The following is a 72,089-nucleotide window of genomic DNA, read 5'->3' on the forward strand; positions in this document are numbered from 1 at the left end:
GGGTATGCCGAGGAATGAGCCAGCATTTATCAGGGTCCCTGAGGAATGTAAAAGCATTTCCAAGGGGGCCCCGGGGAGAGAGTCGATTTTTAAAGAGGGTGCCATGGAGTGTGCAAAACTTTATAGGGGTGGTCCCAGGGAGTTTGTTGGTATTTACAAGGGGTGCCGGAGAAGTATTTATAGTATAATGCCAGTGTATGTATCAGTACTTAGAGGGCTTTGGTGGGGGAGGGGTCGGTATTTAAAGAGGGGACCCGGAGAGTGTGTCAGTGTTTACGGGGCACCCGTGGAGCCTGTCAGCATGCACGAGTGTGTCTCATGATGTGTGTCAGTGTTTTCAGGGGACTTCTGTGGTGAAATTCGTTCTATATGGTGGAGTCATGACGACTGTTTCAGTGCGTACGGTGTGTTCAGTGGAGTACGTCAGTATTTATAGGGGGATGTCCGGGGGTTGTGCCCCTATTGACATATGCGTTCCTAGAGACTGTGTCATTATTTACTGGGTGGTGTTGGGGAAGTCTGTCAGTCGTTAAAGAGGGCTTCCGGGGCAGCGTGACAGTATTTACAGTGGCGCACCGGGGCATCTGTCAGCATTTACAGGAACGTACCCCGGGTTTTGTTTCGGTGTTTACAGGGGGATGGAGGAGTCTCGCAGTGTGTGTGTTCATATTCAGAGTCGAATTCCCGTGCAGCGCTCGGGATTTATTGGGGGAACCGCCGAGGGATATGTGACTATTTTCAGTGTAGTTTTTGAGCAGTGTGACAGTATTAACAGAGGTGTGCCGGGTAAAGTATCAGTATTCTCTGTGGTACTGGGCTGTGTGTTAGTATATCCAGAGGGTTACCGGAGAGGGAGTCGGTATTTATAGGGGAAGGCACATGGAGAGTGTAAGGATTTACAGGGGTTTCACTGCGGAAAGCGTCAGTATTTATTGGGTGATCTTGTGGATTGTGCCAGTTTTTGCAATGGGGATCCCGGGGAGCATGTCGCTGTTTACATGGGACTCCCGTGGAGTGTTTCAGTATTTACAGGTGAGTCCAAGGGAGTGAGTCAGTAATTACAGGGAGGGTCACAAGTACTGTGTCGGTGTTAGGAGACTGTTCCTGGGGAGTGTGACCCCATTCCAGGGTTGAGTGCATAGGAGAGTGTCTGTATTTAAAGGGTGGTCGCAGGGAGTGTATTGGTATTAATAACCGGGTCCAGGGGAATATGTCAATTTTTACAGGTAAGTGTTGGGCATTTTGTCAGTATTTACAGGGTCCCCCCAGGCAGGGTGTCAGTATTAAAAGGGCGTCCTGGTGAGTGAGTCAGTATTTACAGAGTGATCCCAGGTAGAAGGTCGGTAATCACAAGTGTGGTCCCACGGATATTGTCAACATTTACCGGGATATCTCGGGGAGTATGTCTCTCTTTACAGGGCGGTGCTGGGATGTGCGTCCCAGCCAATATGTCAGTACTTGCAGGAGGTTCTGCGGTATGCATCAGTGTTTATAGGTATGTCTCGCTGAAAGTGGCAGAATTTAAATTGGGGGCCTGGAGTGTTGTCTGCATTTAAAGGAATGTGCAGCAGAGTGTGTCATTGTTTCAGGTGCATTTCGGGGTGTGTGTCAGTATTTACAGGCGTGTCCCAGGATGTGCGTCTATATTTACAGGAGTGGTGTGAGGAGTGTGTCAGTACTTACAGCAGAGCTCCTGTGCAATGTGACAGTATTTACAGTGATGACTTGGGATGGTTAACGGCTTACACGGGAGGCCCCAGGCAGTGTGTCAGAACTTACAGGAGGTTCCTGGGAGAGAGCCTTAAATAATAGGGTGGATCGTGGCGAGTATGTCAATATTTACAGCAGGGGTCCCGGAGCGTGTGTCAGTATTTACAGGGGTGTTCCCGAGGACTGTGCCAGTACTTACAGGGGTGTCACGAGGAATGTGTCGGTACTTATGGAGGTGACGTTAACAGGTACTTTGTCGGTATTAACTGGAGGTTCCTGGGCAGCGTGTTACTACTTACGGGTGATGCCGTTGTATGTGTCAGTATTTACAGGGGTGTGGCGAGAAAGTGCTAGTATTTACTGGGCGGGGTCTCGGGAAGCATGCCCATATTTACAATTTACAGGTGCGTTTCGGTAAGTGTGTCCGTAATTACAGGAAGGGTCCTGGGGAAAACGTTGGTACAGAACATTGCACATAGAACATTACAGCGCAGCACAGGCCATTCGGCCATCGCTGTTGCGCCGAACTGTCATACCAATCTGAAGCCCATCTAACCTACAGTATTCCATGTACGTCCATATGCTTGTCCAAAGACGACTTCAGTGTACTTAAAGTTGGCGAATCTACTACTATTGCAGGCAAAGCATTCCATATTCTTTCTCCTCTCTGAGTAAAGAAACTACCTCTGACATCTGTTCTATATCTATCACCCCTCAATTCAAAGCTTGCACCCTCGTGCTCGCAATCATCATAAATGGAAAAAGACTCCCCCTGTCCTCCCTATCTAACCCTCTGCTTATTTTATATGTCTCTATTAAGTCACCTCTCAACCTTCTTCTCTCCAACGAAAACAGCCTCAAATCCCTCAGCCTTTCCTCGTAAGACCTTCCCTCCATAACAGGCAACATCCCAGTAAATATCCTCTGCACCCTTTCCAAAGCTTCTACAACCTTCTTATAATGCCTTGACCAGAACTGTACACAATACTCTAAGTTCGGCCAAACCAGAGTTTTGTACAGCTGTAGCATAAACTCATGGTTCCGGAACTCTATCCCTCTATTAATAAAAGCTAAAACACTGTATGCCTTCTTAACAACCCTGTCAACTTGGGTGGCACCTTTCAAGGATCTCTCTACCTGGAAACTGAGATCTCTCTGCTCATCTACACTACCAAGAATCTTACCATTAGCCCTGAAGTTTGCATCCCGGTTACTCCGACCAAAGTTAATTACCTCAAATATGTCAGCATTAAACTTCATTTGCCACCTCTCTGCCCAGCTCTGCAGCTTATCTATGTCTCTGTAACCTACAACATCCTTCGTCACTGTCCACAACTCCACCGACCTGAGTGTCGGCTGAAATTTTCCTAACCCACCCTTCTACGCTATCATCCAGGTCGTTTATAAAAATAACGAGCCGCAGTGGACTCAACACCGACGCTTGCGGTACACCACTCGTAACTAGACTCCATGGTCAATAATTCCCATTAACCGCCACCCTCTGTCTTCTTTCAGCAAGCAAATTACTAATCCAAACTGCTATATCTCCCACAATCCCATTTTTCCGCATTTTGTACAATAGCCTACTGTGGGGAAATTTATCCAACGCCTTGCTGAAATCCATATACACCACATCAACCGATTTAATCTCAACTATCTGTTTGGTCACCTTCTCAAAGAACTCAATAAAGCTTATCAGACACGACCTACCCCAATGAAATTATTCTTTTCTAGATGATTATAAATCATATATCTTGTAAACTTTTACAGCAGTTTACCAACAACTGAAGTAAGGCTTACTGGTCTATAAATACCAGGGTTGTCGCTACTCCCCTTCTTGAACAGGGGAACCACATTGGCTATCCTCCAGACTTCTGGCACTGTTCCTGTAGACAATGACGATTTAAAGATAAATGCCAAAGGCTCGACAAAAGCTCCTCCCTGGCTTCCAAAATCCCACCCGGTGCAGGGGACTTCTTTATTTTCTCACTCCGCAGGATTTCTAATACCTCTTCCTTGTGAACCTCAATCCGACCTAGTCTAATAGCCTGTATCTCAGTATTCTCCTCGATAACATTGTCGTTTTCTAGAGTGAATACTGTCGAAAAATATTCATTTAGTGCTTCCCCTATCTCCTCTGACTCCACACACAACTTCCCACTACTCTCATTGATTGGGCCTAATCTTACTCTCGTCATTGTTTTATTCCTTCAATACCTATAGAAAGCCTTCGCGTTTACCCTGATCCTGTCGGCCAAAAACTTCTCATGTCTCCTCCTGGCTCTTCTGAGCTCTCTCTTTCGCGATACAGTCCTCGAAAAGCAGGAGTCTGTTCCTAGCTTTAAAAAAAAATCCATGCCTAACATTGAAGAGATTCTGGCACCAATCAGTAAGGAAGCCACTTTGTGATCTAAAGTTTGCCCACCTTGTTAAGAAGCAATTTTCTCAAACAATTGTACCTGACATGGGAGCTGTGCAAGGTTACCTTATGAACTCTCCAATTAGCTCAGACTGGTACCTCTTTACGACAGTGGTTTTTCGCGCTAGCAGGCGCCGAACTCGGCTGGGTGTGTTTGTGTCACATGATGAATGGCTTAGGTCCTGTCGGAGTGATTAATCAAGCACACACAGACCGGACAATTTACTTTCCTTCCTTATGAATTTCTCTGTTATCTGTCTAAGAACATGCAGTGATTTTGTAAATTCTGTATGAAGGAAGCCACTTTGTATCAGTACATCAGAGTACCCTGCTGGGGCACTTGAAGAGCTGGTACACTACTCGCCTTGGTGATTCAAAACTAATGAGTTTAGCTTATAGGTGTCAGTGTTATGTTGTAAGAGCGATGCTATTGTTAAATAATGGGGATGACTAAGATTAAACTAATCTGCCTGTAAGAGGGATTTATTCCAGACTTCCAAAGAGTATGATCTCTGGGACGATCCTAGAGACAGGCTTTCCGGGTCTGAGTCCACAAGAGATTCCCTGGGACATTTCAAATCACGACTTTAAAACTCCCTTGCCAATTCTGCCGACTGATCCTAAGTGCGAGGTCCTAGGCTTTTGACAAATGCAAATCCTTCTTATGAATGAATAAGAGCGAGGCCCAGGCCTTTTGGCCACCTTTAACCCTTGTGATCATTGCAGTTGATGACTAGGAGCTGGGCTTCAGGCTTCAGTCTCTCCAGATCATTGACACCTCAACCCATCCAATGTGTGATGATGTAGTAGTCATTGACATGGCCTCCCACTGTTTCATGACCGAGGATGGGATGGAATGTTCCTGTGGCTGCCTGGGGCTTAGCAGCTTGCTGGAGGCCAAGTGCAGTGAGGTCACGATGCAGCCGAGGTTGGCATCCTGGACCTGGAGGCCTGTGTTGGTTCACTGCAGCTGCCGGTCACGGTATTGTCGGGCCTTGTTCGGCTCCCCCATTCACCCAGGATACGATATAGGAGGGCAGCCAGGAGATGGCGGGGGGCATGATGCTGACACAGGTGGTGAGCGGGCTCCCAACCATCCAAGTGGTTGTCAGGGCTGGGCGTGCAGGTAGCTGGAGGTTGGCATCTGGGGACCCTGAAGGGCCGTCGGCAACCCCTGCTGATCCACTCGCTGGGAGGCAAAAATGATGGGTCTCAGGGGTGGGGAGGCTGCACTCACCAGTGGAACAATCTTGGCCCACGATGCCAATTAGGCTGCGTCGAGGCCTCAGTCATAGACCCAGCTGATTGGTGAATCAAGTCTAAAATGAAACCTGAGCATTAATTTCCCTGCACTGAGCTTCTCAATCAGTCCTGTACTTGGATTGGCTCAGTCAGCAATACGCCCATTATACCGCCTGGTCGTATATTTACCCACATTTAATCCATAAATGGGTGTGAAATGGGCTAACCCAGCTCTAGGCACTTGAAGCATCCTGAGCAGATATTTTCGGGCATTGTGGAGGTATTGACTAATTGACTTACTCAGCATTAGACCTGAGATGCAACGTGGAACTTCATCATGGCCAGGGTGGGAGTGGGATATGGCTCATTTAATCCACCAACATGGATCACATTGGCTGACGAGGCCCAAGATACAGCTTTGGCTTTGTGTGTATAGATAGTGGAGATGATCACTGATCTGATACTGGGAGTGAAATTGGCTAATCCAGTCTTCTGCCAAGATTCAACTTGGGCTGCATCTCCCTGATTTTTGGGTTTCTACTAGCCTTCGATCAACAGGAAATATTTAGTTCAGGAACTGGATCCTAGGCCTAAGCTTCCCCACACTGTGCTTCTCGATTCATCCCACATCATCGAGTGTGAGATCAGTGTAGGAATATGCCCAAGAATGGAGCCTGGGACTCTCCTGCTCTGTGTGCACCTGTATCTAGCTGGGAGGGTGAGGTACGTTGGTTCCACATTATTCCATCAGATCAACAAGCACGAGGCACACGATGAAGCCTCAGTTTGCGTTTTTTTACGTCGTGGGTTTTGGTCAGATCGATAAGGAAAAGTCAGGAAAACTGGCAGATGAGGACTATTGATCTGGGTCACCTGGTCTACTTCAAAAGAGAGGACCAATACATGTATTTCCAAGGATTACTGGTTTTTACTCTATCTTGTTAAGATTGAGATTGTTAATCTCAGAAGTATTAAGCTAAATTGGAAACTGGAAATTTCACGCTATGCACATCGTGCATGTGGGGAATCTCAGTCCCAGATCTGATGAAGGATCAGCAAGCTCTGGCCTGAGACTGAGTCTGCACCTAGATTTCCTAGTCTGTGTCTCCAGAAGTCCCACATTGGGTGGAATTATTAAATTCAGTGCTATGCTGGAATGGAGACTGAGGCTTACATTTCTCAGCATGGGGCTCCAAATTTCCCACATGAAATCATAGAATCCCGATAGTGTGGAAACAGGCCCTTCAATCCAACAAACCCACAATGATCCTCAGAAGAGTATCCCACCCAGACCCATCCCCTAACCTCTTACTCTTTATTTACCCTGACTCTTGCACCTGACCCGCTCATCCTTTAATATTGTGGGCAATTTAGCATGGCCAGTTCATCTAATCTGCACATCTTTGGACTGGGGAGGAAACCGGAGCTCCCAGAGGAAACACACACAGACACAGTGAGACCATGCAAACGCCTCGCAGACCGTCACCTGAGGCTGGAATCGAACATGGGTCCCTGGCGTCATGAGGCAGCAGTGCTAACCACGAAACCACCGTGCCACCCCACCACTAACCCAACGTGCCACATTGGGGTGGGGGGGAGGGGGGAGGGGCGGGCGGGGTGTTTTCGGTTGGCAGATGGGACATTTCAGGAGTCGTGACCATAATACCGTAAGATGGTCGTGTATTAGCAGCCCTCAGGTGACGGCCTTAAATTAGAGGAAGGGGCACTATAACAAGGCATGAACTGGACAGTATTGATCGGAGGTAAAAACAATGACTGCAGATGCTGGAAAGCAAATACTGGATTAGTGGTGCTGGAAGAGCACAGCAGTTCAGGCAACATCCAACAAGCAGCGAAATCGACGCCTGATGAAGGGCTTTTGCCCGAAACGTCGATTTCGCTGCTCGTTGGATGCTGCCTGAACTGCTGTGCTCTTCCAGCACCACTAATCCAGTATTGATCTGAGGCGGCTGTTTGAGGGTAAATCGAAATCGGAGATGTGGGAGTATTTCAATCAGCAGTTGATAAGAATTCAGGAGTGGCACATTCCTGGGAGAATGAGGGATGCGTATCGCAAGATACGTGAACATCGGATGACTAGGGATGATAAGACCTTGGTCAGAATGAAAAACAAAACCTTTGAAAGGTTTAATTTGGAGGTCTCAGTATTGGACTGTTGTGCACAATGTTAAAAATCACACAACACCAGGTTATGGTCCAACAGATTTAATTTGATGCTCTAGCTTTCTGCGCACGGTCACTGTGTCAGGTGGTTGTGGAGCATATGATTGTAAGACACAGAATTAAGAGCAAATGTTTACAGCGTGTTATAACTGAAATTATATATTGGAAATGATCTGAATTGTTTGTTATGTCTCTTATTTTTTAGAATATCATGATGGTATCAGTTCTTCCATATGCAAATGACGGAACGTTCTAAAAGTTACATTCTCTCCGGAACTTTAACCCTCGGTGCCACTTTGGCCCAGATAATGCATTGGAGGTGTGAGGTGCCCTGTGTGAGGCTGTCTATGCCACAGTGTTCAGACTGACACTAATTTTAACAAAATCTACAGAATCTGACATGGGCTTAAGCCGTTTTTGCGCAAAATAAAATGTAATTCTGCAAGTGCAAATTCACCCCACAAAGGTGTGTGTGTGTGTGTGTGTATGTGTCACCTGTCGGGTCACATGAACGGAAGGTCCCGGTTGAGGCCATCCCCCTGAGTACGTGGCATGTAGTCATTTGACTCAGCCAACATAGTCTATATCGTACACTACAGGCATGGTATATTGGTGAGACCAAGCATCGGCTACAGCAACGGTGAATGCGCACCACAAAACAACCAAACAAATAGGAGTGTTCCCTCCCAGTCGCAGAACGCTTCAGCAATCCAGAACGTTCGTCCTCAGACCTTCGGCTGACCATCCTCAAAGGCAGACTTCAGGACATGCAACAATGAAACGTGGCCGAGCAGAGGCTGACAGCCAAGTTCGAGCAGAGGCTGATAGCCAAGTTCGGTACCCATAGGGAAGGCCTCAACCAGGGGCAAAGGAGGTGATCGATGTGTAGAGTCAGAAAATGTCGTAAACGTACACTTTATATCAGTATCCAACAAAGATAAGGAATTGGTGGAGGATGATCTCATGGAAGTCTTTGGCACATTTCTAAGCCAAGTTACTGGTAAAAAGGAAGAGGTGTTGTGCGTTTTAAATCATATTAAATATACAAGACCCCAGGTTCTAATGGGATCTGTCCCAGAGTATTGAGTGAGGCAAGAGAGCAATTTACTGGAGCATTCTATCAACAAGCTCTACCAACAAATATTGTGAGTTAGAACCCATCTGCCACCCCCTGAGAAAAGGAACAGGCAGTTACTTCACCTCAGGAAATGATATCACCAACCCAAAGAAATGCAAACATATAAACAGATAGCAGGAATTTTCATAATTTCTTCGCCTGAGACCCACTGAAGATGTTACCTCGTAGGGTATCGAAACATCTGGAAATGAACCATGCAGCTCACCGAGCTAACCTACATCCAAAACATCAACCTGAGCTACAACCCTTCTCAAAACGCACTACTAAAGCATTGACAGATATGTTTGTGCCACCAGATGTCAGGTGAATACCTCACATAGTCCATACAGGCAGTCAAAACATGTAATATCTCGTAATTTCCACTTTGCAAATACAACCAGTCTGGCTCAAGATTGGGATATAGACAGAATCTGATCCCCACACCTTTAATGCATTGTCTGAGCTGAGATGTCACCATTTGCTATAAAACCTTAAGTTATGATGGCATTGCATTGTGGAAACAGGCCCTTCGGCCCGACAAGTCTACACCAACCCGCCGAAGCACGACCCACACATACCCCTAACCTAACACTACAGGCAATTTAGCATGGCCAATTCACCTGGCCTGCACATCTTTAGATTGTGGGAGGAAACCCACGCAGACACGCGGAGAACGTGCAAGCTCCACACAGTCAGTCGCCTGAGGCGGGAATTGAACCCGGGTCTCCAGCACTGTGCGGCAGCAGTGCGAACCACTGTGCCACCATGCCAACAACAAGGCAGTGACTTCAAAGAAGTTCTAGGATTTACATATTAATGAATCAAAACTTGAAAAGTACTCTAAAAGATGGAAGATTTAACAATCCAGGTTTGTTCAATGTTTCATGACACTTTATAAATTATGTTTCCTGTTATCTTTTACTCCACAACCACGTGATGAAGGAGCAGCGCACTGAAAGCTAGTGCTTCCAATTAAATCTGTTGGACTATAACCCGGTGTTGTGTGATTTTTAACTTTGTCCACTCCAGTCCAAAACTGGCTCCTGACATAATGCCATAATATAAAAAGGATAGCAGGGATAATCCAGGAAATTGCAGGCCCTTCGGTCCAATCCGTCCATGCCGAAGAGGTATGCCAACCCAATCTAGTCCCACCTTTCAGCACCCAGCCCATATCCCTCCAAACCCTTCCTATTCATATACCCATCCTAATGTCTCTTAAATGTTGCAATTTTAACAGACTCCAACACTTGCTCTGGCAGCTCATTCCATACACGTACCACTCTATGCCTGAAAAGGTTGCCTCTTCGGTTTCTTTTATATCTTTCCCCCTCACCCTAAGCCTATGCCATCTAGTTCTAGACTTCCCCACTCCAGGGAAAAGACTTTGTTTGTTTATCCTATTCATGCCTCTCTTAATTTTGTAAACCTCTGTAAGATCACCCCTCAGCCTCCGACGCTCCAGTGAAAATAGCTCCAGCCTGTTCAGCCTCTCCCGATAGCTGAAATCCTCCAATCCCGGCAACATCTTTGTAAATCTTTTCTGAACCCTTTCAGTTTTCAAAATATCTTTCCGAAAGAACATATACCAGAATTGAAATATTCCAACAGTGGCCTAAACAATGTCATGGACAGCCGCAACATGACCTCCTAACTACTGTACTCAATACTCTATCGACCTGCGACTCCACCTTCAACGTGCTATGAATCTGCACTCCAAGTTCTCCTTGTTAAGCAACACTCCCGAGGAGGTTACCACTAAGAGTATAAGTTCTGCAAACTAGTCCCTTGTCCATACTAACTATACACCTTATGCTCACATCTAAATCATTTATATAAATGATGGAAAGTAGTGGACCCAGCACCGATTTGTGCCGCACTCCACTGGTCACAGGCCCACAGTCTAGGACCACAGTGTGTGATAACAATGTTTGGTCACTTATTTAAGAACGAGATGAGGATTAAGTTCTTGTTATCACTGAGGACTATTGAGGCTGGCGTATTAAGTGTACTGAAAGGCTGAGCTGGACGGATTTTAATCAGGAAGGCAATCAACGGTTTAAGAGAAAAGGCAAGTCATTGGATTTGAGAGTTATCAGATCAATGGTATTGACCTGATTGAATAGCTGATCAGATGGCCTGAATGGTCTACTACTGCACCTCTGTCTTATTGTCCGTTGTTCAGAGTGAATTAACATTTTATTTTGGGAGTAGAGTCTCTTATTGTTGTTTTTGTTTGCACGTTTCTTATTAATCATATGAATTCAACAGAGGGAATTGATTTTGCGGGCACGTTACTTTTTTTGCATCCTTGGATGGAGAGTTACAGTTCTAAACTTATGCCTGCCTCTTTATTTGGACTTCGGCTCAGCATGGAACTTATTTGAAATTCGAGAAATTGCAGCATTGACAGTGCAGGAGCTGGATAAAACTATCGACAAAATCTCAAAGTAAAAGATAGATCAGACAAAGGAATGAACGACTGTGTTCATAATATCAAAGATTAAATTGCCCGCCACTACTAAATTAATACAGAATAAATAATCAATTCCCATTTCAGAAAAGAGCAAATTAAACCTCAGCATGATGCGGAGGGATCAAAGTGTTGAGAAGGAAACTGGAAAGAAAAATTGAGGAATCTGTTAACTGGGAATTAAATCGTGTTTATTCTCACTGGGGGTAAGGGAAAAAAAATCAAAGCAGCCCCTTAAATATAAAAATGCATTGAGCAATGTCACTAATGAAGACTTCAACCAACCATGAAAGAGTTGCAGGTCTTTTGACAGACAAACTGCTTTTATACAAAGAGCTCTGACAACACAGACAGTGGAACATTTGTGGAGAGAGGGAGCTCTGGAAATCTCCGGTATCAGAATGAGAAATTGGGAAGAAATGGCCGTAGATTCAAGTGGGCAAAGGAAGTCGTTTGTGTTGATCTCTTTAGAAAGTGAATGAACCTTCAAGACTTCATGAGATAAACATCTGGGCTGTAAAAGTAATAAAAACTCAAAACATTGCAGAGATTGTTGAAGCAAACATTGTCTTGTGTTAGGATGTTTCTGCGTTAAACTTTTCATTCACATAATAAAGTTCATTTTTGTTAAACAGTTTGACTTTTGGTGCTATGCATCTTTCAGTTAGAATAGAATCCCTCCAGGCCCTTCGGTTCGCTGAAAAGTAACCCACCCAGAACAATTCCCGTACCCTATATTTACCCCTGATATACCAACCCTACACATACCAGAACGCGGGGCAATTTGCCATGGCCAATTCATCTAACTTCACATCTTTGGATTGTGGAAAAAAACCGGAGCACCCGGAAGGAACCCACGCAGTCATTGGGAAAATGTGCAACTGCACATAGTTGCCCAAGACTAGAATCCGATCCATGTCCATGGCGCTGTGGGGCAGTTGTGCTAGCCACGGTGACACCCTAGCATTACATATGAATATTGAAAGTATCTTTAAACATTGACTGTCCCAACAAATATTGCAGGATTCTTGTTTCCTGGGCACAAAAGGTGAGCAGGGTTAATCAGTGAGAATCTCCACACCCAGTGAGACAGCAGAAGGTAGACAGGTTTTGGAAGTGATGACCAGATAAAGCACATATTTAAATGACAACGGGCACAGTGTGATGCATTTGTTTTTGTTTGACACAGGGAGCATGTCTGAAGATTTTGGAAACGGTTTGAATGGGAGTGTGACAGGCGAGGCCCGAAGTGGATGGCCATCCCTGATCCGCCCTGAAGATGATGTGGAGGAGCCGGGATTGTCCTGATGGAGTCTAACCCGGTGCAGTTGGATTTTTAACTTTATCCCTGGAAAGTAATGGTGTGTCAGTCAGCTCCTTGAAGTGCTGCAGACTCTGCGTCTCTGTGTCTGCCTTCCGAACATTGGAACCTGCTTCTCCTGTAGAATAAATGTTGGTGTACTCCTAAAATTGGTATTCTTGCAAAGTGTCCCGATTATTTAATGATAATCGGGTGGAGTTTGGGAGGCGGTTAACTGTTGAGAGAGAAAGCAGCACAACAGTTGAGTGTGGACTGCCACTGACTTGCCCTTCCCTCCCTCATCTCCGCTGACACACACTCACACACATTCCCCAGACTTGAAACCCACACAGATATTCTTCACTCCCTTGTGGATGATGTGGGGGAGAGGGCAACTCCAGACCCTGTTGCACACTCCCTTATGGATAATGGGGGAGAGGTGAGGGCAGACCCAGCTCCTAATGCTCACTCCCTGGTGGATGATTGGGGGAGGGGAGAGGGCTGTCCCAGCTCCTGTTGCTCACTCCCTTGTGGATGATGGAGGAAGGGAGAGAACAGTCACAGCTCCTGTTGCGCACTCCTTTGTGGATGATGGGCGAGGGGTGAGGACAGTCCCATCTCCTGTTGCTTACTCACTTGTGGATTATGGGGGAGGGGTTCGGGCAGACCCAGCTCCTGTTGCTCACTCCGTTATGGATATTGGGAGAGGGGAGAGGGCAGACCCAGCTCCTGCACCTCACTCCCTTGTGGATGATGGGTGGGAGAGGGCAGCCGCAGCTCCTGTTGCACACTCCCTTGTGGATGTTTGGGAGAGAGAAGAGGGCAGTCCGAGCTCATGTTGCACACTCCCTTATGGATGATGGGGGAGGGGATAGGGCAGTCCCAGCTCCTGTTGTTAACTCCGTTGTGGATGATGGGGGAGTGGAGAGCGCAGACTCAGCCCCTGTTACTCACTCCATTGTGGATAATGGGGGAGGGGGAAGGCAGACCCAGCTACTGAAGCTCACTCCCTTGTGGATGATAAGGGATGGGGAGATGGTAGTCCCAGCTCCTGTTGCTCACTCCCTTGTTGGGGATGGATTTTCCAGAAATTGCCTGAATTGACAAAGACCGATCTTACTGACTGGAATGAGCGAATAGAAAGGCAAGAGTATTTGAACAATGGGATTCCCGCTTTTCGAAAACCTGTATGGACAGCGTGATAGTGGAATGTAGGGGCAAATGTGGAACTGTCAAATGAGGAAACGGAATGGGGATTGGCCAATGACAAGCGAGGAGTATGTTGGGAATGAAGATGTAAAAGTTCAATAATGAAGGAAAGGGTGGGAGCCTCCCTGTGGTTAGACATGCTGTGGGATATAGGTAAATCAGTGTTAATTCTGCAACCATAATTGCATATGCCAGGTAAATGGACCAGCACCAGTATATAATTGTTTCAGCCAAGAATGTGGCGAAAATACATAATTGCTTTTCATCAACTGAAATGTGCATCCACGTATGAAATGTACCTGTAAACTTCGGAAGATGTTGCAGACAAACAGATGAGATGCAAGGAACATTGAGTTATGCCAGACTCGGCACGTTGCCCTCATTTAGTCACTGAAACGAGCCAAGTTAGTTTCAGGGTAAATCAGAGTGAGGGCCGTCCGGCTTGGAGTAGGGGAGAAGCAAACAGGGTGGAGCGGAGTTAGGCTGGGGCTGAGCACAATAAGTAATATTGATATGTGTGAAGCCAATAATGTAAACGGGGAATAACGAGATAGACTCAGTTCAACTGTATAAATTGTGAAGTATTTTTTGGATCGGGGTGGCTATTTGCTAGACACCTGTCTTGCAAGAACGTCTCAATAAAATTCGCTGTTTCAGAATTTTACTCGAGCTGATATTTATTATATTCTGAGCTCTGTTTCTCACAATTGGTGCGCTCGTCCGGGGTGTCCATCATCACCAGCAGGGTAGACACCATCAACAGCTGGTAAGATGCGTTCCATTCCTTTTAGAATGACCCATGTTCCTCGGTGGTGGATTCCCCCTTCTAATTGACTGATCGAGATCCGATGAGAGTCCATCTGAGGCAGGCGAAAGGTTGCAAGTAGGCACAGGGAGACATCGATCCAGGCAACTCCGTGCATGGACTAAGGAAGGTAAACTGATTTTTTAAGTACTGCCTTGGTGGCTGGGATTGAGTTCTAGTCGTTACTGAGGGACGAACGAAGGAACACAATATGGGCTATGCCAAGTGTTAGGAAAAACCTCCGGGGAAGATAAAAAGAAATCGAAATGGAGGCGGTGGCCCTGAAAACATACCTCCAGAATGTCCGTTGGGAAGGATGTTGTGGAAATTGAGAAGTAATACTTGTACAAGGAGAAAAGAGAGGGAACAGATGATTAAATATTGTTGCTTTGTTTGCACTAGGGAATCCATTCTTCATCCCGCCGTCTTCTGGCCAAAGTCTGGGTCGAAAAAAGAGAATACGTGTAAATAGTTGAATTTATATGTCAATGGAAATCAGCCTTGCAGTCAGGAGGAATCAGATTATGATTCGTGTTGGAAGGGATATTAGCTGAAGAACTACTGAGGGTACACTTCGCAACTAAATCATGGCCAGACATCCAAAAAAGATTTTAAAAAATAGTGGTGTGGAGGGAGAAGCCGCTAGAGGAGTTGTTGCGGGAAGTTCAGAAAGTGTCTGTGAGATATGGTGTGTGTGTGTGTGTTTGAGTGTGTGTGTGTGTGTGTGTGTGCGCGCGCGCGCGCGTGTGTGTGTGTGTGTGTGTGTGTGTGTGAGAGAGAGAGAAAGAGAGAGAGAGCGAGAGAGAGAAAAGAGCTGTTCATCTAATAGAACGTTTAACCCATTGTGATTTAGTTTGAATGCACATTTGTGTGTTGGATATTGAATGTTTGTGCTGTATTCCCTGGAGCTTGAGATCCGGGTCTGTTTTGAATCTGATTTCTATTGTGGAAATTTAACATGATTCCTTTAAAGGTTAAGGATTTTACAATGATTAAAAAATAAAATGTTAACTCCTGTTCTTTTTACAGGTCATGACTGCCTTACTATCAGTTTGTAACTAATCTCTTTTATCCTGACATAAAAGCGATTTATGCAGGATTGTTGAAGTTTCAGTTCAACATTAGATTGTAATAAAACAAAAAAAAAAAAATCCTATGGTTAATTCCTGCGTCCGTGGATTCGGCCATTATTCATGCATAAGAATATTTTTTGAAACTTGAGTAGACAAATACTTTTAAGGGAGCCCCGGGTATTTCACTGCCTAAATCAATGTAATTGAGCAATGACTGGTGAGGACGACTTAAGAACAGTAATTTTGGATTTAGATTAAGGAGCTAAAACCGGGTAATTATAGTGGATTTCGAAGTTGGGAACATGTGAAATGTTAAATGCTGAATAAATGAATTTTTATATATAAATATATATTTACAAGTACGATTCCAAAATGTATAGTTACGAAAAGGTTTTAAAGTTAGACAAACATACATTGATGAATCGGTATTTGAGGTTACAGGGAGAAAGAAATATTGCAATATTTCTTTAAAAAAAATCAAGATCTGAGAAAAACATTGGGTGATGAAGAATGGCCATTACATGGTCCTAAAGCTGTTCAATTGGTTAAATCGGCTCAGCAATTGATCCGGTAACGTAACATGAGAAGCAGAAACTAAAGGCAGAAATAATGATAGCCACGTTTGATTAGGTAATAAAGAGAAGGGTAAAACTAAAAGCAGAAGGAACTCTGAATGGCGGTGGGCAGCATGTTGAAAATAAAGGGAGGAGAAAAAATGGGCGATGAGATGTTAAGAGGTCTGGTGGATAGGAACAAGGTTCGAAGTCGAAATCCCCACAGGCGGGATCTTTTCACAGTGGAAAGATAGGTCACTTTAAGAGGGAGTGTCCAGATCTGAAAAAGGAAGCAAAGGCAGTGCAGTTTATGAACCTTGATGAAGAATAGTGGTGTCAGGGGTTCCTTCCCCCGGGGGACCCACCCGAAACTCTTGATAAATTTAAAGGTGGGACCTTACAAAGAGGACGTAGTTTTCTTAGTCGATACGGGGGCAGCAAGGTCCTGCTTAAATTTGAAGCGCAAGGGAGTGGAAATCTCGAAACGACTTTTAACTCTTTCTGGAGTAAAAGGAGAAGGATTTACAGTTCCAGCTTTTGAACCTATAATAATCGAAAGTGGGAAAGATATAGTCGAAAGTGAACTGTTATATATTCTTGATATGGGAAGTAACTTATTGTGGAGGGAGTTAATTATACTCCTGGGACTGGAGGTTGGAGTATGAGACCACAGATTATTGATACAAATGGCCGTCCTGACCGAGGAAGTGGAGAAGGAAATAGAACCCAGAGTGTGGGCATGGGAAGGGAATCGCGGGGGATTACAAATACCTCCTTTGGAAATCAGTTCAAAGAGAGAGGGAGACGTGGTTTCCAAATACAATATCCGTTTTCAGTCGAGTGACGTGAGGGACTGCAGCCAGTAATTGAGGAATTGATTAAGGATGGATTACTAGAGCACTGCATGTCCCCTTACAATACCCCTATCCTGCCAGTAAAGAAATTGGACGTTAGTTATCGCCTGGTCCAAGACCTAAGGGCATTGAACCAAATAATACAAGCCCGCCACTCTGTGATCCCTCATCCCTCTACATTACTGAGTAAATATCCCCATGGTCTTAAATTGTTCAGTGGAGTGAATCTCAAGGATGCCTTCTGTGTATGTCCACTGGCGGAGGGGAGTAGGAATCTGTTTGCCTTCGAGAGGGAAGGTCCAAAAATAGGATGAAAAAAGCAGGACAGATGGACGGTATTCCCGCAAGGACTTACTGACTCTCCGATTCTCTTTGGTGAGTTGTTGGAACAAGTCTCAGAGAAATTCAATAGCCCCAAAGGAACTAACCTGTTACAATGTGTAGATGGTCATCTTGTAACAGGCGAGAAAAGGGACAAAACAATAGAAGCCACAAACGAATTCGTAAACTTTCAAGGACAACAAGGATTGAGGGCCTACAAGAATAAATTGCAGAACGCAGAGAAAGAAGTCGGATATTTGGGACACCTATTCAGTGAAGGAAATCGAATAATAAGTCCAGAAGGAATTGAGGGAATTGTGGGAATGTCGCTGCCTAAAACCAAAACGGAATTACGAAAATTCCTGGGATTTGCATGGTATGGTATATGGTGGTTAGACTCATATGCACAGAAAAAAAAAAGAAATTATATTTGAAACTATTAGAGGAAGAACCTAAATTATTGAATTGGACAGAAGAAGAGAGGGAATTAGTTGAAGAACTAAAGAGGAACCTAATCCATGCCACTTTTCTTGCATTACCATCCCTAGACAAGCACTTCCATTTGTTTGTCATGGTAGACAGGAGAGTGGCTCTCGGGCTTCTAACCCAGCGATGGGGGGGTGGTGTCGGGGTCGGGGGTGGGGGGGGTGGTAAGAAGCAACCGGTTGCCTACTTGTCTAAATTATTAGACCCAGTGTCAAGCGGGTAGCCAGAGTGTGTGAGACAGTAGCAGCAACAACCTTATTGGTATAAGAGAATCGGAAACTTAATTTTGAGGGAGCCTTAATAATCAGCACCCCACATCAGGAACGGAACATACTAACTCAGAAAGCAGGACGATGGCTCACAGACTCTAGGATCTTTAAATGTGAGACAAACTTAAGAGAGCAGAATGACCTTGTGTTAGACACAGACAGATGCGTGAAACCAGCTGCATTTCTGTTGCAGGGAGAGGATTGCCCTTGGAAATCTAGAACACGAATGCCTTGATATGATTGTATATCAGACTAAAGTACGGATGTACTTAGGAGACATACCGTTGCAGATCGGTTGTTTATCGATGGGTCCTCCCGGGTGATTGAGGGGAATTTGCCCAATGGATATGCTGTCATAGACGAGATAGAGGAAAGCGTTTTCGAGGCTGAAAAACTGGTCAGCCCAAACTTGTGAACTCTATGCCCTTGAAAGAGCTCTCAGAGGCTTAGAAGACAAGGAAGCAACGGTGTACACAGACGCCAAATATGTATTTGGAGTGGTACACACCTTCAGAAAGAAAGAGGAATAATAAACAGCAGGGGAAAAGAACTAGCGCATAAGGAATTGATCAACCAAGTGCTGGAATCTCTGATACACCCAAAAGAAATAGCAGTCGTTCATATAAACGGACATGGGAAGGGGAATGAACCAGAAGTAAGGAGAAATAAACTGGCCGATGAGGTAGCTAAAGAAGCAGCCTTGAATCCACAGGGAGCAGTGATATACCCCTATTACCTGCAATTCCAGATCTTCATGTTGTCCCGTTGTTTACTGCAAAGGAGGAAAAGGACCTAAGAGATTTAGGCGTCGCAAAGACAGCCGATGGGCGATGGATGTTACCCGATGGCGGGGGGGAATGTTGAATGAAATGACAATGCGAGAAACTGTGGCTGTCTTACATCAGGGGAGTCACTGCGGAGTGCAATCAATGTGTGATTTAATCTTAAAGAAACATGGATGCAAAGGGATATATACAATAGCCAAACAGATGTGTGTGGGATGCATAAGGTAAAAAAAAAACAAAAACGTGTTAAAGAAACAAGTCAGAGGAGGGAGAGACCCTGGGTTAAACCATTTCAGAGGATTTAGGTAGATTATACCGAATTACCCCGAGTTGGAACACTGAGGTAAAAGCTAGTAATGGTTGATCACCTATCTGGAGGGGTGGAGGGATACCATTTATTCAATGCCTCCACAAGTGGGGTGTCCAATGTAATACCTGAACACATAATCTCCAGATACGGGATATTGGAGCGCATAGACACAGATCAAGGAGCTTTTTTACTTCCAGGGTACTCCAGGGAGTGATGAAACGGTTAAGAAGCTCCTGGGATTTCCACACCTCCTGGCACACAACTTCATCAGGAAAGGTTGAGAGAATAAACCAGACACTCAAGAAGCAGTTATTTAAATTAATAGGAGAAACCAGGCTCCCTTGGACGAAGTGTTTACCTACAGCCTTTCACGAGTGCGGATGGCCCCAATCAAAAATATGGGGCTGTTCCCTCATGAGGTCTTGTCTGGCCTTCCCTATCTGGGAACGAAAGGGGAACTGTCAATCCAGGAGACTAAAGATCTGTTCTTAAAGAAGTATATACTGGGCTTGATCTCCTCTTTGTCTTTCCTCAGGGAACAGAGTTTGTTGATACTGACTCCATCCCTTGAGGTAACCGTCCATCAGATCCAGCCGGGGGATTGGGTCCTAGTCAAATCATGGACCGAGACTAAATTGCAAGTAGACTGGTAGGGGCCGTCGGAAGCACTCTTAACCACTGAAACGGCGAGAAGAACGGCAGAGAAAGGCTGGACTCACTACACTCGAATAAAAGCATCAGTGGAATCTCCAGTTGGGAAGGAAGTCTGGCCAACCGAATGGACTAAAGAACCGTTTTAACTTAAGCTAAAAAGACTTCAAATACCTGATTATACAATAATAGCACGAGCGCAAGACAGTTTCTGTCGTATCTTATGCTGAGTCTCTCGGTGCTTCAATAACACTGTAGAATGGGAAGAATGTTTAGGTACACTATATTAGCTTTTCTAATCATAGGATTCTGTAAAGCTATTATGTGGTCGTCTTACGTAGTGATAATGGTTCCAGACAGTACAAATCAACAAATCATAGAAACAGATGCCTGCAGCCTGGTGGATTGTGGAGATGTAAGAAATCATAGGCAATGCAGTAACTCAGAGAGACATCTAAGATCGTATGAAAAAGGTCCCGAAAAGAGGGCATGGGATAAAACTAACAGGAAGAAAATGTCCCGGAGAGAGAAGTGTAAGGGATATCTTTGGAATAAAGAATGCAAAGAATGGTGGAGGCAGGAACTCCTCAGAGTTGATCTCTTGATTATTCCATTGGGTATAGTACACCGAGGCCCTTTCCAGCCAGCTCCTGACTGTCCCGATAAAAAGATTAACCCAATATCTTTATCAATAAAGAAAACGTCATGGGATGAAACAGTTTTAGGGGCTGGATCCTCTCAGGTACAAATGGTACAAATATTTGAGATAGAGATGAGAGCAGACAGGAAGAATTTCCTGGGACATTTTTTAAAAAAATACAGGTGAAAGAATGAACCCGATCAGGAGAAAGGAATAGTACAGTACCTTACTCTGACCCTATGGTGATAAAAATTGTCGAGTTAAAGACCATTGAAGTAGAAAACGCTAGGTATACAAATACCTGGTTTGAATGGGTAAAGGACACTGTGAAAAGTTTGAACAAAAACAATTTTTAAGCGTGCGCCTCTGGGAAACGAATGGCCCAAGTAGTCCCCTTTCCGCTTGGGTGGAAGCGAGACAGGAAGGGTATAACATACATGATAGCCCTGTATCAGGATGAGTCTGCATGGAATAATGAAGATTGTATCCCCCTTCTATTAAAGTTTCCTCCTTTAAAGTAGGAAGTCTTAAAGTCGCCCCCCGGCCATGTTTTGCCGTGGTAGTAAATCACACATCGTGTGTAAGCAGGCGAGGAACAATTGGTCCAGATATTTGGGGGAGCCGAAATAATGTACCAAAATTGAGTACGTGACGGAAAAGGGAGGGCAGTGCTCCACAATAAGGATTCCCCGAGCTGATCTGTAGTGGTACTGCAGGGGGAAAGTATTGAGACCCACCTTACCTCCCGAATGGAGGGGCATGTGTGCAATTGTACAATTGGAAATTCAGTTCATGCTGGCATTTAAAAAGAAAGCGATATTAAAGGAAGGGGGATGAAGTAAAAGATCACTTTTGGGTACTTCGTTTGATGATCAGGTATATCTAGACTCTATAGGAATCCCAAGAGTGGTACCTGAGGAGTTCAAGGCTCGTAACGGCTCACAGGGTTTTTTGAATCAGATCTCTTCTGATGCGTAACAGTCAAAACAATGTGGACTGGATAAGTTTCATTTTCTATAATCAGCAAAGGTTCACCAATCAAACTAGAAATGCAATTAAAGGTATAGCCGAATAACTTGATGCAACCAGCAGAAAGGCATGGGAGAATAGAATATCCAGAGGTATGATCCTCGCAGAAAAAAAAGGGAATATGTGCAATGTACGGAGGGAGCTGTTGTGCCTTTATTCCAAATAACAGAGCCCCAGATGGGTCTATTATTGACCCCTGCAAGCTCAAACAACACTTGCCCACGAACTAGCTGAAAATGAAGGAGTCAGCACATCATTCACCGGGTGGCAAGAATTGTGGTTGGAAAGTGGAGGGTGTGGTGGTTTCATCCTTACTTCCTTGATCGTAGTGGTGGGACTAGGAATCGCAATAGGATGCTGTATCATAATTTGCGAACGGCGGTTAATCCAAAGGTCGATTAAAACAGCTTTGACCACACAAATGCCCGAATGATAAATCGGGGGGAATGGCTCTACCTGTTAAACAATGAGAGAGCAAGTGACCTGGGAAAATAAATGAAATTTCCGAACATTTGCTGGCGAATTTGCAAACGACATATATGCAGAAGATAACAAATGATTATTAAAGAAAAAGTGAAAATTGTGGGAAATAGGCAAACCAGTGTTACTTCTGCAACCATAATTGCTTGTCAACATCGGTATATAACTGCTTCAGCCAATTAATAATTACTTATTAAATAAAATAAACTAACACTGGAATGAAAACTATGTGGAAGGAACATAGAAGGCCTTTAAAATTGACACAACTGGAAATCAAGCTCTATCCGTTCCTGTGAGAGTGAAGGGCGTTGGTGGCAAGAACAAGGAACCTTGGATAACAAGAGATGCGCAAAGAAAAAGTGTGGTTCACGTACAGACAGCTGGGATCAAAGGAATCCCTGAAGGGATACAGGGAACACAGTAGCTTACTTTAAAAGGAAATCAGCAAGGCGAAAAGGGAGCATGAGGGAGCTTTGACTGAGAATATTAGAGTGATCCAAAGAGGTACTTTAAGTATATTAAATGAAAACTTATAACTAGAGCGAGAATAAGAATCCCCCCCTCCCCCCATCCCCCCGCCAGACCAAAGGGGAGAAGTATTGCATAACAACAGCAGAGGGAGAGAGATTCTCAAAGAATATTTCTCCTCTATGTTTCCCGTGGAGAAAGACATGAAATTTTGTGAAAGTGGGGAAGTTAGTGGTGATATCTTGGGGTCAGTCCATATCACAGTCCAGGTGGTGTTGGATGTCTTAAAATGTATGAAGGTGTATAAAAATACTTGTACTGACCAGTTATATCCAGGAATACTGCAACAGTCTAGAGAAGAAATTGAGGGGACTCTGGCTGACAGTTTTGTATCATCTTTAGCCACAGGCAGAAGACTGGAGGATAGCGAATGTTGTGGACATATTCAAGATATTCAAGAACGGCTGCAAAGAAAAGCCTGTAAGCTTAACATCTGTGGTGGGCCAATTACCTGAGAAGATTCTGAGGGATAAGATATGCATGCATTTGGAAAAACAGCGTTTGATTAAAAGTAGACAGCATGGCTTTCTGAGTAGGACATGAGGCCCCACAACTATGTTACGTGTTGACAAGGGCAGAGTAATAAACGTAGTCAATATGGATGTTAATAAACTCGAAAGATTGTAGACCAAATTTACAAGCATGCTGCCTTTCCTCATTGGGAGAGTTTGAACAAGCTCGACTTTTCTCATCCTCAGTTAAAAGACTGAGGGGGGCCTTTTAGATATGTACAAGATCATGAGAGGCACAGCGTGAATGCACTCAATCTTTTTTCCGAGGGTTGGGGAATCGACGATTGGAGGGCTCCAGTTTAAGGTTAGAGAGAAAGAATAAAAAGGGAACCGGAGGGTCAACATTTTTTACACAGAGAGTGGTATGCTAATGGAATGAGCTGCCAGTGGAAGTGGTTGAAACGGGTACATTTACACGATGTAAAAGGCATTTAGACATGGACAGTAAAGATTGGAAGGACATGCAGAAATGGAGTTAGCTTGGACAGCCATTTTGGTGAGCACATATTAGTTTGGACGAAAGGGCTTGTCTCCGTGCTGTAGGACTCTCGGACTCTGTGAGTGAGCTTCAAGAGCTGAGATTGTCTCCTGCACCCATCATCCACAAGGGAGTGCGCAAACTCTGTGTGGATTTCAGATCTGGGGCCAGTGTGTGAGTGTGTGTCAGGTGAGGAGGGAAGGGAAGGACAGGCGAAGCAGTTTGGCTTCAACTACGGTACTACTGCATTCTCTTTCACTAGCTAACACCACGTACCCTCCCAATGCATGCATTCGTCAGATCCATTTGAAAGAATACCAATTTAAGTCGTAATCTGACATTCATTATGCAGGAAAGACCGGCTCCAGTGGTCGCTGAGCAGACAGAGAGGCTGAGTTGGCAACACTTCAAGTAGCTGACTGATACCCCATCACTGTTTAGGGATAGGTAGAGATGGGCACCTATTGCTGGCCTTGCCAGTGACACTCCCATTCAAACATTTTCAAAAATCTTTCTTCTGACACACTCCCTGTGTCAACCAAAAACAAATTCATCACACTGTGAGCTTTGTAAGTTGAATATGCGCTTTATCTGGTCAAAGTTAAAAATCACACAATACCATGTTACAGTCCAACAGGTGTATTTGGAAGCACTGGTATTTCGAGCGCTCTTCCTACATCAGGTGGTTTATCCGGTCATCACTTTCTGAACCTGACCAGCTTCCGCTGCCTCACTGTATACGGAGATTCCCACTGACTGACCCTGGTTTCCTTTGTTCCTCGGGAACAGGAATCCTGCAATCTTTGTCAGGACAATCAATATAGAGTGATAGAGTTTACAGCATGGTAACAGACCGGTCTGTCCAACCCGTCCATGCCGACCAGATATCCCAACCCAATTTTGTCCCACCTGCAACACACGACTCAGATCCCTCCAAAACCTTGCTATTCATTTGAAACATTCAGCAAGTATTGCATGGCCACTCAGGTCTCTTTGTTAAACAAAAACAAACTTTATTGGGCAAAGGAGAAGGTTAACAAAGCATCCTTCTTTAACACAATCCTAATATATCTGTGATGTTTGGAATTGAATTTCACTTTTACTGGCCAAGACGGATATCTCATGATGTCCTGGAGGGTCATTCACTGACTAAAGGGATCAGCACAAACGTATGCCATAGCCCACTGGAATTTACACCGATTCCTCCCCAGTTTCCCATTGTTATAACTGTGATTTCTAGAATTTTCTATCTGAAAATGGCCCAGCGTCTGTGTTGTCACAGCTGCCTGTCAAAAGACCTGCAACTGGTTCATGGTTGGTTCCCACCATGTTTGGTGATGTTATTCCCATGTGTTTTTACATTCAAGGGGCAAGTTGGCTTTCTACATTTCTTGGTATTTGTTCCTAATCCCCATTCAGAAGAAAAACTATTCATCCCACAATAATGTCAACAGCTTTCTCAATTTTGTACTTTATTTTCTTTCTAGACTCTTCCCCACGGCAGGCTTGACTGGAGCGAGTAGTTACAGTTTTAAGATAATAAGGAGAAAGATATCGATGGGAGATCAAAGGTAGGTTCTTTGTGCAGAGAGCTGTGAGCGCATGGAAAACGTTGCCAGTAGTGATGGTGGGAGTAGAATCATTAGGGACATTAAGCGACTGCTGGACATGCACATGGAAAGCAGTGAATTGAGGGGTGCGCAGGTCATTTTATTTTTCATTAGGATTCACCTTTGCCACAGCATCATGGGCAAAAGGGCTCGTTTTGTGCTGTATTTTTCTATGTTCATATGTTCTACCACTTCGACTCTTCCACATCTGGCTGAGGTTTAAAAACTTTGCAAACTTCAACCCCCCTCCTCTCTGACCTATCACCACCATTCCCACCCCCATTCACCTATTGTACTCTTTCGTAACTTATCATCAGCCCTACACCTCCTCCCACCCCCATTTATCTGTCAACACTGGAGAGATGAAGGTGGGAGAGGAGGGCGGAGCAGATAGATGAGAAAGGTGATGCACAGATGAAGCTGGTGCTGCCGAGTTGGCAGTTTGAGACACAGAAAACCGGGTGCGGGAGTCGTGGTGCGTGGTGGGCTGGGGAGACGTAAGGGGGAAATGAGGAAAATTGTAAAATCCACATTGCTCCAGAGTGGTTGCAGGGTCCCATGGCTGAAGATGAGCGATTCTTCCTCAAGCTGTAGGCGGAAGGGTTTTGTGATGGAGCTGGCCCAGGACCTGCACGTGCTTGGCAGAGTGGGAGGGGGATTTGATGTGTTCAGCGATGGGGCGGAAGGGTTGGCTGATGCAGTTGTGCCAGAAACGATCCGCAAGTTGGCGTCCTGTGTCCGATGTATAGGAGACCATATCAGGTGCAACAGATACAATAGGTGACCTTGGCTGGGGTACTGGTAAATTTCTGTCGAATGTGGAAGAATCCTTGGGGGCCTTGGACGGAGGTGGGGGGAGGTGTGGGTCAAGGTTTATGCACTTCCATCGGTGATAATGGAAGGTGTCAGGAGTGGGTGGGGGGCCGTGCATCTGACCAGGGAGTCTCAGAGGGAATGGCCCCTCTGGAATGCTGTAAGAGTGTGGAGAGAAATATGTCTCTGGTGGTGGGGTCAGTTTGTCAGTGACAGAATTGTCGGAAGATGATACAGCGTATATGGAGTTTGGTCGGGTGAAAGCTGAGTACCGGTGCGGGGGCGTGTGGCTCCATGCTTGTTGCATTGGGAGGGTTGGGGTTAGAGGGCAGAGGTGCAGGGCGTGCATGAAATGCATTGGAGGGCATCGTCAACCACATGGGCGAGGAAATTCCGATCTTTGAAGAAGGAGGCCATCTGGAATTTACACAATTAATGGATAAATGCAAACCATTTTGGAAAATGTTTTTCTGATAACGTTTTCAGCTGAGTTGGCAACTCAGAATATATGTCTTTCATGGCTTTCTGGGACATCTGGAGTGACTTTACTGAAAATATACGTGTTTTGGAATTGATCGGCTCTATTTTCACTCGTGGTAATCACATTAGAACAAATTAGTGTCTCAGAAGCTTCTGTCTTTGGGCAACATTCCCTGGGGAAACACCAGCCACTTTTCGCAACACTGATTCACCCCTTGATCCCTAGAACTTTTACTTTAAAAGTTCCACCCTTTGACCGTGACAACATACCAGTTCCACTGACTCGGTTACAGCGTTGGCATCATCTTTTTACCACCTTGTGAGGCGAGCTTTGAGCGTTTAGACAGGAATGAAGATGACAATTCGATTGATCACAATCTTCTCACGCCGTGAGGCATCTCGAACGGCTGAATAGCTTTACTGTTCCTCTTTCATATCGCCAATGTCTGACATCTTGCTGCCAACACAAGACCTAATGCATTTAACCGACAGCCTTACTGAAGATTGCATCCTCCAGCTCCGAGCTCAGCTAGCCTTCCGGTTTCATTTCCCCTCAGCGATTCCAAATGACCTGCCATCTTCACAAATCCCCAGTTACCTTCTGGGCGAAACGCCCACCTCAATTTATCAAAACAACAGCAGAACATGACCGTCTCTATGCCAACGTGGCACGTTATTGGAGAAAATAATCTGAAGGACATGGCTGGGGAGAATTTTGCTTAGTTCATTGAATGCCAGATAACAGTTTAGCCAAGCATTGCGACCTTGCAATATTGCTGGATAATTGAGGTTCCTTTTCAGACTAAACATCTTCTACCTTCCGAACCTTTCTTCATTCAGTGCTTCGTATGGCAATTGAAGCATCCACCTCACTGGAAGCAAAGTGGTGAGGGTGGCCACTCTAGCAGAAGGAAACCCTCTGAGCTGCTCACTTCACCCACTGTCAGGATCAACATGGTTCAGTCCTAAACATGATGAGCAGCAGCGCCAGCAGTTGAACACACTCCTGGAGTCACCGGAGATCCCGCTGGTGTTTCTGCAAACTGGATACTCGAGTGAATCCCTTCCGCCGCCGAGAGCAGGCGGGCGGCCTCTCTCAAGTGTGAACTCGCTGGTGTCTCTGCAGGTCAGAGAATCGAGAGAACTTCTTCCCGCACTGAGAGCAGGTGAACGGCCTCTCCCGGATGTGAATTTGAAGATGTGTCTGCTGGTCGGATAACTGAATGTATCCCTCCCCGCACTGAAAGAAGGTGAACAGCCTCTCCCCATTGTGAAGCTGTTGGTGAATAACCAAGCCAGAAGGCTGAATAAATCATTTACCACCCTCAGACCAACACGACGCCCTCTCCTCAGTGTGAACTCGCTTGTGTCTCAGCACGTTGGCTGATCTGATGAATTCCTTCCCACAATCAGAGCAGGGGAATACCCACTTACTTGCGCGCCAATGGGGTGGATGCATCAGTGAGACTCTTCCCACGGTGAGAGGTGCATGGCCTTTGCACAGCGTGAAATCTCTGGTGTGTCAGAAAGTCAGAGAGAACACTGAATCCTTTCTCACATACAAAACAGGTGAATGGCCTCTCCCCCGTGTGTCTGCGCTCATAAATCTCAATAGCAGATGAGTAATAGCTTCCTTCCTATAATGCCTACATTTCCAGGGTTTATCCATGCAGAAACTGTTCGCATTCCCTGTCCAGGTCAAACAATCCGTGGAAGCCTCGTCCAAACATAGAACATATGAATGGTCTCTCTTGGTTGCGAATTGTGCAATTTTCTTCTTAGGCTGATTTCAGCTTTTCTCACTGTCGGTGCACTGAAACACTCTCACATGGCGTGTATATATCATGATGTTTTGCTTGAAATTCTTTAAAGCAGATAGAACAGAGAAAAAATTCTCCCTCCAGGGTGGATCACGCACTACGTTCTGTTCCTGACAAATCCAGTGATTTCAGATCTTGACATGATGTTAATTTTAGATTTCTTTCTCCACATCCTTCCTTTCTATTATCTGAAAATGTTGATTAGAAAGCCATCAATATCTCAGTGCAAGATAAAACTTCAAAGGAAATATTTGCAAGGTGATGCACATTCATGAGAATTAGTAGATTTCTATTTGCTGTTAGTGCATATGGCATGGGCCGAACAGCCCCCTTTATACTGCATGGTCGAATACTTGTTTTAGAGTCGTTCAGATGTACAGCATGAAAATAAACCTTTCGGTCCCTCTCATCCATGCTGATCTGATATTCTAATCGAATCGAGTCCTATTTGCCTGCACCGGCCCATGTCCCTGTAAACCTTTCCTATTCATGTCCACATCCAGATGCCTTTTAAACGCTGCAACTGTACCAGGGTCCATCACGTTCTGTGGCAGTTCATTCCATATGCACACCACCGTCTGTGTGCAAAAGTTGCCCCTTCGGTTACATTTATATCTTTCCCCTCTCAGCCTTAAGCTATGCCCTCTATTTCTGGACTCCCTCTCCCACCCCTTGTCTACCCTCTCCATGCCCTTGTGATTTTATAAACTATTACAAGTTCACCACTCATCCTCAGAATTTCCAGGAAAAAAAAGCCGCCACCTGTTCATCCTCTCCCTATTGCTCAAACTCTCCAACCTTGGCACATCCTTGCTAATCGTTTCTGAAACCTTTCAATTTTCACAACATCTTTCTGATTGGAAGATGACAAAGATTACATGCAATATTCCGAACCTTGCCGATCCAATATCCTGTACAGCCACAACATGACCTCCCAACTCCAATACTCAATGCTTTGATCAATAAAGGAAAACCCTTTTCACTATCCTGTCTACCTGCGGTTCTACTTATTAGGAGCTATGAACCTGCACTCCAAGGCCTCTTTGTTCAGCAACACTCCCTAGGACCTTACCATTAAGTGTACAACTCTTGCTCTGATATGCTTTCCCAAAATACAGCACCTCGAATTTTCTGATTTAAACTCAATTTGTCACTCCTCAACCCATTGGCCCGGCTCAACAAGATCCTGTTGTACTCTCAGGTAATCTTCGCTGTCCACTACAACCTCCAATTTTGATGTTAGCTGCTAACTTACTAATTAGAACTGCCATATTCATTTCCAAATAATTTATACAATAATGAAATGTAGTTGTGCCTGCACTAATCCTTGTTTCACTCCACTGGTCACGAGACCTCTAGTCTGAAAAGCAACCCTCCACCACCACCGACTTCGAACCAGTTCTGTATCCAAATGACTAGTTCTCCATGTATGCCATGAGGTCTAACCTTGCTAACCAATCTCCCATGGGGAAACTTGTCGAACGCCTTACTGAAGTCCATACAGATCACGTCCAATGCACTGCGATATCAATCATCTTTGTTACTTCTTCAAAATCCTCAATTATGTTTGTGAGACATGATTTTCCACGCACAAACCCAAGCTGACTATCTATAACCAGTCCTTGCTTTTCAAATACATATAAATACTGTGTCAACCACTGATGCCAAACTCACTGGTCTAAGGTTCCCTGGCTTTTACCCACCATCTTGCTTAAACAGTGGCACCACGTTAGCCAACCTCTGGTCTTCCAGCACCTCACCTGTGACGATCGACGATACAAATATCTCAGCAATGGGCTCAGCAATCACTTCCCTGGCTTCTCAGATTTCTCTGGTGACCTATCCATCTTTATGCATTGCATGACATCCAGGACCTCCACCCCTGCAATCTGGACATTTTTCAAGATTGTACCATCTATTTCCCCACATTCCATGTCTTTCTCCACAGTGAAAGCTGATTCAAAACATGTGCTTCATGTCTCCCCATCTCCTACGGCTCCAAACGAAGATGCCTTGCTGATCTTTGAAGGGCCATCATCTCTCCACAGTAACCCTTTTGTCCTTAATGTGTTCATTGAAACCTTGTGGATTATCCTTAATCCTATTTTCCAAAGCATTTCTCTCGACATCGACCATTCCCTGTACCTACCTCCTTTTCCTTTCACCCTCATAGAAATATGCTGCCACTGTATTCTCGATATCTCATTTCTGAAAGCTTTCCATTTTCCAGCTGTCCCCTTTACCTGCGAACATCTACGACCCCCCAGCCCACCTCCCAAACGACTTTTGAAATTTCTTGCCTAACACCGTCAAAATTGTCCTGCCCCCAATTTAGGCCTTCAGCTTTCAGATCCTGTCCAACATTTTCATTAACTACTTTAAAACTAATTGGAATTATGGTCGCTGGCCTCAAAGTGCTACCCCAATGACACCTCAGTCATGTTCTGCCTAATTGCTCAAGAACAGGTCAGGTTTTGCTCCTTGTCTCTTACGAACAGCCACATACTGAATCAGAAGGGTTTCTTGTACACACGTAACAAATTCCTCTCCATCAGAACCCTTAACACTATGGTAGTGCCAGTCTATGCTTGTAAAGTTAAAATTCCCGACCATAACTATCCTATATTCCTTACAGAAAAGTGAATTTTCCTTCCAAATTTGTTTCTGAATTTCCCACTGACTATTAGCGGGTCTATATTGAAATCCCAATAAGGTGATCATCTCTTTCTTAGTTCTCAGTTCCACCTAAATAATGGCTCCAGATGTATTCCCATGAGTATCTTAAGTACAGCAAGTAATACTATCCCTTATAAACATTGCTACGCTTCCCACCCTCCACTAACCCGCACCAGTCTTGACCCCCTTCCCATTCTTCCGACAGTACTTGTATACTGGAACATCGAGCTGCCAGTCCTATACACCCCCGAGCCACATTTATTAGATGGATATGCTATCCCAGTGCTATATTCCTCATCATGTGCTGATTTCATCTGCCTTCTCTTCTAGGCCTCTTGCATTGAAGTAATTCAGTTTAATTTATCAGTCCTAAATTGTTCTCTTTTTGATTCCTTCCTGCTCTGACTTTTTGACTTGCTTCCTTTCTCAACTACACCAGTCTTAGATTGATCTCTTTCCTCACTATCTGCCTAGGTCCCCCCAAGCCGCCCCCATGCAAGTCCTTAAAGGAGTGGGAGGGGGAGTTGAAATGTTCAGCCACAAATCTTTCAGCCACTTCCTGAAGCAGACTCGCTACCACAGCCACATATCGTCCTCAGTTCCTGCCTACTGATTCTGCATGGACTCCTGAAATCACACAGTGGCTGGACATTTCAACTCCCCCTCCCATTCCACCAAGGACCTGTCGACCTTGGGCCTCCTCCACTGCCAAACCCGAACCACCCGACGCCTAGAGCAAGAACGCCTCATCTTCCGCCTTGGGATCCTGCAACCATACGGACTTAATGCGGATTTCACCAGTATCCCCCTCCACCACGTTACCTTTTTCCCAAGCTTCCAACTCGGCACTGCCATCTTGACCTATCCATCGTCTTTCCCATCTATCCACTCCACCCTCCTCTCCAACCTATCACCTTCTCCCCCACCTTCATCGACCTTTCACATTCTCACCTACCTTCCTCCAGCCCCGACATCCTCCGATTTATCTCTCATCCCCCAGCCCACAAACCTCGTTCTTGATGAAGGGCTTATGTCTGACACGTTGCTTTTCCCGCTCCTCGGATGCTGCCTGACCAGCTGTGCTTTTCCAGCTCCACACTCTTGACTCTGAACTCCACCATTTGCTATCCTCACTTTTTCCTGGTGGATGTTATATTCGCATGGTATTTCCAAATATGTACAGTATGACAAAAAATTGCATAATTCAACCTGATATTAATCTAATGCCTCATCACATTGCCAGCTCTTGCCTGGAAATCACCCTTTTTAATTGCAAACATTATGAAATGACGTAATTTTGTGAGCCAGCCAAACGAGTGCGCCAAACTGACTGAGTAAAGGATGTCACAAACACACGCAGGCATTGCTCGAAAAGCTCGGCCGGTCTGGTAATATGAGTGTAGAGAGATCAAAGTTCAAAATTTCGGGTCGAGTGACCCTCCCTCAGAACAGTAACCGATGTCACTGTCTTTTACAGAGTGGGAGACATGGACCTCATTTTCTAGATAATGTTCCCTTCCCTGGATTCACTTTCTGAACGTGCAATTCTTGCAAGTCCGCAGTTTAACCCCAAATCAGAAAAGAACAGAAATACAATAAAATGCTCCCAGATGATTTCCCACAGGAGGATGGTTCAGTCTTGTTGAAGCTCCATCTTCATTCAGTGAGAGATGAGGAGGAGCAGCACCTTCTCTGGGCACCAATCAGCAACTTCATTGTCCAACTACCGCATTCAGATAATAGAGGAGCGCTGATTGCCTGGCGGCCCAGCTTACTTCTGTCCTCCATGGACTCCCATTGGCCAACGGTGATGCTCGTCAATGGAGGGCACAAACTACCTCCTGCGTGAGCGCGATTCTGATGTTTAGCGAAATGAATCTATTTCTTTGTTTGTAACTAAATCAATTTATTGAGGTTGTCCACCCCAGCGTTTCCACATTATTCCTTTGTACAACCTGCTAAACCTCTGTGTACAATCATTAAGATAAATGAATCGAGGAGCTGTCTCGTTTGAAGGTACTGGATGCTCAGGTTTTTGTCCAGAGTGGATTCACTACAGTGTGGAAACTGGCACTTCAGCCTAACAAGTCCACACTGTCCCTCCGAAGATTAACCCACCCAGATTCAATTCACTCTGACTCAGGCACCGAACACTACGGACAACTTATCATGGCCAATTCACCTGACCTGCACATTTTTGAACTGTGGGAGGAAACCCATGCAGACACAGGGAGAACGTGCAAGCTCCACACAGACAGTCGCCTGAGGCTGGATTTGAACCAAGGTCCCTGGTGCTGTGAGACAGCAGTGCTAACTAGTGAGCCAAGCCAGATGTGAAAATAAATGTTTATTTTTGATCAGACATTAATCTCAGTTTAATCCTGGAGTTAGTATTGGGGAGCATATTTTAATTAAGTAGAGAGGAGCGTTTTTGTACTTTATGTCTGTTAGACTGGTTCCTGGATACATACGAGATAATTCATGGTGCCTTTTTTAATGTCTTTCTGTCTCCAGCACTGTCGCTCAAGCAGATTTCTGCTTCACAACTCAGAGCTCATCCAAGCACTTTTGAACTGCTGGATCTCAGCTTCCTCGTGTACGGGGCAAACCAGGATTAATCTTTGTGCAATTACTTAGCTTACTTACAGTTTTTGAAACAGGTCCTTCCACCCAACAAGTCCACACTGACCCGCCTAAGCGCAATCCACCCAGATCCATTCCCCTACATTTACCTCTTCAACGAACACTAAGGGCAATTTAGCATGGCCAATTCACCAAGCCTGCACATTTTTGAATTGTGGGAGGAAACCGGAGCTCCCTGAGGAAACCCACGCAGACACGGGGAGAATGTGCAAACTCCACACAGAGTCGCCTTATCAGTGTTCTCCATCTCTCTATCTCTCTCCATTGCGGTCTCTGATGCTAATGCTGAAGGAATCTCACTGACACACTATGGAAGGAACTTGAGATTGAGTAGCAGGCGTCTGCAATGAAAGCCTGACCCACCCTTTAATACGACTGTGGCTGATCACACCTCAGCCTTAACTCCACTTGTCAATGAGATAGTAATTAACACTCTGTCTGTGTCCTCTTTTTAATTTAATCAATGAACTGACATCTAACACACTGTGAGAAATGAATTCCATTGTTTCAAAACCAGTTGAGGGAATAATTCCTCCTCATCATCCTTTTAAATCTAATGCCTCTTAGCCTTTTTTTCTTATATCCTCTCACGGTACATGGACGTGGCAGACTCAGCGGGAATAAATTCCCAGTTCCTTGTTGCTCCTGAGAATGTGGGTGAGCTGCCTTCTTGAACTGCTGCAGTCCATGTGCTGTGGCTTAACCCAAAATGCCCTTGGGGTGGGAATTCCATGAGTTTAACCCAGTGACGTAGAAGGAATGGCTGACATATTTCCAGGGTGGTGACTAGCTTGGAGGGGAACTTGCAGGGGGTGGGGCTCCCATGCATCTGCTGCTCTAATCCTTCCAGATGGAAGGGGTCATGAATTTGGAAGGTACTGTCTGAGGATCGTTGGTGACTTTATGCAGTACGTTTTGTAGATATACCCCACTGCTGTTTCTGAATGTCCGTGGTGGCGGGTGTGGATGTGGTACCAATTAAGCAGGCCTGGTCATTGTCAAGTTTAAGTGATGTTGGAGCTGCAGCCATCCAGGCAAGTGGGGCATCACACTCCCTGACAGGCAACAGCAAAACACAACTGATGTGATCTGTGTTTGTCTCTCACTCCCTCAGAGTCTTTCAATTTCCCTTTATGTCTATCAGTTGCCAAATCTCTTGACTCTCTCTTTCACTTGTTCAATTTCTATCCCTCGCTCTCTGCTGTCTTGATCTCTCTCACAGATTCTCTCTCTTGATAAATGCGAGCTATTGTATTTTGGTACAACAAGCAAGGGTAGGTCTTGTAAAATTAATAGTTGGACTGAAGGCAGTGTTGCAGAACAGAGAGATCGATAAGTTCACGTTCATTGTTCATTAAAGTCTGTTTCACAGATGGACAGGATGGTTAGAAAAGGTGTTTGGCACGCTTGTTTTCATTGGTTAGTCCTTTCTGTTTAAGGGTTAGGATATTATATTGAGATTGTACAGAATATTGGTGAGGCCTCTTTTGGAATACCGTTTCCTGTTCTGGTCGCCCAGTTACAGGAAGGAGGTTAGCAAGGTGAAGGGGGATCAGAACTGATTAACCAGGATTGTGCTCGGTATGGAACATTTGAGTCATCAGGATAAGCTGGGACATTTGTCACGGGAGCATAGGAGGTTGAGAGGGGTGACCTGACTTAAGTTTGTAAAATAACGAGAGGCCTAGATCGTGTTAATGGTTCGTTAAGGTGTGGAATTTCAAGACTAGTGGGCACATTTTTAAGGAGCGAAATATAAAGCAGACATCAGAAACATTTTTCTTACACAGAGGGTGGTTCACATGTGGATTGAACTTCCCATTGAAGTGGTGGATGTGGGTGCAATTACAACATTTAGAAGACATTTGAATGGACATACGAAAAGAAAGGTTTGGAGGTATAAGGGACTGCAGCAGGCAGGTGGGACTAGTTTAGTTTGGGATTATGTTTTGTATAGACTGGATGGACTGATCGATCTGTTTCAGTCCTCTCTGTCTATCTGTCCATCTCTCTCTCTCTCTCTTTCCATAGCTGTCTTTCTGTCTCATGTCTCTCTCTGTCTTCCTATAGGAACAACATTGTTGATCTGAACTGTGATTTCAAGCTGCCATTTCCTGGCCCGAGGTGACTTGGGCTGGAGTCCAGGTGCCCAGGCTGTGTCTGTCCATACCCATTCCTCTTTGGCGAAGATGTGCCAGACTAGCGTACAGGGTGCAATGAGGTGTAAACTTCAGCTAATCCCTGACTGTCACATCACACAGCTAATCACACATGGCGCACCAGGAGCTGTGAACACGCAGCTTTATGATCTCTCTCGCTCTATCCCTGCTCCGTTTCAATCACTCAGTGTCTCTCTTTCTTGTGGTCCCTGTTTGTATCCCTCCATCTCGCTCTGTCTGTCTTGATCTCTGTCACAGTCCCGCTTCATTTTTCTCACTGACCTTCTCTCTTTCTCTCCCAATGGCTGATTTCCTCTATCTCCCCCCTCTCCCCTTCAGTCTTATGGTTTGTCACTGCCATCGAACTGCCCTCTTACTCAGTGGCTCTCAATCCTTTCTGTCTCTCGAATGTTCTGTCCATCCTTCGCTCTATCTCTATTTCACAGTCTTTATCCCTTGAGCAACAACAACGTCATACTTTGCATACCATTAGCTCTCCTGAAAAAAACTTTTTCATTCTTCATTTCCCACCTTCTCTCCATGAAAGGTCATTCATGACGAAATCATTCAGTGACATTTCAACAGACCCTCAGTGAGTGAAGTGATCTGTCTACTGCAATACCACCTTCGCCATCTGTCTCTCTTTCAACTTCACCATTCATCCCTGCACTCTACTGCCTTTCACAGAAGGAGGAAAGGACAATGTAAATAACTCACCGTGACACTCGTCCCTGAGATCATCCTCCACCAATTTATTCTCTTTGCTGAATCTTGAGAGAAAGTATTCGTTTCGGATCTCACCAACCTCTTCTGATTCCAACCATGTATTCCACCCATGATCCTTGAGTTGCCCAACCTTTCCCCTGGCTACATTCTTGCTTTTTGCACTATCTTAAAAAACGCTCAATTCTCCTTCATCCTGTTTGATAATGACCTTTCATGACCCCTTTTAGTCCTTCTAATTCCATGTTTATGTTATTTCCCAGTTTCCTTACACACTTCATTGGCTTCATCAGTTTCCATCGTCGTCGACCTTACAAATGCTTCCTTCTCTTACTGTCTAAGGTCTTAATATCCCTGGTCATTGGAGGTTCATGTAACTTGCCATTCATATCCCTCATTCTCCCAGGAATGTGCCACTCGTGAAATCTTGTCAACTGCTGTTTGAAATAATCCAACATGTCCGATGTAGTTTTACCCTCAAATACCTGCCTCTAATCAAAATTTTCCAGTTCCTGCCTAATATTTCTATAGTTTGCCTTCCTTCAATTTAAGAGTACTGCTGTTATCGCTATCCGTGAACATCTGAGAGTCGTAGAGATGTACAGCATGGAAACAGAACCTTCGGTCCAAAACGTCCATGCCGACCAGATATTCCAACCTAATCTAGTACCACCTGCCAGAACTCGGACAATGTTTCTCCAAACCCTTCCCATTCTTATACCAGTCTAAATGTCTCTTAAATATCACAATTGTACCAGCCTCCATCACTTCCTCTGGCACCTCATTCCATACAAGTACCACATACTGCGTAAAAAAGTTGCCCATCAGGTCTCTTCCATATCTTTCCCCTCTCACCTTAAACCTATGCCCTCTAATTCTGGATTCCCCGACCCCAGGGAAAAGACTTTGCCCATTTTTCCTATCCATGACCCTCATAATTTTGTAATCGTCTAAAGGCTCCGACACTTCAGGGAAAACAGCCCCAGCCTGTCCAGCCTCTCTACGTAGCTCAAATCCTCCAACTCTGGCAACATACTTGTAAATCTTTCCTGAACCCTTTCACGTATCACAACATCTTTCCGATAGGAAGGAGACCAGTAAGGAGACCAGATTTGCACGCAATATTCCAAGAGTGACCTAACCACTGTCCTGGACAGACACAACATGATCTCCCAACACCTGTACTCGGTACTCTGACCAATAAAGGAAAGCATACCAAATGCCTTCTTCACTCTCTCATCTACCTGCGACTCCGCTTTCAAGGAGCTGTGAACCTGCACTCCAAGGCCTCTTTGTTCAGCAACACTCCCAGGACCTTACCATGAAGTGTGTAAGTCTGCTAAGATTTACTTTCCTAAAATGCTGAACCTTGCATTCAACTGAATTAAACTCCATCTGCCATTTCTCTGCCGATTGGCCCCTTTAGAACATAGAACTATGAACAATACATCACAGAACAGGCACTGCTCCACGTATGTACCTCAATTTTTTGTGACCATATGCATGTGTAATAGTCTCTGAAATGTCACCAATGACCCTGATTCCACAACTGCTGCTGGCAACGCATTCCATACTCTCACAACTCTCTGGGTAAGGAACCCGCCCCTGACATCCCTTCTGTACCTTCCTCCAACCAGCTTAAAACTGTGTCCCCTCGTATTAGTCATTTCTGCCCTGGGAAATAGTCACTGGCTATCGACTGTATCTGTGCCTCTCATTATCTTGTATACCTCAATTAGGTCCTCTCTCCTCCTCCTTTTCTCCAATGAAAAAAGTCCGAGCTCAGTTAACCTCTCTTCATAAGATTAGCCCTCCAGTCCAGGCACCATCCTAGTAAACCTCGTCTGAACCCTCTCCAAAGCATCCAAATCTTTCCTATAATAGGGCGACCACAACTGGACGCATTATTGCAAGTGCAGTCTCACGAATGTTTTATAGAGCTGCAACAAGATCTCACGACTCTGAAACTCAATCCCCTGTTAATGAAAGTCAAAACACCGTATGCTTTCTTAACAACCCTATCCACTTGGGTGGCCATTTTAAGGGAAATATGTACCTGCACACCACGATCCCTCTGTTCCACCACACCACCAAGAACCCTATCCTTAATCCTGTACTCAGCTTTCAAGTTCGATCTTCCAAATTGCATCACTTCGCATTTATCCAGGTTGACCTCCATCTGCCACATCTCAGCCAATCTCTGCATCCTGTCAATGTCCCGCTGCAGCCTACGACAGCTCTCTGTATTGTCAACGACACCTCCAACCTTTGTGTCGTCTGCAAAGTTGTTGACCCATCCTTCAATCCCCTCATCCAAGTCATTAATAAAAATTACAAACAGTAGAGGTCCAAGGACAGAGCCCTGTGGAACACCACTCACCGCAGCCTTCCAGGCAGCATATTTTCCTTCTATTACCACTCGCTGTCTTTCGTTGACCAGCCAATTCTGTATCCAAACAGCTAAATTCCACTTTATCCCATTCCTCCTAACATTCTGAATGAGCCTACCATGGGGAACCTTATCAACGTCTTGCTGAAGTCCATATACACCACATCCGCAGCTCGACCCTCATCAACGTTTCTAGTCACATCCTGAAAGAACTCGATCAGCTTTGTGAGGCATGAACTGCCCCTCACAAAGCCGTGTAAACTGCATTTAATCAAGCCATGCTCGTCCAGATGGTCATAAATCCTATCCCTCAGAGTCATTTCTAACACCTTGAAGAAGACAGACGTGAGACTTACTGGTCTGTCGTTACCGGGGATTTCCCTGTTTCCTTTCCTGAAGAGAGGAATTACAATTTCCTCTCTCCAGTCCTCAGGTACGAATCCAGTGGACAGCGAGGATGCAAAGATCTTCGCAAGTGGCGAATCAATTGCATTTCTCGTTTCCCAAAGCAGCCGAGGACAAATCTGGTCCGGGCCTGGCGACTTGTTAATCTTAATGTTTGACAAAATGTTTAGTACGTCAGCTTACTCTATCTCTATCCATTGCAGCATGCAGGCTTGCTCTTCAAAGGTTTCATTCACTACAAAGTTCCTTTCTTTCATAAAGACAGAAGCAAAACACGCATTTACTGCTTCCCCTACCTCCTCAGACTCCACACACAAATTCCCTATGCTGTACCTGAATGGCCCGACTCTTTCTTTGACCATTCTCTTATTCCTCACGTCAGTGTAAAATGCCTTTGTTTTCTCCGAATCCGTTCTGCCAAGTCTTTCTCGTGCCCCCTCCTGGCTCTCCTCAGACCACTTTTGAGCTCCTTCTTCGCCTCTCTGTAATCCTGCAGAGCTGCGCTTGACCCTAGCTTCCTCCACCTTATGTAAGCTACCTTCTTCCTTTTGAGGAGAAGCTCCACTGCTCTCTTCATCCAAGGTTCCTTTATCTTACCACTTCTTGCCTGTCTTAGAGGGACATATTTATTCATCACTTGCAACAACTGTTTCTTAAACAGTCACCACATGTCCATTGTGCCGTGACCATGGAACAATTGCTCCCAATCCATGTTTCCTATCTCATATATCATTGCCTCATAGTTACCTCTTCCCAAATTAAATATCCTCCCATTTTGCCTCATCCTCGCCTTCTCCATAGCTATGTAAAATGTGAGGCAGTTGTGGTCATTATCACCAAAATGCTCTCCCACCACAAGATCTGATATCTGCCCCGACTCATTTCCGAGCACCAAGTCTGGAATGGCCTCTCCCCTCGTCGGCCTGTCAACGTACTGAGTTAGGAAACTCTCCTGAACACACCTTACATAAACAGCTCCTTCCAAACCATCTGCACGTAGGAATTTCCGATCAATATTGGGAAAGTTAGAATCACCCATTACAACAACCCTACGACGTCCACACTTTACCACAATCTGCCGACCTATGCTTTCTGCCATCTCCCTGCTGCTATTGTGGGCCTGTAGTAAACCCCTAACGAGGTGACCGCTCCCTTTCTGTTCCTAATTTCCACCCATACTGACTCGGTAGGCAGATCTTCCTCGACAATGGAAGCTTCTGTTGCTGTGATAAACTCTCTGATCAGTCGTGCTACACCCCCTCCTCTTACACCACCACCCCCATCATTTTTAAATGTTCTAAACCCTGGAACATCCAGCAAACTTTCCTGCCCCTGAGAAACCCATGTCTCTGTTATGGCCACAACATCACCCCTCCAGGTACTGGTCCGTGCTCTAAGTTCATCACTTTTATTCCTGATTCTCCTTGCGTTAAAGCAAACACACTTTGACTGATCCCTTGGTTCAATCCCAGGAAAATCCTTCCCAGTAGCTGGTCTTGCTCTTGCTGTTGCCTTGTCTGGATCAACTCTCACCTCCGGTATACAGCTCAGGTTCCCACCCCACTGCCATACTAGTTTAAACCCTCTCGAACTGCTCGAGCGAACCTTCCACCCAGGACATTGGTGCCCTTCCAGTTCAAATGCAACCCGTCCTTCTTGTACAGGTCCCAACCTTCCCCATTAGGCATCCCAATTATCTACATACCTGAAGCCCTCCCTCCTACACCAGCTGCGCAGCCACGTGTTAAGCTGTGTCCGCTCTCTATTCCTCGCCTCGATATCTCGTGGCACTGGTAGTAAACTAGAGAACACTAATCTGTTCGTCCTGCTTTGCAGTTTCCATCCTAACTTCTTGAAATCACTTTTTATATCCTCGATCCTTTTCCTGGCTATATCATTAGTGCCAATATGTAACACGATTTCTGGCTGTTCGCCCTTCCCATTTAGAAGCTTATACACCCGATCGGAAACGTCCTTAACCCTGGTACCAGGGAGGCCACATACCTTCCGGGAATCCCGATCCTGACCACAAAATCTCCTGTCGATTCCCCTAACTATCGAGTCCCCTACCACAAGTAGTTATCTATTCTGCTCCCTTTCCTTCTTTGCCACAATATCAGGCTCAGTGCCAGAGAACTGACTGGTATGGCTTTCCTCTGGTAGGTCATCCCCCCAGCAGTGTCCAAAACGGTATACTTATTGCTGAGGGGATTTTCCACAGGGTATCTCTGCACTGTCTGTCTGTCCCCTTTTCTCCCATTAACTGTAACCCATCTATCCTTGTCCTGAGCCTTAGGAGTGACCAACTCCCGGTAACTCCTCTCAGTTACCCCTTCAGCCTCCCGAATAATCCGTAGTTCCATGCTTTGTGATTTCACGTTTCATATTCCTGAGTTTTAAGCAATTGATCTTGCACTGCTCTTGCTTCTTTCAATCTGCACTTCAGTATTTATATTACGCCGGGAATTGTATCTTCACCAGGAACTATATGTTTCTCCTCCACACACCTTGCAAAGCATTGCAGAGACATGCCATTACTCGATCTAAGGCCGAGCACTCATTTTACCAATTTCACCCGGTGTATGGCGGTTCGAGCACCAGGCAGGGAAGTGAAGGCCTCAGGCTCCATTTCCAGCCAAGCATCAAAATTAACAATTTCATCCAGTGTGGGACTTTTGGAGACCCAGACAGGGAGGTTTAGACGTAGGTCCCATCTCAGGCTCATTTTTGTTGATCCTTCATGGACTCTGGGACTGAGACCCCCCACATGTATGGACGTCCACAGCAGGAACCTTCCAGGTTCCACCTTGGCTTTGTACTGCCGAGAATACCAATCTCATTCCGAACCAGAGAGAGTAAAAAGACGATTCTGTTTTGAAGTAAGCCAAGTGACTCATTCCAGTATGCATTATCTGCCAGTTTTCTTGACTTTTCCTTCCGGGACTGACCAAGACCCACAATTTAGTGAAACGAACATCGAGGTATCATCTTGGGGATTTGACCTTACAGAATGCTGTGAAACTAAGGACCTTCACACTCACAGCTAAAAGCAAGTGCACACAGAGCAGGAGAGTCCCAGGCTCCATTCTTGGGCCCTTTACTAAATCGATCTCTCATTCGATGATGTGGGATGAATTGGGACCCGCAGTGCTAAGAAGTTTAGGCCTAAGATCCAGTTCCTTTGCCTAGAACTTCCAGTTGTTCTAGAGTTAGCTGAACTCCATAAATCAGGGATAGACAGCGCAGGTTGAAACTTGGGCCTAAATGAGCCACATCCCATTCGCACCCTGACCGTGGTGCAGGTCTCGGATGCATCTCAGACCATGTGCTGTGTTTGTCAATTAACCAATATCTTCACAATTCAGTGAAATATCGGCTCAGAGTGCATCGTCGACCTAGAGCTGGGATAGCCAAATATCCATTTTCACTCCCAGTAGTGGATTTAATGCAGGAGCATATCGGACTTGGATGCATAATGGTCCTGGTACGAGTGAGCCAATAAGAGTGAACGACCATTCTTGCTGCTTAGTGCAAGGAAATCTAGGATCTGCCTCTGTTTTAGTTTTGCCTTACCAATTGGCCGTGCATTTGACTCAGGCCTCAATCTGACCCAATTGATATGGTGTGCCATTACTGTTCCACGCCTGAGTGCAGCCTCGCCTGCCCCCGACTCGCAGTTTCCATGGTTACCATCAGAGTGTCCTGAATGCCCGGCTCCAGGTACTTGCCCACTGCTAGCTAAAACATGGAGGATTGAGAGCCCGCTAGCCATCTGTGTCAGCACGGTCCCTCCTGCACCATGTCTTCGGTGAGCAGCAGTAGCTGAATAACACCCAGCACTACCTCCACCAGCAGCTGCAGCTCACCAATCACCGTCCTCCAGGGCTTGGATGGCACCGAGGCTGCGTCTTGGCGTCAGTGGGCTCCAGCAAGGAGGGGTCAATGTGCGCCCCCAAGGGGTACTCTGGCCCATCATCGGCATGATGCAACAGGAGGCCACGCCAGGGCCGAAATCACCACCAGTGTGTTGGGCTGACGTGTTGAAATTTTGATGTCAAACATGGTCCAAAAGCTTCAGGCCTAGTTTTAATAAGAGCAAAATTTCTGAATTTCATCGAGGCTCTCTGACAAACCTTCCCTTCCCACCCCAGCACTGCAAAGGAGAGAGAATCACATCTGTTCCCGACCTGCAAACTTCCAACAAAACCCCCACCATCAAACTCAAAAAAACAGGGAGAAAGCGAAAGACCTGGTCCTTGGGAGGGAAGGAGGAGAAATGGGATAATGGAGGGTGTGCTGGGCTGAGAATTGTGTTTGGGAGCGGAGATTGGGGTGTGCTGGGCGGGGAACAGTGTTTGGGTCGGGAATCTGGGATTGCTGGGCATGGCACAACGTTTGAGAGTGAAGTTTAAGGTGTGCTGGGCGGGTCATATTGATTGGGGTCGAGTTTGGGGTATGCTGCGTGGGTGACAGCGTTTATGGGCGGGTTTTGTGGTGTGCTGGGCGCGACAAAGAAGTCAGGGCGTTGATTGGGGAATTGGTTCTGTCGAATGGGAAACTGAAAACAACAAAATATTAGAGACCAGAGTGGGTCCAGGACTGTCTCCCTGGAGAGGGAGTAAACTCAAGTTTGCAGTTTAGATGTTGCTGTGTGGAGAGAGCAGCATTTATGCAACATTGCTTGGGGGATGGTTGGACTGCTGAGGTTTAGAAAGAATGTTGATAATTCAGATTATGTGATCAGACTGTGTGAATGATAAAACAACTCTGTTTCCATGTGCCAAACTGGCAAGATTAGACCGTCCCATTGCTGTGGGAGTGATGGGAAAGACGGCGGGAGAGAAAGTAAAAAAAAAAGCGAAATGGAAATGAAGGCATGAACTCACAATTTAAAGGTGTTGAACTAAACATTAGTCCAGAAGTTTATGAATATACCTCGTTTGAAGATGAGATGTTGCTTCCCCAGCTTGTGCTGTGATTCACTGGACTATGTTAGTGTACTGAAGACACATGGGCTTGCAAGCAGTGTGCTGTGTTAAAATGACTGGGCTACGGGAAGGTTGGGTTCATGCTTGTACATGGACGAGAGGTGTTCTTCAAATGGGGATTACACTAAATGTTGAGCAGGGCCTCAGTGCAGAGTAGATGTCACTTTCATGCACGAAACTAGAGAGTCTGAAAAAAAAGCTGCAATTCACAATGACAGGCGGCAAGATTCAGAGATAGAATGAATCCCACTTTCAATGTATGACTCAAAACACAGTTCCACCGAGAGATTCGTAAATCTGACAGTGTGAAGTGGGGAGAAAATGAAAGGCTCTTGGTCATATACAGTACCAGGCACTGGTTAATGCAGAAGGTATTCAATATTCTCTAGCATCGTCGGAGATTGACACAATGTATCAAACACAAGATGCTTTGCACAAACATCAATCAACAATCCTTGAAGTACTGCCTGAATTAATGTTTTCTTGTATAAAACCGTTCATCAAGAAGGAAACCACCACCAAACGATATTCAAACAGGTATTTCATTGAACGACATGAACCTACAACTCGCCTTCAACTTTATCATTCCCTCAAGGACCTGTCCAAGATCATCGCAATTCATTTATCTGCATCGTTCTCTAATCTGTAACTGTCAATATTCATGAGTGTGAGGGCAATCATTGGCCAGAGTTAAGGACTATAACACAGTTGGTCCAATTTACATTACTCTCAGTATGATAGAAACAGGACAATGTGTCATTTGAGCATAGCTCCTGTCTTATGTTGAACAATTATTGATGAAAATTGCTTTGAGAAACAGCAGAAGATTCGAAAAATAATGCAAGATTTTCGTCACTCATTCAATAACTGGAAATTTCATACGTAGCTTTTAATAGCGATGAAGTAAGATTTCTGTCAGATTTGTCAGAACAGTTTTCTGAAATAACCCAATGACAAATAGCAATGAAAGCTGATGGCGAGTCCGCAGGTTTCACAGATTATGAAACTTGTACATGGCTGTGGAGTGCAGTAAAAGAAAAATGCAGTAGAATGAGAAAATGTCGAAATGATGAAGTGTCTAAGCAGAGTCTGTGTTATGTACGTGGAAAAGGGATCCTCACGGAAACAGCTGCATCTGACAATGGTGTTGTTTGAAGATACATCTTCAGAGCATCAGCATAGGATCTCTGAGTTCAAGGACGATTCGACAAGGACACGTGTTGTGACTTTCATTCAGAGACAAATACATTCGTATTATCTTTACTGTCTTTGTAGATTCCAAGTCGGTATGCATATCTCTCCCAGTCCAGTTGGTGCTTGAACACTGCCGAAACTCCGCACGCCCGAGTACAAGACCCAATGCACAAAAATCGAAAGCACCCCTGGTACGTTTTCGCATTTTGACAATTTCTCAAAATGCTTGTGTTATTTCTGAAACTTCCTCTGTCTGGTACTTCGGGGTGGGTTCGCGTGGTGCAGTTGGAATCCTGCACCGAACTCTCCGCTCAGCACGCTTTACCGTTTGGAAGAAATGTTAAGTGAATCATTTCCTCCCCCATTGTGCAGAATTCTCACGATCAAACAATTCCAAGATATCATTATTCAACCCAATGTAAGCAAGATTGCAATAAATCACTCTATGGATTAGTTTCCCTCAAACCACAACCTCCTCAGCAATCAAAAGACTGAAGACCATACTGAGGGCGGTATTCAGGTGAAGGATTTCCAGTGATATCTGGATAACTGCTTTATCAGGACCTGTATATTGAACTGCATTACTTATGTTTAGGTATCTCTGGGCAGAATCCTGCTCTGACGTGAAATTTAACTTGATTTTAAAAAAAAGGTTTACCAGTTGAATTCCTGCTGCATCAGTTGCGAATATCACGTATTGTTCGAGCTGCATAAATCCAGCAAAAAATGCGAATATCTCATTATATTTCAGACGTCTGCCTTCAAGATGGTGGATGCGCATTGAGGGTGGCGAGGAGTTCCTCACCAAATAAATCATTGCATCTAATCTGTTCCTGTATCAATGGCGATAATATGATGAATAAAGTTCAATGCCTGGTCGATCCTATCTTTCTTGAATTATTTTGCCCTGTCTGACAGAAAATATTTTTGCTGATTGCCATGTAAGGAATAGTATCCTGCAGCACACAAGCTTAACCCATCATTTTGTTTCCTCGTATACACATTACAACCGAGTTTGCAGGACTGGTGTTATCTATAGGCCTTATCTTCTTGTCACTGGGATGTGAGAATGTTACTGCTCTTTGCCATAAGCCATACAAGTTCATATAGGATTAGCCTTGCTGCTGTTGGGGATTTGGGTAATACCTGCTCATTTATTTCAGGCCTTCTGAAGGTTTCTGTTTGACCTGCTACTGCCGTTCTTTATTAGTTCCTCTGTTCCTCCATGAGGTTTGTTTACGACACCTTAATACATCTTGCTTCTCGATTTTCTTTCCCAACGATGTTCTGCTAAGACACTCTTTCCATTCGCATATCATCATTTCAGTAGCTCTCAGTTGGTTCCTTTTGGAGTTAGTTTCATAATTAATGTAACCGGATATTTCACCATGTTCTTCAACTGTTCTCTGAACTTGGACTTTGCTGCAACATAAATTAATGTGTTTGTGCTGCAAGTTAAATTTCACAACATATACGCGACTTTCTCAAATATATATTCAGAATTATCATCGAGGAGTTCAGGAACGTTAAAAATGAACAAAATATACGGAAACCACCGCAGTATGAAGCTGCACGATATGGTGAGGAGAAAAATCACAGAATTCAGCCTGCTCTCCATCTCTGGATCATTCTGTCCCATGCTATGACCCTTCAGTCCCTTACGGACTCGACTACCAACTGATATATGCCTGGCTATTAGAGTATTGAGGAACAGAATTAAATCAACTGTTAACATTGGCATTAAAACCTTATCAACCATTCTAAATCCAATCCATTTTGGGTCAGTAAAATAGCTTCGTTTGTTAGAACAATACAGTGGAACTTTATTAATTATTCACTTGGGCTGAAATCGAAAGTAAATGGGAATGTTTTTTAAACGAAAAAATATACCGACTTTTGCAAGAACTACTGCTGCAGTTTTAATGGTGCAATATTTAAATTTAAACCTCTCGCAATAAATTGCAATAAATCAATCAAACGTAAAGGCGACAGTGAACCAGACTGAACGAGCTAATCGAGCTAGGAGGTAGTTAACTTTGCACACAGTAGTGAATTCCAGGAGAGGCAACGGGCAATAATAACTATTGATTCGGATTAGCGTGAGCTCAGTGATAATCGTCATTCGATCCGTCAATGCTATGGCCACCATGTAACGAGTCGTGCAGCTGGAGATTCCACACTTTCCTTGGGGTTGGATGACAATTGCCACGAGATTTGCTGGAAGAAAAAGTAGGCAGAAGGATCTCAATTTTGTTTATATTCGTGAGGATATAGTAAGCACTGAGATTTGGTTGGCGACATGGCCACCAGGTGTTTTCACTGTTTAAGCCATAACTAAGCAAAGTCACGTAATTGCTGCTGCATTAATTTTCTTTCTAAACATGGAAATTGTGATTTCAACGAACATACTGATAGGAAGGACTGAATATTTTTATGTCCAAATAATCATTGATTAACTACGGAAGCTGCTCGGCTCCTCAAGACTGAACTAAACCTCGGAAGAACATGCCAGGGCCCCCATCCCTGGAAACCCACAAGAGGTTTCCACCTCTATCCGGTAATCTCGCATTTCCCATGGAAAATTCACCGAGTGGGCACATCCCTGAACCCGAAGGCTCAGTGGTTAGCACTGCTGCCTCACAGCGCCAGGTCAGTTCACACCAGGAAATCTTGAGCGCAGCAAATGATCCAATCATCTGAGCAGTTCCTACATTGCAGACCTTTTTTCTTTTCCAACTTCCTCATTCAAGTCTGTTCTCTGTGTTTAGCACTGCACCAGGGACCCGGGTTTGATTCCAACTTCGGGCGATTGTCTGTGTGGAGTTTGCACATTCTCCCTGTGTCTGTGTGGGGTTCCTCCAGGTCCTCCAGTGTCCTCCTATAGTCCAAAGATGCGCAGGTTAAGGTGAATTGGCCATGGTCAATTTCCTATAGTGGTCACGTATGTGTGCCTTAGGTACATTAGTCAGGTGCATTAACAAATGCTTCAGGGAAAGACAACGGAATGAGGACATGCCACAACGCAAAGGACTAGCCACACTGCCATACATCAAACACATTTCTGAACTGACAACCAGACTACTGCGACCGCTCGGACACATAACAGCACACAAACCAACAGCCACTCTCAGACAACAATACACCAGGGCGATGGACCCGATACCCAGCATGATCAAAACCAAGGTAGTCAACAAAACCCCATGCAAGGACTGCACAAAACACTGCATAGGACAAACAGGAAGACAGCTAACGATCCGCATCCATGAACACCAACTAGCCATGAAACGACATGACCAGCTATCCGCAGTAGCAACATACTCAGATGACAAGCAACGTGAATTCGACTGGGACAACACTCCTATTATAGGACAAGCCAAACAGAGAATAGCAAGGGAATTCCCAGAGGCATGGCACTCATCCACAAATTCAATCAATAAGCACATCGATCTGGACCCAATATACCGTTCACTGCAGTGGACAGCTGGATCTGACATCGGAAGCAGCAGATAGAAATCATTATAAATGCCGGCGGAGCGCTTCACAGGAGGCTCCCAAGCACTGAGGATGTCACCTAGACAGTGGACGAAACGTCTGCAACACAAATTCCCAGCTCAGTGAACAGAACCACAGCAACGAGCACCCGAGCTACAAATCTTCTCCCAAACTTTGTTCCTCCAATTTTGGTGAAATCTACAAAATTTCCAACACACCTCCTATGTACATATCCAAATAATTTACATAAATGACTAAAAGTAGTGAACCCAGCACCGATCCTTGTGGCACTCCACTGATCACAGTCCTCTAGTCTGAAAAACAACCCTCCACCACCACTCTCTGTCTTCTACCTTTGAGCCAGCTCTGTATCCAAATGGCTAGTTCTCCCTGTATTACATGAGATGTAACGTTGCTAACCAGTCTCCCATGGGAACCTTGTCGAACGCCTTATTTAAGATATTGATCGCATTCACCGCTCTGCCGTTATCAATCTCCTTTGTTACTTTTTCAAAGAAACTCACTCAAGTTCGTGAGACACGATTTCCCTCGCACAACACCATGTTGACTATCCTTAATAATTCCTTGTTTATTCAGATATGTGTAAATCCTGTCCGTCAGGATTTGCTCCAACAACTTGCTCCCCACCAATGTCAGGCTATAATTCCCTGGCTTGTTCTTACCATCTTTTTTTAATAGTCGTACCATGTTATCCATCCTCCAGTCTTATGGCACCACACTTGTGCCTATCGATGATACAAGTATCTCAGTAAGTGGACCAGCAATCACTACCCCTTCTTGTAACAGAGTTCTAGGGACCTGACCAAGTCGTGGGGATTTATACACTTTTATGCGTTTTAAGACATGCAATAATTCCTCCTCTGTAATATGAACATTTTTCGAGATGCTGCCATCTTTTTCCCCACATTTTATATCTTCTATGTTCTTCTCTACAGTAAACCCTGATTCCAAATACTCGTTTATATATCTCTATCGTCTATAGCTCCACACGAAGACCACCTTACCGATCATTGAGGGGCCCGAGTCTGTCCCGAGTTATCATTTGTCGTTAATGTATTTGTGAAAACACTTTGGATTCTCTATAACATTATTTCCCAAAGCTATCTCATGTCCTAATTTTGCCTTCCTGATTTCCCTCTTAGGTATACTCCTACAGCCTTTATACTCTTCTAATGATTCAGTCAATATCTCCTGTCTGTAAATGATATATACTTCCTCCTTGTTCTTAACCAAACCCTCAAAATCTTCCGTCATTCAGCCTACCAGCCTTTTAGTTCACGCTGGACTCTCGTTACCTCATTTCTGAAGTCGTCCCATTTTTCAGCCGTTCCTTTACATGCAAACATCTGCTCCAATCAGCTTTTGTAAGTTCTTGCCTAATCCCGTGAAAATGAACCTTCCTGAAATTGAGAGCTTCAACTGTTAGATCTGGTTTATCCTTTTCCATCAATATTTTAAAACTCATAGGATATCGGTCGCTGGTCCCAAATTACTTCCCCACTGACTCCTTAGTCACCTGCCCTGCTTCATTACCCAAGAACAGGTCAATCTTTGAACTTCTCTACAAGGTCCATTCACATACTGAATCAGTAAATTTTCTTGTACACTTATAACAACTCTTGTCCATCTAAACACTTCACGCTATCACAGTCCCAGTCTATGTTTGGAAATTAAAAGTCCCTTATCATAACCCCCATATTATTGTTATGCATAACTGAAATATTTTTACAAAAGTGTTTTTCAATTTCCCATTGACTACTAAGGGTTCTATAAAACAATCGAAACAAGGTGATCATCCCTTTCGTATTTCCCCGCTCCACGCATATAATTCCCTGGATGTATTTCCGGGAATACCATCCCTCAGCACAGCAGAAATGTTATCCCTTATCAAAATCGCTACTCCACTGAACTGAGAGACTATTTAAAGCGAATTCAGAGAGTATTAACAATCAATCAAATTGTTGTGGGTCTGTGGGCCAGAACAGGAAAGGATGACCTGAAGGCCATTAGCAAACCAGAGGCGTTATCAGGACAATCCAAGAGAGCTCCGGGGTCACGATCATGATTTGCTTTCAGTTCCAGATATATTAACTGAATTTAAATTCCGTCAGCTTCCGAGTTCCACCATGCACTACTGGACAGAAGAAAGATCATTGGGACAAAACGAAAATTACATGTGTAAAACACTGCAGTGAAATTTTCAATTAAGAAAGGACTGCCATTAGCGGAAATCCACACGTTCTTTGGGAATGCGCCATTGTATCACTAACGGAGTACCCTTGCACATGCCCCATGTCAAGGTACTCAGGTGGTTGGGAAGATGGAAAGGAAGTAACATGGGAATACATGAGATATAGTTAGTAAGATCGCAGATGACACCAAATTTAGAGTTGTAGTGGATAGCCAAGAAGGTAACTTGAGAATAAAATATGATGTTAATCAAATGGGCCAATGGGCTTAGGTGTGGCAGATGTTTAAGTTAGTTAATGTGCATTTTGCGAAAGCATATCAGATAGGTTGTATTAGGTCCTTGGGGGGGGGGGGGGGAGGAGGAGGAGAGGTGCTGTGCAAAGAAACCAAGGAGTGCGGGTTCATAGTTTCTTGAAGGTAGAGTCCCAGGTAGATAGGATGAAGGCGTTTGGTATGCTTTCCTTTATTGGTAAGAGTATTGTGTACAGGAGTTTGTAGGTCGTTTTGCGGCTGCACAGGACACTGTCCAGGCCTTTTGCAGAATATTGGAAGGATGTCGTGAAACTTGAAAGAATTCAGAAAAACATACAAGGATGTTGCCGCCGCTGGAGGATTTGAAGTGTAGGAAGACGCTGAATCGGCTGGGGCTGCTTTTTTCCCTGGAGCGTCGGAGGCTGAGGAGTGACCTTGTAGAAGTGTGTGACATCATGAGGGATGTATCCATGGCGAGGGAGGAAACTCTCGTTCTGAGTATAGATGTTATCATGTGGAGGGATCTGCATTTATGCAACATTGTTGGGGGGATGGTTGATTACTGGGGCTTAGAAACGATATTGAGAATTCAGATGAAGTGATCAGACTGTGCAAAAGGTAGAATAACTGTGTTTCGATCTGTCAAACCGGCAAGCGTAGATCGCCCACTGGTGTTGGCGTGAGGGGAGAGAGGGTGATAGAGAAAGTTAAAAAGCAAAGCTGAAATAAAATGAAGGAATGAGTTCGCAATTTGAAGGTGTTGAACTCAATACAAGTGCAGAAGTTTGGGAACATACCTGGTTTGAACATGAGATGCTGCTAAACCAGCTTGCGCTGTGATTCACTGGGGTATGGTAGCTTATCGAACACTGACACATGGGCTTGCGAGCAGGATGCTTTGTTAAAATAACTAGGCTAAGGGAAGGTCAGGGTCATGCTTGTGCACGGACGGGAGGTATTCTGCAAATGGGGTGGAAAGTCAACGTTGAGCAGGGATTGAGGGAGGGAGTGAGGTTTGAGAAAGAGTTTGGTTTATGAGATGGCAGGCTGCAGGAGCCCTGAGCATCGCCCCTCAGCCTCAGCAAGCTGGGCCATCCACAGAGGACAATTCCGCCCCCTGGAGAAGCCAGAGCCAGCAACAGGAACAGAACGTCAATTTGTAAAAGAGGCAAGAGATGGAGAGCAAGTCCCAGAGTCAGAATATTCTCCAGCTCCACTCACCCATCCTTTCACACTATCTCCACCACACACACACATACACACCCACCACTCTCCAACTCAAACTTAATGCCCAAACAACCCTACACCTTCACATTTGTGTGTGTGTGTGTGTGTGTGTGTGTGTCTATGACAGTCTGTCTCTTTGTGTACAATTGGTTTCAGTGAGTGTTATTTTGCGTTTGTTTTCAATATGTGTGAATGTGCCTGTGTCTGTGTCTGTGTGGAGTTTGTATCCTCATATGTGAGTGTATGCATCTGTGGCCAAAAAGATGAAGAAAGAAGCATGTGCTGTCGCACTGAGGGACTGACTCACAACCCTCCTGGAATAATCCTAACGGCAGTCCGGAGTGATTCAGTCCAAATGCAGACTCAGCCATCATTTGCTATGTCTGAATCCCTTCCTCCCTCAGACTCCTCTGATCTAAGAAAAATAACCTCAGGTTTTTTAAATCTCTCCACATAACTGAAACTCTCTAGGTCAGGCAACATCCTGTCCAGTGTTATTACATCCCTTCCTTAATGTGGATTCCAGAAGTGCACACAATATTCCAGCTGTGACCTGAACTGCTTTTTCCCTGTTCCATCATCACCTCCCTACTCTTAAACACTCAGTCATGTATATTCCTGCATTGTTTGCCTTGCCCAAAACCATCAGCTCACAATTGCCTGGATTGAATTCAATTTGCCACTGAGAGTCCATCTGACCTGCTAGTCTCTAACATCCAGTAATCTAAGGTGACCTATCACAATATTTCCCTCTACGTCATAGATTTACTGACTATCTCTCCTACATTCAAGTCCAAATCATTGGTGTCACCCACAAACAGCAGAGATCCTGGGATCCCACTGGACGTAGACTTCCAGTCACAAAGACACCTCTTAACTTCCTATCCAACTGTGAATTGAATTCTCCAAATTTCTTTGGATATTTGGTCTCTTACCTTTCCTATCAGTCTCCAATGTGGGACCTTATCGAGAGCCAGGCTGACGCCCTGTAGATAACATCAAAAAAAAATTACCGTTGTTTACTCATCTGGTCACCTGTAAAAAAAAACAATGGTGTTGATTTGACGTGTCGTCCTTTTAATAAAACCATACTTACTGTTCTAGGTTCATTCCTGTATCTCCGAATGAAAATTAATTGTGTTCCTCAGAATTGTTTCCAATACTTTCTCCAACGCCAAGGTTAGATTTTCATTTTCTGCAGCTCTCGCTCTCTCTGTGTGCATCTCTCTCGCACACTCCCTACTTTATTCTCTGTTTCTGTCTTCATCTGTCTATTAACACTTCACTATCTACTCCTCCTTCTGTCATTCTTTCTCTCCCTTTCAAACTGTACCTTACTCTCTCTCTTTTTCTCTTTCTATGTCTCTCTCTCTTGCTCGCTCTGTCTTTATGGTAGTACCTCTGACTGCCGTCAGTATTTCTTTCTCTCTCTTTCCAGCTATATCTCTGTTTTTCTGTGTACACCACTCTGTCTCTCCTGTAAACAACAAATGCCGGAGATCACAGTGGGTCAGACAGCATTCACGTAAAGAGAGGCAGCTCATGCTTTGAGTCAAGAAATGCTTGAAACGGGAGCTGGCTCTCTCTTTATGGATGCTGTCTGACTTGCTGTGAACTCCAGCACCTCTTATTTCCAGTATAACTTCTATCGTCTGCAGTAATTTGTTCAACCCTCTCTATCTGGCTCTCTTTCTCTCTGTCTTCTTGGTCACTTCTCTATCTCTGTCTCTGTGATTTTGATCGTTAACCTGACCTTTCCGTCGCAGTGTCTGTTTGTCTGGCTGTCTGTCTCTCTCCCTCTCTCTCTACATCTCTCTATCTATTTAAACCTCTCTCTTTCCATTTCACACACTGTCTCTCTTTGTGTCTTTCTATTTCTCTGTCACCCTCTCAAAATCTGTCATTCTCACTCACACTCTCCCTGTATGTCTGCCTCTGTCTCTGTGACTCAAAGTCTTTCTCTCTCTCCATGCCTTTCTCGCTCTTTTACTCTATCCACAGTTCTGTTTCTCTCTGTCTGTCTGTCTCACTTTTTCTCTATATTCACCTCTCTCCACCCAACTCTTTCTCTTTCTCCTTCTCCCTATCTACCTGCACCTTCTCTCTTTTCTTTCTCTCTCTCTGTGTCTGTCTGTCTCGCTCTCGTTCTCGGTGTCTCTTTATTTATCTACCCCTTCTCTCTGTCTCTGTTTCAGACTACCCTTACCTCAGCAGTCTTCACTTCCCACACCCCGTTTTCCTCCTTTCAATAGCACTCCACGCCAGGCAGGAACCATAGTTTTGATCCCCCAAAACCCCTGTCCCCGGCCTCTCTCGGCCTGAGGCATGGCCAACACATCAAACCGTTCCTCAAATCCATCATCCACTAGGCCAAGAGCTGGGATGGGGGAGATCCAGCAACACTGGAGAAGTTCCAGGGCAAAGCAGCCTACCCCAGGATCTGTGACCACGGTGTGTTAGATACACGATCCTTCCCTACATCCCCCGCCCTCAGGACTAGATATCTCGATGCAGTCCTGCTTCACATTTGGGAATGCCTGCCTGGGGAAATGGGCCATTTTTCTGGATCGTGTGGAACTGGACGTGGATATATCTCATGTGACTCAGTGCCCGACGGAGAGAGAGTCCAAGTCAGTCACTTGCCACACATCAGCTCCCTCCCCAGCAACTCCTGCCATTGCAGCTGGTTTCCATTAGCTAGTTACAGATTGTCCATTGCCCTGGAGCTGAGGGTTGGCATTTTGATGGTTTTGTCGTGTGTCCAATGCTCAGGTTAACTCAATCATTGCTTCGTCCCTGGTCTGAGATTATTCATGAGTCAGAAAGCAACTCCCAGCAGAATTGGAGCTGTATAGAGACCGCATCAGTTTCCATTTCTGACGACCATTCCCACAATCCCTGACAACAATGCAGCACTCCCACAGCATTGACCCTCTGACAGTGCAGCACGCCCACAGAACTGACCCTCTAACAGTGCGGGACTCCCACAGTATTGACCCTGAAACAGTGTGGCACTTCCACAACATTGACCCTGCATCAGTGCGCCACACCCTCAGCTCTAACTCTCCAACCGTGCGACATTCCCAGAGCAATGCCCCTTTCAACAGTGACCCATTCAACAGGACGTTTCCCTCGGACAGCGCCCCTCCAACAGGACTAACTCTCAGACAGTGCCCCTTCCAACAGCACTGAACACCAGCAGGTGCGGTGCTCCTTCAGCACTGAACCTACATGAGTGCCAACTATCTCAGCACTTATCCTCTAATATTGCCCATTCCCTAAGCACTGACCGTCCGACAGTGGCTTCTCCCTCAGTACTGATCCTTCAACAGTGCTGCACTCCCTCAGCACTGACCCGCTGACAGTGACCACTCCCTCAGTACTGAGCCTCCGACAGTTCAACGCTCCCTCAGCACTGACCGTCCAACGGTGAGGAACTCCCTGAGCACTGACCCTCCGACAGTGCAGAGCCCTGTCTGCTCTGACCATTTGATAATGTCCACTCATGCACTGAACTTTCAACAGTGCAGCACTCCCTCAGCTCTCATCCTCCAACAGTGCGGCACGTCCCTCAGCACTGACCTTCCGACAGTACGGAGGTCTGTCAGCACTGACCGTCTGATAATATCGATTCCCTCAGCACTGACCATCTGTAGTGCTCTCTGACAGAGTGGCACTCCCTCAATTTCTGTTTCACAACCGTGTAAGTATTCGAGAAAATTTGGAGCAGGAGGTGCTGGTTCAGTTGAGAATCGTATGTTTGTAGGGGACACGGCTCATATACTGTCCAGGGATATGCAGAAAATCTACCTCCCGCACTCACTCTCGGATCTGAATAGAAAGACTCTTTGCTCCCTGTTCCTGAATATACGGGAATGCTCGAGCTGCTGGGGAAGACCATTTCATAATTGCTCTCTGCATGTCGAAGTGGTGCCACTCACAGTGTGTTGATCCGAGTCGTCATGATGGAGTCTTAAGTAACTGGGACAGACGAAGCTCCATCACTGACACTGTCATCTCAGAGAGACCAGAGTGCAGAGTGAATCACACTTTCATGCAGACAACTAGAGATTCTGAAATTAATGCTGCAAATCATACAGACAGTCAGCAAGATTAAGAGACAGAATGAATCCCACTTACAATGTATGATTTGAAACAAAGTTACACAGTCCCAGAGATTCGTGGATCTGACAGTGAGAGGTGGGGACAAAATGAAAGTTTCTTGGTCACATACAGTACCAGGCAGTGGAAAATGCAGAAGGAATTCAGTATTCTCTTGCAATGTCGGCAATTGACAAAATGCGCTATGCACAAAAATCAACCAACAATCGTTGAAGTCCTGTCTGAATTATCTTTTTTTGTAGAAAACCATTTAATCAAGTAGGAAACCGCCATTAAGTGATTTTAAATCCGGCACTTTATTGAACAAAATGTACCTAGAACTCGTCTTCATCCTTATCATTTCATGAAAGACCTATCCAAGGTCATCACAATTCATGTGCAGGTGTTGTTTTCTCATGTGTTAAATGTCATCATTCAAGAGTGTGAGGGCAATCATTAGTCAGAGATAAGGACTGTAACACAGTTTTTTCAAATTTACATTTACTTTCAGTATTATAGAAACGGGAAAATGTGTCATTTGAGCACAATTTATTTCTTATCATTTTTTGAAATTAATTGATGATAATTGCTCAGAGAAAGAGCAGAAGATTCGAAAAACAATACGAGGTTTTATCGTTCGTTCCATGATTGGAAATTTCATGCATAGTTTTTTAATGACGATGAGGCAAGATTTCTGTCAGATTTCTCTGAACAGGATAAACGTTTTCAGAAATAACCCATTAACAAATAGCAATGAAAGCTGATGGGGAGTCCGCAGGTTACACAGATACTAAAACTTGTACACGGCTCTGGAGTGCAATAAAAATAAACAACAGAATGAGAAAATGTCGAAATGACGGAGTGTCTAAGCAGACTCTGTGTTATATTCGTGGAAAAGCGATCCTCAGGGAAACAGCTGCATCAGATAATAGTGTTGTTTGAAAATACATCTCCAGAGCATCAGCATGGGATCTCTGAGTTCACTGACGTTTCCACAAGGACACCTGTCGCTACTTTCATTCAGAAACAAATACATTCGTATTATCTTTACTCTCTTTGCAGATTCCAATTCGGTATGCCTATCTCTCCCAGTCTGTTTGGTGCTTGCGCACTGCAGAGAACATGCATGCCCTAGGTGAAGACTCAATGCATAAAAATCGAAAAATACTCCGGGAACGTTTTCGCGTTTTGACCATTTCTGTAGCAAATTGTGCAATTGCTGAAACTTCCTCTGTCTGCAACTCACCAGAAAGGGGTGCTTCGATGTGGATTCGGGTTGGGGAGTTGGAATCCTGCAACGAACTCTCCACTCACGCTTTACAGTTTTGAAGAAATGCTAAGTGAATCACTTCCTCATCCATTGTGAATAATTCTCACGATCAAACAATTCCCAGATATCATTATTCAACCTTATTTAAATTAGATTGCAGTGAATCACTCTTTGAATTTGCTTTCCCCAAACACCACCCCCCCCCCCCCCCCCACAATTAATCAAAAGACGTGAAGACAATACTGAGGACCGTATTCAGGTGAAGGGTTTCCAGTGATAGATGGATAACTGCTTTATCAGGAGCTGAATGTTTAACTAGACTACGTCAATTTACTTATCTCTGGGCAGAATCCGGCTCTGATGCGAAAATTTAACTTGGGAGCAAAAAGGTTTAACAGTTAATTTCCGGCCGCATCATTTGAGAAACTCACATACAGTTTGAGCTGCACCAATCCGAGCACATCTGCCAGTATTTTATTATATTTCAGAATTCCGCATTCAAGATGGTGGATGCGCATTTTCAAGAGTGGGGATGAGTTCCTCACCACGGAAACCATTGCGTCTAATCTGTACCAGTATCAATGGCAATAATATGATGAATAAAATACAACGGCAAATTGATCCTTTGTTTGTTGAATCATTGAGCCCTGTCTGATAGATAATGATTTTGTTGATGCCATCTAAGGAAAAGAATCCTGCAGCATACAAGGTTAACCATGCATTTTGTTTCCTCCTACACACATTACAACCAAGCTTGCAGGACGGTTGTTTTCTTTCAGCCTTGTCCTCTTCTCTCTGGGATGTGAGAATTTTCCTGCTCTTTTGGCATTAGTCATACAAGTTCATATAGGACGTGCTTTGCTGATTTTGCGGATTTGTGTTCTGCCTGTTCATTTCTTTCTGTCTGAACTGGTGCCACTGCTCTTTATTAGTTCTTCTGTTCTTCCACGTGGATTGGTAACGACACTTCAATACATCTTGCTTCTCTAATTTATTTCCCAGCGATGCTCTGCCAGTCCACTCTTTTCATTCGCGTATCATCTTTTTAACAGCTCTGAGTTGTTTCCTTTTAAAGTTAGCTTCTTAATTATTATAAATGGATATTTCACCTTGCTCTTCAACTCTTCTCTGAACTTGGACTGTGTCGCAATGTAAATTAATGTGCTTGTGCTGCAATTTAAATTCCGCAACATATGTGCAACTTCCTCAAATATATATTCACAGTTGTCATCGAGGAGTTCCTTAACATTAAAAATGAACAAAATATACAGTAACCACAACAGTACAACACTGCACGAAATGTTGAGGATTAGAATAACAGAATTCCGTCAGTTCTCCATCTCTGGATCATTCTGTCCCTTGCTATGAACCTTCCGTCCTTTACGGACTCGACTAGCCACTAATATATGCCTGACTATCAGAGCATTGAGCAACAGAATTAAACCAAATCGTAACAATGGCGTTAAAACCTTATCAAACATTCTAAATCCAATCCATCTCGGGTCAGTAAAATAGCTTCGTCTGTTAGAACAATACAGAAGAACATTGGTAATAATTTGCTTCGGCTACAATCGGAAGTAAATGGGTGTTTCTTAAACTAAAAAGTATATTGATTGTTGCAAGAACTCGTGTTGCAGTTTTCCTGGTGCAATGTTTAATTTTAAGTCTCTCATAGCAAATTGCCATATATCGATCAAACGTGAAAGTGACAGTGAAGCAGATTGAACAGCCAATTGCTAATCAAGCCAGGAGGTAGTTAACTTTACACACAGCATTGAGTTTCAGGAGAGGCATCGGGAAATAATACCAATTGATTCGGAGAAGCATGACCTCAGTGATAGTCGTCAGTAGATCCGCCATTGCCATGGCCACCATGTAATGAGTGGTGCAGTTGGAGATTCCACACTTTCCCTGGGATAAGATGACAATTGCAACGAGATTTGTTGCAAGAGGAAATAGGCAGAAGGTTCTCAATTTCGTTTATATTCGTGTGGAGATAGGAAGCACTGAGATTTGGTTAAAAACATGGAAATCGACCCTTTTCACAATTTAAACCATCACTAACCTAAGGCAGGTGATTGTAGATACATTAATTTTCTTTCATGCGTGGAACTCGGGATTTCGACAAATCTACTGATATGAAGGTCTGAATATTTTTCTGTCCAAATAATCATTGAATAACTACGGAAGCTGGTTTGATCATGAGGACTGAACTGACCCTCAGATATACATGCCATCCAGAGACCCCATCCCTGTAAACTCACGAGAATTTTCCATGCCTATCCGGTAATATCACATTTCATATGGCAAATTCACTGACCGTGCTCATCTCTGGACATTAAGCGTCAGTGGTTAGCACTGCTGCCTGACAGTGCAAGGTCAGATCACACCAGAACATATTGAGCACAGACAATGAACCAATTATCTGAGCAGTTCCTACCTTGCAGAACGTTTTTCTTTTCCAACTTCCTCAATCAAGTCTGTTCTCTGGGGTTAGCACATCACCAGAGACCTGGGTTTCATTCCAACCTCAGGCAACTCTTTGTGTGGAGTTTGCACATTCTCCCCATACTTGTATGGGTTTTCTCCGGGTGCTTCGGTTTCGTCCCTCAGTCCAAGGATGTGCTTAAATGTACCCAATAACTCTGCGTCCACCACCACAACTCTCAACGCCTTCCATTCATTCACAACTCTCTGTGTAAAGAACCCACCTCTGATATCTCCTTTATACTTTCCTGCTAATATCTTCAAACTATGACTCCTCGTACCAGTCAATCCTGCCCTAGGGAAACGTTTCTGGCGACTGACTCTATCTGTTACTGTCATTATTTTGTACACCTCTCTCTGGTCTCCTCTCTTCCTTCTTCTCTCCAGAGATAAAGGTCCGAGCCGATTCAAATTTTCTTCATAAGGCAAGCCCTCCAGTCCAGGCCACATACTGGTAAACACCCTTTGCACCCTCTCCAAAGCCTCTGTGTCTTTCCTACATTAGGCCGACCAAAGGTGGACAGAAAGTTTCAAGTGTGGACTCATCAGGGACGTGCAGAGTTGAAGTAAACCAACGCAGCTCTTAAACTCGATCCCCCGTTAATGAAAGCCAAAACATCATATGCTTTATTATCAACACTATCCACTTGGGTAGAAACTTTGAGGAGTCTTTGTCCGTGCACACCCAAATCCATCTGTTCTTCCACATGGCCAAGAATTCTATCGTTAATCATCTGTGTTAATTTCTATTTATTGATAGAGAGAGAATGAGATATTGTGTGTGAGAGAAAGAGAATGTCAGTGTGTGTGTGTGCGTGACAAAAAAGAGAGAGAATGTGAGATTGTGAATGAGAGAGAGAGAATGCGAGATCGTGTGAGAGAGAGGGGTGTGAAAGTGTGTGTGAGAGAAAGAATGTGTGTGTGCATGTGAGACAGAGAGAGAATGGGAGAGTGTGTGTCTGAGGGAGAGAGCGAGAGAGAGACTGTGTGTGAGAGAGAGTGAGAATGAGTGTGTCTGTGGGAGCGTGAGAGAGAGAGTGAATGTGTTTGTGTTTGAGATAGAGAGTGTGTGTGTGAGTGACAGAGTGTGTGAGAGGCAGAGAGTGCGTGTGTGGGAGGGAGAGTATGTGTGTGATAGAGAGAGTGCAATTGTGTGTCTGTGTGAGACGGAAAGAGAGAGTGCGAAATAGAGAGACAATTAGATAGTGTGTGCGAGAGAGAGACTGAGAGTGTGTGTGAGAGAATGTGCGACAGAGTGTGTGTGTTTATGTGTGTGAGAGAGGGAGTGTGTGTGTGAGTTAGAGGCAAAAAATGTGTGTGAGGCCGAGAGAGAGTGTGTGTGTATGATAGAGAGATTGAGATTGTATGTCCGTGTCAGACAGAGTGTGAGATAGATAATGACATAGTGTGTGTATAGATTAGATTAGATTAGATTACTTACAGCGTGGAAACAGGCCCTTCGGCCCAACAAGTCCACACCGCCCCGCCGAAGCGTAACCCAACCATACCCCTACATCTACATCTACATCTACATCTACCCCTTACCTAACACTACGGACAATTTAGCATGGCCAATTCACCTGACCTGCACATCTTTGGACTGTGGGAGGAAACCGGAGCACCCGGAGGAAACCCACGCAGATCACAGGGAGAATGTGCAAACTCCACACAGTCAGTCGCCTGAGGCGGGAATTGAACCCGGGTCTCCGGCGCTGCGAGGCAGCAGTGCTAACCACTGTGCCACCGTGCCGCCCACCGTGTGTGTGTGTGTGTGTGTGTGTGTGTGTGTGTGTGTGTGTGTGTGTGTGTGTGTGTGTGTGTGTGTGTGTGTGTGTGTGTGACAGAGAGAGAGTGAGAGTGTGTAAGAGAGAATGTGAGACAGAGAGATTGTGTATGTGTGTGCGTGAGAGAGAATGCGTGAGTGTGTGCGTGAGAGAGAGAGACTGAGTGTGTGAGTGAGAGAGTGTCCATGAGAGGCAGAAAGTGTGTATGTGAAGAAGAGAGAGAGTGTGTGATCGAGAGAGAGTGAGAGTGTGTGTCCGTTTCAGACAGAGAGTGCGAAATAGAGAGAGAATAAGATTGTGTGAGAGAGAGAGAGACAGAGTGAGTGTGTGTGCGTGAGATTGTGAGACAGTGCATGTGTGTTTGTGTGTGTGTGTGAGATAGATAGAGTGTGCGTGTGAGTGAGAGTGTGTGGGAGAGGCAGAGAATGTGTGTGTGTGGGAGAGAGAGATTTGTGTGTTTAATAGAGATAGTGAAAGTGTGTATCCGTGTCAGAGAGATAGTGTGAGATAGATAGATAATGAGATAGTGTGTGAGAGAGAGAGAGTGTGAGAGTGTGTAAGAGAGAATGTGAGACGGAGAGATTGTGTCTGTGACAGAGAGAGAGAATGAGAGTGTGCGTGTTTGAGAGAGAGAGAATGTCAGAGAGGATGTGTGAGAGAGAGAGAATGTGAGTGCGCGAGAAAGAGAGAACCAGAGAGAATGAGCGAGTGTGTGTGTGTAAGAGAGAGAATGTGAGCGTGTGTATGAGTGTGTGTGTGAGAGAGAGTGATAGAGAGAGGGTGGGAGAGAGTGTGAGTGAGTGAGTGATGAGATGAGAATGAGAAAGAGTGAGAGAGAAAGAGTGAATGTGTGTGAGAGAAAAACATGCGTATGTGTGATCGAGAGTGTGAGAGTGCGTGTCTGTGTAAGACAGCGATAGAGTGAGATATTGTGCATGTGAGAGGGAAAGAAAATGTGAGAATGTGAGAGAGAGAGAAAGTGAGATTGTGAGAGAGAGAATGGGATATTGCGTGTGAGAGAGAGAATGTGAGAGTGTGTGTGTCAGAACGAACGTATGTATGTGAGAGAGAGCGAGAATGTTAGAGCGTGTGTGTGAGAGAGAGTGAGAGGGAGAGAGAGTGCACGTGTGTGAAAGAGTGAGAATAAGTGTGTCTGTGTGTGCGTGTGAGAGAGAGAGAGAATTGTGTGGGTCTGTATGATTGCAAGTGAGTGTGTGTGAGAGAGAGCATGTGTGTGAGAGACAGAGTATGTGTAAGGGAGAGAGTGTGTGTGACAGTGAGGGTGTATCTGTGTGAGACAGAAAGAGAGATTGTGAAATAGAGAGAGAATAAGATAGTGGATGTGAGAGAGAGAGAGTTTTTGAGAGAGAATGTGAGGCAGATTATGTGTGTGCGTTTGAGAGAGAGTGTATGTGAATCACAGAGAATTCGTGTGTGTGAGAGGGAGAGTGTGTTTAATAGAGAGAGTGAGAGTTTGTCCGTGTCAGATGGAGAAAGAGAGTGTGAGATAGATAGAGAATGAGATAGTGTGTGAGTGAGAGACAGAGAGAGTCTGAGAGTGCATGAGAGAGAATGTGAGACAGAGACTGTGTATGTGACCGAGAGAGAGAATGTCAGTGTGTGTGTGAGAGAGAAAGAGAATGGCAGAGAGAATGTGTGAGGGAGAGAGAGAATGTGAGTATGCGAGAAAGAAAGAGCCAGACAGAATAAGTGAGTGTGTGTGTGAGAGAGAGAAAGAGTGAGAGACAGAATGTGAGCGTGTGTGTGAGTGTGTGTGAGAGAGAGTGATAGAGAGAGGGAGAGAGATAGTGTGAGTCAGTGAGTGATTAGTGCGAGTGAGAGTGAGAGAGATTGAGAGAGAGAGAGTGTCTGTGTGAGAGAGAGTAAATGTGTGCATTTGCGATAGAGTGAGAGTGTGCGTCTATGTGAGACAGAGAGAGGGAGAGCGTATGTGAATGCGATAGAGAGAAAATGAGATATTGTGTGTGAGAGAGAGAAAGATAACGTGAGAGTGTGTGCGTGAGAAAGAGAGAGAGAATGTTAGATTGTATGTATGAGAGAGAATGTGTATGTGTCTGTGTGTGAGAGAGAGAATGGGAGAGTGTGTATGAGAGAGAGGGAGAGATAAAGTGTGTGTGATAGAGTTTGAGAATGAGTGTACGTGCGAGAGAGAATGTGAGAGTGTGTCAGAGGGGGAGAGTGTGCGTGAGAGGCAGACAGTGTGTGTAAGGGTGAGAGAGTGTGTATGTGTGACAAAGAGAGTGAGAGTGTGTGTCTGTGTGAGACAGAAAAAGAGAGAGTGAAATAGAGAGAGAATGAGATAGTGTGTGTGTGTGAGAGAGTGAGGGTGTGTGAGAGAGAGCGTGAGACAGAGTGTGTGTGTTTGTGTGAGAAAGAGTGTGTGAGTGAGAGTGTGTGTGAGAGACAGAGAGTGCGTGTGTGTGTGAGGGAGACTGTGTGTGATAGAGAGAGTGAGAGTGTGTGCCCGTGTCAGACAGAGATTCTGTGTAAGATAGAGAGAGAATGAGATAGTGTGTGTGAGAGGAAGAGAGTGTTAGAGTGTGTGTGAGAGAATGTGAGACAGAGAGATTGTGTATGTGTGTGAGAGAGAGAATGTCAGTGTGCGTGAGAGAAAGAGAGAGCAAGAGAATGAGTGAGTGTGTGTGTGAGAGAGAGTGTATGTGTGAGGGAGAGAATGCGACAGTGTGTGCGTGAAAGAGAGAAAATGAGAAAGTATGTGTGAGAAAGAGATGGCGAGAGAGAATGAGTGTGTGAAAGAGGGAAAGAGAGGGCGAAAATGTAATAGTGTGTGTGTTTGAGAGAGAGAACATGAGCGTGTGTTTGTGTGAGAGAGACAGAGACAGAGTGCGTGAGAGGAAGAGGGAGTGAGAGTGTGTGTGTGTGTTTGAGAGAGACAGTATGAGAGTGTGTGCATGAGAGAGAGAATGTGAGTGCGTGAGAGGGTGGGAGAGAGAATGTGATAATGTGTGTCTGAGAGAATGTGAGTGTGTGTGCGAGAGAGAGGGAGTGAGTGAGAGAGAGTGTATATATGTGTATGAGAGAGAGAGAATGAGAGTGAGTGGCTGTGTGGGACAGAGAGAGATAGAGTATGAGTAAGTGAGTGTGTGTGTGTGAGGGAGAGGGAGAGAGAACGTGTGTGTGTCAGAGAGAGAGGGAAAGTGAAAGAGTGAGAATGTGAGTGTGTGTGAGGGAGGGAGAGAGTGAGTGTGTGTGTGAGAGAGAGTGTGTTTGTGTGTGTGCATGTGTGTGATAGAGAATGTGTGTCAGAGATCGACAGAGAGAATGTGGGTGAATATGCGTGTGTATGTCAGAGATCGAGATAGAGATAGAGAATGTGCGAGTGTGTGTGAGTGAGAGGGTGAGATAATGTGAGTGTGTGTGAGAGAGAGAGATGGAGAGAGAATGTGAGCGTGTGTGAGAGATAGTGTGCGTGTCAGAGATCGAGAGACGAAAGGCTAATGAATGTATGCATGCATGTCAGAGATCGAGAGAGAAAATGTGCGAGTGTGTGTGAGAGAGGGAGCGAGAATGTGAGAGTGTGCGTGAGAGATAGAGAGAGAATATGAGAGTTTGTGTGTGTGAGAGAGAGAGAGAATGTGAGAGAGGGAGTGTGTGTGTACGTGTGCGTGTGAGAGTGTGTGTTTGAGAGAGAAAGAGAGAATGTGAGTGTGTGGGTACTTTTGCGTGAGAGAGGGAGAGGGAAACTGTGAGAGAGTGGGTGAGTGTGTGGGAGAGAGAGAATGTGACAGTGGGTGTGTATGCGTGTGAGAGGGGAGGGAGAGTCAGAGTGTGTGTGAGAGTGAGTGTGTGTGTGTGCGCGTAAGAGAGAGAGAATGTATGTGTGTGTGAGACATAGAGAGTGAGACAGTGTTTGTGTAAGTGTGTGTGTGAGAGTGTGTATGAGTGACAGCGTGTATGAGAGACTGAAAGTGTGTGCGTGAGAGAGAGAGTATGTGTCTGATAGAGAGAGTGAGCGTGTGTATCTGTGTAAGAGAGAGAATCTATGCTTGTGAGAAAGATCAAGAGTGAGAGAACAGATGTGTGGGTGAGAGAGAAAGAGTGTGGTGTATGTCAGAGATCGACAAAGAGATTGTGAGTGAATGAGCAAGTGTGAGTCAGAGTTCGAGAGACAGAAAATGCGAGTGTGTGTGACAGAGAGGGAGAGAGAGTGTGAGTCTGTCTGTGTGTGAGAGAGAGGGAGACAGGATGTGAGCGTGTGTGTGATTGAGAGTGTGCGTGTGTCAGAGATCGCGAGAGAGAATGTGAGAGAATGTGCGGGAGTGTGTCAGAGATCGAGAGAGAATGTGAGTGTGTGCGAGAGGGAGAGAGAATATGAGAGTTTGCGTGTGTGTGTGAGAGAGAGAGAATGTAAGAGTGTTTGTGTTTGAGAGAGAGAATGTGAGAGAGAGATTGTGAACGTGTATGTGTGCTTCAGAGAAAGTGTGTGCGTGTACATGTGCGTGACAGAGGGGGGGAGAGAGTGTGTGAGTGAGTGTGTGAGGGAGAGACTGTGAGAGTGGGTATCTACGTGTGTGAAATATAGGTGGGGAGAGTGTGTGCGAGTGAGAGTGAGCGTGTCTATATGCAAGAGAGAAAGAGAATGTATGCATGTGTCTGATGAGAGTGGGAGAGAGTTTGTATAAGTGTGTGCATGAGAGAGAGAGTGTGCATAAATGAGGGTGTGTGAGAGAGACAGTGTGTGTGTGAGAGAGTGTGTGTGTGCCTGATAGAGAGAGTGAGATTGTGTGTCTGTGTGAGATGGAGAGAGAGATAGTGTGAGCGAGTTAAAATGTGAGAGAGAGTGAGTGATTGAGTGAGAGAGGGAATGTGAGAGTGTGAGAGAGAGAGTGTGTGAGTGTGAGAGAGTGAGAGTGAGTGTTTCTGTCTGGGACAGAGAAAATGTATGTGTGTGATAGAGATAGACAGACAGTGTGTGTGTGAGAGAGAATGTGAAAGTGTGTGTGTATTTGTGTGAGAGAGTCATAGAGTCAAAGAGATGTGCAGCATGGAAACAGACTCTTCAGTCCAACCTGTCTATGTCAACGAAATATCCCAACCCAATCTAGTCCCACCTGCCAGCACGCGGCCCATATCACTACAAACTCTTCCTATTTTTATAACCATCCAAATGCCTCTTAAATGTGACAATTGTATCAGCCTCCACCACTTCTTCTGGCAGCTCATTCCATACACGTAACACCCTGTACGTGAAGAATGCCCCTTAGGTCTGTGTTATATCTTTCACCTCTCACTCTAAAATTATGCCCTCGAGGTCTGGACTCCCCGACCCCAGGGAAGAGACTTTGTTCATTTATCCTATCCATGCCCCTTATAATTTTGTATACTTGAAAAAGGTCACCACTCAGCCTCCGACGCTCCAGGGAAAACAGTCCCAGCCCGTTCAGCCTCTCCCTATACCTCAAATCCTCCAACCCTGGCAACATCCCTGTAAATCCTTTCTGAACCCTTTCAAGTTTTGCAACATCTTTCCAATAGGAAGAAGGGTAGAATTGCACGCAACATTCCAATAGTGGCCAAATCAAGGTCCTGTACAGCCGCAAAATGAACTACCATCTCCTGTACTCAATACTCTGACCAATAATGGAAAGCATACCAAACGTCTTCTCCACTATCCTTTCGACCTGCGACTTCACTTTCAAGGAGCTATGAACCTGCACTCCAAGGTATCTTTGTTAGATAGAAGATAGAAAAATACAGCGCAGTACAGGCCCTTTGGGCCTCGATGTTGCACCGATCCAAGCCCACCTAACCTACAGTAGCCTACTATCCTCCATATGCCAATCCAATGCCTGTTTAAATGCCCGTAAAGAGGGAGAGTCCACCACTGCTACTTGCAGGGGATTCCATGAACTCACGAATCGCTGAGGAAAGAATCTACCCCTAACATCTGTCCTATACCTACCACTCCTTAATTTAAAGCTATGCCCCCTCGTAATAGCTGACTCCATACATGGAAAAAGGTTCTCATGGTCAACCCAATCAAACCCCCTAATCATCTTGTACACCTCTATCAAGTCACCCCTAAATCTTCTTTTCTCCAAGGAAAACAGCCCCAAGTGCCTCAGCCTTTCCTCATAGGATCTTCCTACCATACCAGCATCGTTCTGGTAAACCTCCTCTGCACCCGTTCCAGTGCCTCCACATTCTTCCTAAAGTACGGCGACCAAAACTGCAGACAATACTCAAGATGCGGCCGCACCAGAGTCTTAGACAACTGCAACATGACGTCAGAACTCCGGAACTCAATTCCTCTTCCAATAAAAGCCATGAGACCATATGCCTTCTTCACAGCACTATTTATCTGGGTGGTAACTTTCAGAGATCTGTGCACATGGACACCAAGATCCCTCTGCTAATCCACACTACCAAGTATCCGACCATTAGCCCAGGACCCCATCTTCTTGTTAATCTTACCAAAGTGAATCACTTCACACTTACCCACATTGAACTCCATTTGCCACCTTTCTGCCCAGCTCTGCAGCTCATCTATATCCCGCTGTCACCTGACACATCCTTCCTCACTGTCAACAACTCCAAAGACTTTCTTATCATCCGCTAACTTGCTCATCCAACCTTCTAGCTGCTCCTCCGGGTCATTTATAAAAATGACAAACAGTAATGGTCCCAAAAGAGCTCCTTGCGGACCATCGCTAGGAACTGCACTCCAAGATGAACCTTTACCATCAACTACTACCCTCTATCTTTTTCCAGCCAACCAATTCCTAATCCAAACCTCCAACTCATCATCAATGCCAGACCTCCGTATTTCTTTGCAGTAGCCTACCATGGGGAACCTTATCAAACGCCTTTCTAAAATCCATATACACCACATCTACCGCTTTACCCTCGTCCACCTCCTTAGTCACCTTCTCAACGAATTCAATAAGGTTTGTGAGGCACGACCTGCCCTTCACAAAGCCATGCTGACTATACTTGATCACATTATTCCTGTCCAGATATTCATAAATCCCATCCCTTACAATTCTCTCTAAGATTTTGCCCACAACAGAAGTGAGACTCACGGGCCTATAGTTACTATGGTTATCCCCTACTCACCTTCTTGAACAAGGGAACCACATTTGCTATCCTCCAGTCTTCTGGCACTGTTCCTGTAGACAACGAGGACATAAAAATCAAGGCCAATGGCTCTGCAATCTCCTCCCTTGCTTCCCAGAGAATCCTAGGATAAATGCCATCAGGCCCAGGGGACTTATGCATTTTCACCCTTTCCAGAATTTCCATTACCTCTTCCCTACATACCTCAAAGCCATCCATTCTAATTAATTGTGACTCAATATTCACATCAGCAACAATGTCATGTTCCTGAGTGAAAACTGCCGAAAAATATTCATTCAGTGTCTCCCAAACCTCTTCAGCCTCCACACGCAACTTCCCACTATTATCCTTGACTGGACCTCTTCCTACCCTTATCATTCTTTTATTCCTGGCATACCTATAGAAAACCTTTGGATTTTCCCTAATCCTACCAGCCAAGGACTTTTCACGTCCCCTCCTTGCTGCTCTTAGCTCCCTCTTCAGATCCTTATAACTCTCAATCGCCCCAATTGAACCTTCACGCCTCAACTTTACATAGGCCGCCCTCCTCCCTTTAACAAGGGGTTCTAATTCCTTATTAAACAACGGCTCCCTCACACGACCCTTTCCTCCCTGCCTGACAGATACATATTTATCAAGGACACTCAATTGTTGCTCCTTGAACAAGCTGCACATATCGATTGCACCCTTCCCTTGAAGCCTACTTTTCCAACCACGCATCCTAAGTCGTGCCTCACCGCATCATAATTTCCCTGCCCCCAGCTATAACTCTTACTCTGCAGTGCACACTAATCCCTCTCCATCGCTAGAGTAAAAGTCACCGAAGTGTGGTCACTGTCCCCAAAGTGCTCACCTACCTCCAATTCTAACACCTGGCCTGGTTCGTTACCTAGAACCAAAGCCAGTTTGGCCTCACCTCTTGTTGGCCTGTCTACATATTGTGTGAGGAAATCCTCCTGCACACATTGGACAAACATCGACCCATCTAACGTTCTCGAGCTATATCTTTCCCAGTCAACATCTGGAAAGTGAAAGTTCCCCATAACAACCACCCTATTACTTTCACATTTCTCCTGAATCATCCTCGCAAGCCTTTCTTCGACGTCTCTAGTACTACTGGAGGCCTGTAGAAAACTGCTAACAGGGTGACCTCACCTTTCCTATTTGTAATCTCAGCCTGAACTACCTCAGATGGCGAGTCTTCTTCCATCGTCCTTTCCACTGCTGCAATACTATCTTTGACAAGCAATGCATACCTCCCCGTCTTTTACCCCCGCCTCTGACACTACTAAAACGTGTAAACCCTGGAACCTGCAACAACCAATCCTGTCCCTGTTCTACGCATGTCTCCAAAATAACCACAACATCGAAATCCCAGCTATTAACCCACGCCGCAAGTTCACCTAAGTTATTTCATATACTTCTCGCATTGAAGTATACACACTTCAAGCCACCTTCCTGTTTACCGGCACCCTCTTTCGAGATTGATGCCATGTTCCTAACCTCCCTACAATCAAGGTCCTGTACCCTAAAGCTACAGTCCAGGTTCCCATGCCACTGTAGAGTTAGCTTCATTCCCCCCCTCCCAACGAGCACTTGCAAACCTCCCGCCCCCAAGGATACTGGTGCCCCTCAGGTTCATTTGTAAGCAAATCTGTTTATAGAGGTCCCACCTTCCCCAGAAAGAATGTCAGTTATCCAGATACTGGAATCAATCCCTCCTGCATCATCCCTGAAGCCATGCATTTAACAGCTCTCTCTCCCTATTCCTCGACTCTCTGTCACGTGACACAGGGAACAAACCAGAGACAACAACTCTGTTTGTTCTAACTCTGAGCTTCCATCCAAGCTCCCTGAAATCCTGCCTAACATCCTCATCCCTCTTCCTACCTATGTCGTTGACGCCAATGTGGAGCGTGACTTCGGGCTGCTCCCTCTCCCCCTTAACGACCCGGAAAACACGATCAGAGACATTACTTACCCTTGCACATGGGAGGCAACATACCAAACGTGAGTCTCTCTCGCCCCTAAAAACCGCCTATCTGTGCCCTGAACTATCGAGTCCCCAATAACTATTGCTCTGCTCTTCTCCACCCTTCCCTTCTGAGCCACAGGGAAAGGCTCCGTGCCAGAGGCCTGAACCCCATTGCTTCCCCCTTGTAAGTCGTCCCCTCCCACAAGTATCCAAAACGGGATACTTGTTCTTGAGGGGAACGGCCGCAGGGGGTCCCTGCACTGGATGCTTCCTCCCAGTCCCCCTCACTGTCATCCATTTGTCTGCAATCTTTGGATTTACTACTTCCCTAAAGCTCTGATCTATGACCCCCTCTGCCTCTCGAATGATCCTAAGTTCATCCAACTCCAGCTCCAGTTCCCTAACACGGTCTTGGAGGAGCTGGAGACGGGTGCACTTCCTGCAAGTGTAATCAGCAGGGACGACCATTGCATCCCACACCTTAAACATGTTCAGCAACACGCCCTAATACCTTACCACCAAATGTATAAGTCCTGCTAAGATTTGCTTCCTAAAATGCAGCGCCTCACAATTATCTGAATTAAACTCCATCTGCCACTCCTCAGCCATTGACCCATCTGGTCCAGATCATGTTGGAATTTGACATAACCCTCTTCGCTGTCCACTACACCTCAAATTTTGGTGTCAACTGCAAACATACTAACTGTACCTCTTACGCTCACATGAAATAAAGGACACAGCACCGATCCAGTGGCACTCCACTGGTCACAGGCCTCCAGTCTGAAAAACAACCCTCTTCCACTTCCCTCTGTATTCTACCTTTGTGCCAGTTCTGTATCCAAATGGCGAGTTCTCCCTGTATT

Source organism: Chiloscyllium punctatum, chromosome 51 (assembly GCF_047496795.1).
Source record: "Chiloscyllium punctatum isolate Juve2018m chromosome 51, sChiPun1.3, whole genome shotgun sequence".
Taxonomy (NCBI): Eukaryota; Metazoa; Chordata; class Chondrichthyes; order Orectolobiformes; family Hemiscylliidae; genus Chiloscyllium; species Chiloscyllium punctatum.